The 72,089-nt window shown below is 40.7% G+C and overlaps 2 pseudogenes; both read right to left on the reverse strand.

Annotated features, from left to right (window-relative positions):
* Positions 1-24,149: 24,149 nt before the first annotated feature.
* Positions 24,150-25,953, reverse strand: LOC149227771 (long chain acyl-CoA synthetase 4 pseudogene; annotated as a pseudogene).
* A 3,323-nt stretch (positions 25,954-29,276) lies between these two features.
* On the reverse strand, positions 29,277-30,032 carry LOC149227772 (long chain acyl-CoA synthetase 4 pseudogene; annotated as a pseudogene).
* Between the last annotated feature and the right edge of the window lie 42,057 nt (positions 30,033-72,089).

Here is a 72,089-nt window from a genome sequence, read left to right on the forward strand (position 1 = left end):
ACACCACTTGGAAGACCACAACCGGCTTCACACCTTATGAGCTGGTCTATGGGAAGAGAGCTTTGCTGTCAATTGAGTTTGAGTACAACACATTGAGGATGGCAACTCAGCTGGACCTAGATCTCAGCCATGCCCAACAAGAAAGGTTATTGCAGCTGAATGGGCTAGATGAACACCGAATGCAGGCCCTTCTCCACTCAGAAGTGGTTCAACTTCAGAGGAAGATATGGCATGACCGGCACCTCAATGACAAACAATTCCAGTCAGGAGATTGGGCGCTGCTGTACGATTCCAGACATAAGGATTTCAAGGGGAAGCTGAGGACAAGATGGCTAGGACCATATGCAGTGGAGAAGTGTAATGACAATGGTTTTGTCCTTATTCGGACCATTGATGAGGAATCCATCCCCATGCTCGTCAATGGGCATCGACTAAAGATCTACAGGAAACCTCTTTCGAGGCAAGAGTTCATCAACACTGTGGAAAAATCAGTGCTGGTCATAGAGAAGGGTTCTGCCTCTGTTCTGGGCATACCCTGAGCATCATAAAAAATAAAAATAAAAAAATAAAGAAAAAAATTAAAAAAAAAAAGATCCTTGGGTGAAAACCTTTCTGAGGCACCCAAGGCAGATGGTAGGGGTGAAAACCTCATTGAGGCACCCCTGCTGTCTCTCTGAAAAAGAATTGGAATAAAAAGACCCTTGGGTGAAAACCTCTCTAAGGCGCCCAAGGCAGATAGTAGGGGTGAAAACCTCATTGAGGCGCCCCTGCTGTCTCTTAAAAAAAAAAAAAAAAAAAAAAGAGAGAAAAAAGAAGAAGAAAAAAGGAAAAGAAAAAGAGAAGGAGGCAGAAACAGAAAAATAGGCTTAATCTTTGGAAATTGTTGCAGGTTGCAGGTATTCCATGCAAAAAGGAGGCCTCTCAACTCAAGGACAAGGGTCCCTACCATGCTACCAGGCAACCTCACAAACGCTCCCTCCATAAACACTCATCTCTTTCAAGGTTTGGGCACAATCTGGTCATAGTTTAGCCTTCTACAAGAAGCTACAGGACTTTCTATAGGAAGTTTTGTATTTCTACAGGAAACATCCTGTAGAGCCTTTGGACAGGCCAGGACCGACTATGAAGGAGAATTTGAAGCTTGAAGTCCGATGAGGAGGCATGCAACCACTTTTTTTTTCTCCATCCTCCACTGTTGTCGCCTCCTTTCACCACCATTGTTGCCATATGATCGAAATACCTGCACAGTCATACCAGAACGTTGGTTTCCCAGAAAAAATATTTTTAAGAGGGAAATAAAGCATGCAGAGGCTCAACGCTTTACCTATCAAGGCAATCTAAGGACCCTGCACTTGTGAACGTGACTCAATTATTTCGGCATGCACCCCAGGAGGAGAAACGGTTACAAGATGTCCTACAGGAATCCTGTAGCAGTTGATCCGGCTAGAGCACATACCATGGGGGCACCCGCAGCTCATGAAGCCGGCGCATGCAACATTCACAGCCAGGAAACCGGATCTCAAGGTCTTGTAACCAGCAGCAGTCAATGAAGAGGAGCTCCCGTGCCTGTGCACGAAGCAGCAGCAAGCAGATCCATCATCCCTCGTCCTGAAGCCTGAGAAAAATCACGTCCACAGGCCGCACAGGTAAGTGCCTCACCCTATTTTGTCAAATTACATAAGCTATACTCTAAAATGTTCGTAATTGTGGAAATGAACGGATTGAACAAGTCAGGTAGCCATTCAACTGGCCACCACAACCAGTCCGACGACCTCGTCAGATCCGAAAGGCTTTGGTTATGTCGAAAAGACAGGAAATGGACACGTGGGAAGCGTCCAGTCGGAGAGAAGCGGCGATCTAACAGGAATGGCGACGGTAGATACAAAGGGAAGGATTCGGCGGTCAGGAATACATGCAGTGGAATGATAGCGGTGACGTTGGCCAATGAGGATAGCTCACCCCCGCGCCACAAATTCCGCAGCAATTCAAATCAGCCGTCTGAATCACTTATGGCGCACTGCAGTCATTTATTCACAACTGTTTTGCAGCCGAGTACGCATCCTAAATTCTTTGAAGGCTGTTAACCTGAGTTCTCGGCCTGTTCCAACGTCCTGTTGCTTCACAGAAGGTCCAGAACCACTGAAGCGTTCCCCAGAATCCGTGCACGACTCCTACAGGAAGCTGCGCTATAGGAAGCCCAGCATTATGGAGGAATTTGGACTGTTCACGTTGAAGGTGGCAATTCTGGAATAAGGTAAGCTTGAACATAGTTCTCCCATGCAATTGATTCAAAAGGTGGTGAAGTGGATGTGTTGAAAGGGTAGGAAACCATGAATAAAAGTCTGTCCATGAATTTACAAGCCGTTTTCTTATCGCTGCATGAGAATTGTCGTCGTAGTATGTATGCAGGATTTTCTCCGGGGTTTGATTTATAATTGAGCCACTGTCAAGGCTCGCTGGTAGGAAGTTGTGAATTTTATAAAACTGTGTGCATAACAGATACATAGCTTTGCGCTCTGTCTAAGAAAATCCCGAAGATCTACTTCTGTATACAAGAAGGCAAGCTTAGGACAACAAAACAAGTTTTTACCATGCTGGGAGGGTTCATTAGAAAAGAGCCTTCAGACTCCAAGAAGTTACGGGAAACCCCTAAGGTGGTGGACTTGTTTTCCCGTGCACAATGGATGTCATTCTGTGACAAGCTTCAAGGTCACGATGACGAGGTTGTGGAAGAATTCCTAGGGTCCTTGAAGCCAAATTCAAAGACATCAACGGTCTTGTCATGCGGAAAGAGTCAATTTTGCGGACAAAATTGACCTCCCTAGAAGCTAAGGCTTTCTAGTGACAAACAAGACAAGTAAACACTACCTTTCTCTAAACATGCATTTAGAATACAAGTAATCAGGTGTTTATAACATACCTTTAGTCCAACGCTTTGTAGTAGTCCAGCCTCGCCGATCCGGATGAGCTCCTCCTTCTCTTTGAAACCTGCATTCACTAACAAGCCAAAAAATTACATAGCACCTGAATAACTTATAAAATAACACATATTCATCATACAGACCAAGGAGTATATGAAACAAATCATGTATAACAATCTGTTGAGAAAAGTGAGCTTATTTGTATTAAGTGGAAACAAAAGAAACCATTACAACCTGAGCCTTGGTGTTGTGCAGGTCCCTCCTAGGGTCCAGCAAGAGTTTTCCTTTACTTTGATCAGCTCACCCACTTCCAAATAAGGCTAGGAAAGGATAGGAATCTCTCCTCTCAAGCTCTATAAGGAAGACCTAATTCCAGCAGCATCTACCCTTAGGAATGTTCAGCTTTCAACCTCCCCTCCTTCTGGCCCAATGCCTGTATTTATAGTGCTCTAGAGGAAGTTAATTAGGTCCACTATCAATGGGATAAGCCCCTCTTTGAATGGGATAGCTCCCCTCTTGATGGGATAAGTTCCTCTTTCATAGGGATACATGAACCATCTGGAGGCGCTCAATACACGTCAAACAAGCTTCTAGAATGCTCTAGAAATGACCACAAGTAACTTTTTTGAAGTGAAACTTGCGCCTTTTGACCTTTACAGGAGTACGCACCCACCCTTTTAAAGACAGAGTGTACAAGTACGCAGGTATTGTGAACTTGAGGTGCGTACACGTAGGTAAGGCTAAGAGAAACTGCGTACCCAGAGATATATAGATTTTTAAAGACTTTCTCTCTTTCTTGGAGTTTGACATGAAGAGCAGAGGTATAAGACTTGCCAAGGAGGATAGTATGACAGTTGATGGAGCCATACTAACTGCAAATAGTCATAGTGACAAATTTTAGTGTAACAGGTCTGTTTCTATAGGGAGGTTAAAAACGGCTTCTACAGGAAGCCAGAAATCAGCCACTACAGGGCTTTCTACAGGAAGTCTTGAAAAAGGAAAATAGAAGGAGAAAACGGCCGAAATTCTTGCTAGGGAGGCAGCAGCTGTGCTGGCCACCCTAAGTACCTCTCCCAAGCCAAAGGAAAAATGAAAGAGGGAGACTCCTCTGTATTTCAAAGCAAGAAGAAGTGTAAGAATTAAAACCGGCAGGCCCCAACCTCCATCCAAAGACCCAATTACCATTGAAGACACCCCTACCTCGCCAAAGGAGAAGTCCCCCTCCAAAGTATCAGTCACTTATGAGCGGGGGAGCCCGAAGACATCTACCTGGAGGGAGAGAATGGAAAGGTTAGCTTCAAAAACCCCTCTACAGGATGTTGAAGCTGTTCTACAGGAAACATTGGCCAGGCTCAAGGAGACCGAAAGAATGGAGGGGGAGGCCGCCAAATCACCACAAAAGGAAGAAGAGGTAGAGAACACTATGGAACCTAGCCCCCAGCCCAGCTTGGGCTCTTATTATAACTTTTTGGACGCCGGGAAAATCATTCCACAGAAATTCACAGTGCTGCTTTTCCTTGCACTAGAGGAAGAAAGAGTGAGGACCCACACATGGATGAGAATAGCCATGTCTAAAGGAGTAGCAGATATAGGCCCTTTGGAGGAACAACTCAAGGAGGCAAGAAGAGAATTGGCTATGGCAAAACATGTGGGAAACTGCCAGCGAGTATTTCTATAGGAAGAGAATGAGAAGCTCAAACTACAGCTACAAGGACAGAGGAAAGAAAGGGGCACAGCATCAGAGGACACCACAGCAAAACCTCAAGGTAAAGAAGGAATGCAAGCTGATCTTGAGGAACTAAACCATCAACTACAGGAAAGAGAATTGCAGGCAAACATAGAGATACAAGCTCTAAAACAGTAGGTGCAAGAAAAGGAGGCACAACTGGCCTACATGGCCAGTTGGGCAATGGACACTCTACAATGTAGGCAACCAGCCAAATCTTATGGCCTATACCTACGGGACCAGTGGCTACAATTCCAAATTAATGTATTGGCATAGAGGGGTATCTACCAAATCCAAAACCCCCAGCAGTTCACAGATTTATGTAACAGCAGCTCAACAGAGGACACGGCCAAGCTATCAGAGTTCTACCTCCATAATTTGGCCCTTCCAAATGTAACTTCATGGGACCCCAACACAGTCGTGGGAGATATGTAGCTGATGGCACTAACCTCATGGTTAAACCACGAAGAAAAGAGAGCGTCAGAGGTCAAAGATGTTATGAACCGAGAGTTACATGAACCACTGCTGATTAGAGCAAAGCCAGGGAACCCCACCGCATTGATATCAACCCACCAGCACCTAGCAACCAACTCTCAGGCTTTATTAAAATACATGGATCAGCAGGCTCAGGCTATAGCACACTTCGAGGATATGGAGCGATTATTAGGGGACAATTGTGTTCATGATTGCACCCGTAGGTGGAACACATTGTCCCACAGCCTCAAAATCAGGGAATATCACACTCCAACTAGAATGAGGGAGGCCTTGGCACGGGTGCCTCTCTACAAGAAGTCCATGCAGAACCTCTAGGCCAGCTGGATAGGCCTCAAGCTAAGCCCACCTTTGCTTTTGGGATTGGTAGAAGGGAGCACAGAAAAAGAAGAGCATAAGCAGTGGGAAGAGGTAGAAAGGAAGGCTGGGTTCCATGACAGTGAGGAGGATACTACTTCAGAAGCCTGGGATGTGAGAGTGGCGATTAAAGCAATGAAAGACGAGGAGCTGGACTAGTTTCTCAGGGATGAGCAATCATTTTAGCAGGGGGGTGATGATGAGCCCCAAATGTGGTAACATTTTGGGCTCATTTGGCCTAATTATCCTTGTTCAATCCTTCATTTTTCATAACTTATGCATTATTTTTTAGTATGTTTATGTCATTTGTACGAATAAGGGTAGTCACTCTTCCTAGGTGGCTAACACATGCTCATTTCAGGTTTTTTTGACATATGTTGGAGCAAAACCGAGCAGTCATGGGCTAGGAGACAGCCAAGCTTGGGTTGAGGATTCATAGGGGGTTGTCTGTGGCATTAAATAGCCTCCCTCGGATCTTCACCCCCAACTCCGAGCTCCAAAGGCCACCAAAACCGGATCTAGAAGGCAGCCAAATAGATTTTGGAAGGAGCTGTTCACTCACAGTTTGGGCAGCCAAGTCCCATAGATTTAGGAGACCAGCTAGGGCCTTGTGGTGTATAAATGTTAAGGCCTCAACCTTCGTGAGGGACTTTTGGGAAACTCTTGCATACTTTGCATTACAATGCTGCTAGCTTCATTTTGTTCTCTTGTAGCCATTGTTGGCATAACTCTTGACTTATGATTATTTTTTGATAATGAGAAGCAGTCCGATTTGATATCAGCTTTGAGTTTTCTATAGGAGCCATAGCTCTCGGGGTTGGGCCCAACCTAAGAGCCTAGGGCCTCCTTCTTTGTATTGTTATCTTTTCTTTATGCATCGTGATTTTCCTTTTATGCATTTGAAACGTGTTTCTGTTGAGCAAGATTTAGTTGTGTTGGTTAAATAGGTCACTGTTGATAAATAGAATTACTTCAGATGTGTAGAATAGATTGGTAGGATAATAATAGATAAAGCTCCAAGAAAAAGGGTTGGCAACACTCTCAAGTTCACCTCTTCCTTATTGGATCAGGGGCTGGAATTGCAGAAATAGTGCTGCCCAACAAAAACACTAGTTTGCTTGACCATGCAATCCTTGGTGTAATGTTTTCATTTGTAGAAGTTAGTTATGCGTTCAGACCTTTGAAATGTTTCTTTGCTTAAGTGCTGTACATGGTTCTCTTTATAAATAAAGCTGCTGTTCATTTGTTTCATTGACAGTTAGAATAGATTAGCTAAGATTTCGATTGTGTGCAGGACTTGGTTGATTCGGTTAAGTGTACACCGTGCAGGGCATCTCCACCACTCTCTCATCCACCTAAGCTTCGTCCAGGCCAGCTGCTCCATCTCCTAGTTAGGTTCCTTGTCTCACAATTGTTCTTCTGCCCACGTAACCCTACCTTCTTGCTCCTCCATTGTCTTAGCCTTCTTTAAGCCAAGTCAGCTTTCCACACCCTCTCATCACTCCATCCATCAGTCCCTGGGTCATTTCAGGCCCCTACCCTACCTCCCTATCCATTCATGCATCTTCCCTCACTCACCCATCCTCCAAAATCCAATTTTAAAACATCCTGTAGAAATCCCTGAAACATCCTATAGAACCCCTGCAAACTTCCTGTAGAAGCTCACAAATGAGGTTGCTGGATAGCCAAACTTTGTGAAACTCTCCGGAAGAGTGTTAGGGACTCCTTAGACCCTCTCTGAACATTCCCAACCTTTTCCAAGCATTTCTCTTCCTTGATCCACCCCTGCACAGTAAAAAGCCAGTTAAAAACACATGTATGATAATTCTGATAACTTATTCAAAAATACAAAAAGATGTTTTCTTCATATAGAGGTAGCCTAGACACATGCATTTTACCTTCATAGAAGTAATGGTATCTCTTTAATAGTTTGCATTCTCTCATTTGCATCAGTAGGACTAGCTGGTAGAATTAGGGTTTGCTAGGGTTTGCGTTACTTTTTGGCTTTCAGTTTCTTTCCACAAGTAGATCAGCTTCCTTTGAGTTAGCTTCCATCCATCAGTTAAAAAGCTTCTTCTAAGAGCTCATAGAAGTTGGCTTAACCCCCTAGCGGACTTGTGCGAGCTGACCTAGTGACAGCTGCAGCAAGAGCTAGTACTTGTGCATACAACACCGTCGCTTCGGAGTTTGTTACGAACTACCGGGTTGATAAAAGTAAAGAAGGGAGTCCTAGGAGTTGCAGCATTATTGCTGCAATACTTGAGCCCACCACATGGTCAGAACAGTGAACTTTGTCATCATAAGAATCATAAATAAGAGTGGATTCTTGAATAATGAAATCATCACAATGGTTGGAGGTATGAAAATGGGAAAATACTATAACAATTTATGGATTGGTTCTTGTCTCATCTTCCATTATATATGTACTTGAAGGATTGAGATTATGACAATTTGACATAAATATTACCAAAGGGTGAAGAGAGTGAACATTCTTATCCTTCAAATCATTATTATAAATGACTTCACTAATGTTCTCTTCCTTTCCATAAGATAAATCAAAACTAGGAAAATGGTTAAATGAATAATTGAGAAAATTTTCAAGACTATCAAAATTATGGGTAATTATATCCTCTCTATCCCAATCAACATTTACCAATAATTAATTAGTAATTGAATTTGTGAAAACTCCTCGTTTTCCTGAAATTAAATTGGTGTCCAAAGGAACTACTGACTGATTAACAATTGAATTATTGTTACTAAAAGGATCAGGATAGAGGAAGAAGTAAGAAGTTGAAGACATGTACCTGAAATTTTTTCTATCGGAAAATTCTTGCTCATTTTTCAAAATGTGCATTTTCCTATTCCTCCACATTTTTTTGAGAATTTATGTTCGGTTGTCCTTGTAATGGAGTATTGATTTTAGTATAGGATTCATCATTTAAAATTTTAATGTGTATTTCTTCTTGCTGATTTGCTTGATGTTGATTTCTAGTTGTACTTATTGCTTGCTGGTTGTTGATTTGGCAGCTTCTTCTTCAACAAAAATATAAGTTGATTGATTGATAAGAGTAATTTTTTGAGTGGCATTTACTTCTTGTTGATTTTCTTCTTCAATAGAACTATCATAATTTATATCAGCAACATTATTTGATTCAAAGCAACTAACTTATTGATTGTAGGACTTTCTGGAATAGCATTACTTATTTCAACGACATTTCTTTGATGCTAACATTGTTGATTGGTAGTGTTTTCATCTTCATTTTGTAGTGAATATGCATTGATAATTTGAGCCATTGAGTCTTCAACTATCATATCTTTTGATTCCTTACAATTATCAAAATTACAAGGAAGAGACACTAAATGTTTAAACCACCCTACTAATTGAAAATATGGGGGTAACTCTTTGGATCGAAATTGTAAACAAACTAATTTAAATCTAATTAGAAAATCGTCCAAAGTCTCACCTTCCAATTTACACAATGCTTCTAATTTATTACAAAACTTTTCAAAATTATATTCTTGAAAAGCATGAAGGAATTTTTTTCAAAAATCATCTTAACCATGTACAAATAAAACTAGTAATAATCAACACTAGTCTTCATCTTTATCTATCAAAGTAAGTATGAATATGTTGCAAATGACACCTTCATCAATATCAAAATTATTGCAATCTAAAATAAAACAAAGGAGATTATCAAAAACATAAGTCTTACCATTGAATTTTACTTTTGACAAAATCTTGACTACCTTTATTGGAGTGGTGTTGATGGAAGTCCAGTAAAACAACTCCAAGGAGGTTGTTTGGAAGCAGCCATTATAAAAATTTCAAAGACTTTAAATTCGAATCTTAAAATGTTAGTTTATTATAGGCCCTCCTTCTAGCACCAAAAATGTTAATAACCAAAAATGACCTCATCAACATTTGGGAAGACCATCCAGTTAGAGTCCCAAATTAGACCCTTATTCATTTAAATGATGGCTTTGATTGGTTCTATTGGGTCGAGTTACCCCCTCTCTCTCCTCATGAGTGATTTTTCTAGTTAACCATCAACAATAAGAGAAAAATCGAATTTACCTTCTTATTGCATGCTTGCAAGAAAGCAATCCTTAAGCTGATTTAATGACTCAACCAAGCCACAACAAATTTTTCCTCTATATAAGAGGACTTTTAAAATGCAATAGTTAAATCTAAATGAAAATATACTCTAAAATGCAAGCGACAAAAAATAAATCTATCTCGATTAGAAATATGTAGATCTAATCCCAATCAAAAGCAATATAATTAAATGAATGGGGATTTAACATGTCTCTTTTATGATGAGTATCAATCTGCAAAATGAATACTACAACTAACATTATTATTACACAACATGCTCCATTGAAGGCCTTAAAACATTGAATGATTAGCCACTAAAACTAGGAAAAAAGTTCACTTAATGTTAATGACAATTAAATTGATTTTAGATGCAAGGTTTTTGAGTAAATAGTTTCTCAGAAATATGATTTACACACTTGAGAAAATAGGAAATAAATAACATATCTATAATTTTATTAGACAAGATAGATCATCTAACAAACAATCATTAGCATATTCAACAAAAGTGCAAAATATAAAACAAATAGCATAAATATGTCATTACATGAATGAAATTTCATTAACAAATAAAAGTAATTGTAAATACAAGTAATAAAACCTGATCCATTTACTCTCTCTCTTCATGAGCCTCCAACAATCTCCTCAAAACTATGAACTCTGCCACAGGAGGAAAGAGTTGCAATAGTGCAAGCTATGCCTCAAATATAAAGACTAGATCTTGGAAATAAAACTCCCAAATAACCCAGATCTGAGTATCTCTATTTATCTATAGCTCAAATTCTCATTACAAAAATTGCTAGAGCCTATAAGTGTTGGGAATCACAATTGTCATTAGACCAAAACCCACAAGTGTTATTCAACGATCACATCACCAGAGATAAGGATCCACGAGAGGCGGTTAGTCCATGTCATGAAACACACAAGGAGCGTTGAGATATCCAATGTCCAGCAATCTCCCCCTCAACGTGAGTTGGGTGTGTATCGAACTGGTGCCCTACGCTTTGATACCACTTGTTGGGAATCACGATTTTCATTAGACCGAAACCTGCAGGTGTTAGTTAATGATCGCATCACTAGAGATAAGGATCCATGAGAGGCGGTTATTCCATGTCACGAAACACAAGGGGAGCATTGGTTTATCTAATTTCCCGCACTAAGTTGTAGAGAACAAGAACCATATCCTAATTCTCTAAAACATTATTTATAATTCACAAAAAGAATCCCAAAATTGGAGAGTTGTGGAAGGTAGTTTAGATCCATCTATTTTGGATCTGCAAATCCTGTTCCTTTCTTTTTTTGGTGGAAAATAATTTCTCCAAGATCTCTTAACTTTATCCTCTCCAATAGATATCCTACAAAAACCAATCAAAATTGACAATAAAATAAATTGCTTTGCTCATTAAAATCAAAATACCAAAATTTGGGAAAACAAACTCTCCAACCAAATTCTAATAAAATAGATGAAATTGATGTCTCCCATTGTTCTTTGTTATGTTATCTTTGGCCCAAAAGGACATAATCGAATGCAACAATAGAAGTTTCAGGCCACCAAATTTTCCAAAACAAATTTAGAAATTGGTTTTTTTGGTGCAAATTCAAGGCTCCATTTTATGCTATTTTTAGGCATAGTTAATGACCAAATATGTTCTTGCAACCAATTCCAAAATATTCTCCATGGTTTTATCTTTCGAATGATCCATCTTGAACTTCATTTGAACGCGTAGAACTTAAAATAAAGCCCTCCAAAGTTGAGGTATCAAAATTGCCAATGTTCAAGAAATTAACATGCCTTAGGAAAATCTGATATTTTTTATTAAAAATTTTAATTTCAAACTCTTAATAAATTTAATAACAAAATAATTTAAATTAAATTAAATTATTAATATTTACAAATTGAAATAAAGCGAAAATTATAAATTAATTACATAAAATAAAAATTTAAAAATTACATTATTTAATTAATAATTAAAAATCATTCTAATAAAATATTAACAAAAACCAGAGTTATTTTGGGTTGCATTAAAGAGCCCGTTGCTTATTAAGAGGTGGATGATGGGAGTTACGGGGGAGGAGGGAGATGAGAGTAGGAGAAGAGGGGCGGGCCGGATGCCGTGAAGAATAAGGAGTCGGGGTGGAGAGGTGATGGAGTTATAAGGGGAAGGGAAGCCCGAAGAAAATAGAGGTCCAGAGTGTTTTTTGAAATAAGACCCGTGCATACGTGAAGGAAAGGGAGATGAGGAGAGGCCCACGTGTACTGTCCCTCCATTATTATATTATTTAATTAAAACAAAAATTAGTCACTTTGTTTGTCAATTAGGAAGCCCTGGGTGCCACTTATTTTTTGAAATGAAATTTTAATTAGCTTCTGGGTGCAGGGCTCGGGTTATTATTATTTTTTATATTTTTTAGTTTTTTGGAATTTTAATATATTTATATTTTATAAAATTTTGTTATAAAATTCCAATATGTATACATGTTCTCAGCTGTGGTGGTTACGTAGAGTAGTTAATTAATAAGTTAATAACTAATTAATAATTAATAAAAAATAAAAAAATAAATAAAATTTAATTATTTACTGTAAAATAAAATAAAATTATTTTAATTAATCTAAATTAAAGAGATTAATTAAAATTAATTAAACTAATGAAATTAATTAAATAATTTTATTTACATACAAATTAATTAAATAATCTATAAAATAAAATAAGATATAATTTTTGCAATTTAAAGTTTTGCTGGTGAAAATCACTGAAATTTTGAATAAGCATCATTTTCAAATCGAAAGTCCAAACTCAACAAAATTAGAGCCGTTGGGAAGCTGGCAAGAAATCACACTCAATGAACGGATAAAAATTCTATTGGAATAAAGAATTACGGGGGGTGAATCAGTGATAGTGACGTTCTCAAACCTTTAAGTATAAATCTTTAATTCTTTTCACTACTGTCAATTACTTTTGAGGGCATTCATACACAATACAAATAAACAACAAGATACGGCATTCACATGTACACACAATCCATCACATGAGCAGCATGCACATATTGACAGAGGTATTTTTATGTGGAAATCCAAAGGGAGAAAACCACCAATTTGTTTGATGTTATGATGTAAATTAAGCACCTACTTAATTACATCAATTTGTTTGTGAGAAAAAACTCACAAGAGGCACCAACCCCCTTAACATATCAAGCCATTATTTTCCAAGAGGCACCAACCTCTTATGAATGCAGGCAACTACCTGCTCTAGCAATTGTTCTACTTTTCATACAATTTTCAACCTAAGAATATAGGTGAATGCGTATACATAGAAATACAAATTTGGTCTGCTCCAGTATCATTTCCTTTCCTTCAGCTCCCTAGTTCTCCTTCAAATTGTGCTCTTTGCTGCTCAACTATCATAACCTAGGCCTTGTGATACACCTTCTCTCAGTGACACTTAACTCCGTCACACACCCACAACAGTGCGCTCTACAACACAACAATTATGCATTCCCCCACTTTTCATAACTTCTCTCCATTGTTTTGTTCCTTTGCTGCATTACATTTAATACAAAGAATGTCCACATGAGTGTCTTCCATACTGAGAAATAAATTCTCAGTCAAACTATGCATGCTAGGAGTACCTCCATTGAATTTTTCTTGTACAATCAACATGGTACTCCATCTCGTTGTTGTGCTTGATACATGGCATCTGCATCTGCAACACACCACCAGAGCCCATAACTGTTGGTATGGCATCTCTGAGATATTCTCTTCTTTTAATTATATGAGGCATGTAAGAAAGCTCAAGCATGGTTATTTTGAAGTCAATTGCAACCTTTGCAAATCATGGCCCTTTCTTATCTCAGTTCCCTGCCTACAACAATCATTATTGACTCCATTAAATCATCTGTGCAATCGTGGTCCTAGCTACCTTGTGCCTCTGTTTTCTACAATTGACATGAATATAGGAAATATCTCTAGTGCACTGCCATTCAATTTTGGTTGGGAGGTTAGAAGGTCGTGGGTAAGCCTGATTCACCTATTATGCATTCATGTTTTCCTTTGACTTCACGACTAGACCTGGAGGCCTGACAATTCTTTAACATTGAAAAACACCACAAAATTGACTCATGGGCACACCTTTCAATGTTGGTCGGGAGGTTGTGAGTCAGCCTGCTTTGTCTTCTTATGTGATTGTATTTTCCTCAATCCCCTAACTTACCCTTAGGCCCAAATAGCTAGGAGGTTTGATTTGCTTGTAGGCTCGACTTGGATCCTTTTTCATTGTTTTGGCCTATTCTATTCATTCAATGCCGAAAACCAAAAACATGGGAAAATTTTGATAAAACAACCCCTTGGCGTAACCTTCAAGGTTCTACTACATCATCAGCTTATGTCATGCTGACATCATTTGGTCTGTGTGGCACTTTTTGTATGGTGACACGAGTCACCTAGATTTGTCCCATTAGGCCACCCAAGAATGTTGAATATGCCTACCACATGTCCTTCGTATTGCCACATCATGATGATGTCATCTACCACATTTCTGCCAACACATGACTGTTAGCCAATCACATTATGCCACTTGTTTACTTGTATCAGGTTCCGCATAGGTCTAGGGTCAGGGAGTCGGGGGATTTTCTCTTCTTGCTAAGCTTCACTACATGACAAAACTTTCGACTAGTCCCGACTAGACCCATCTCTTGACCTAGAGCTGGTCCCACACAGGTTGGAGATCAGGTGGTTGGGGCTTTTGTTCTCTTGCTAACTCTACTATGCGGCCCGACCTCCGACTAGGCCTAACTCACCTAAGTCCAACCTTAGTTCAAAATCTGCCCAATTCCTGGGTGAATGAGATTTTCTGTTTACAAAGTTCAACTAACTGTAACTCCTAATCCATAAAGCCTTTTCCATACTTCAACCTTCCATTGGAAATATTTTCTAGAACACAATCTAACTATGCCACTTTCATGATAAACTAAGTTGATCTCTTGAGACATAATCTACTCCAAATTATTGAACTACCAACCATCATAGTCATGTTTTTATGGATTCTTCACTAAGCCTGCTACTATGATGTCTCTAAAGAACACTGCAGCAACCATGAGACTCCCCCTGAACAATATTCTCATTAATGTTAACATATGTTTCCTCTAACCTCAATTCTAGTCTGGTTGACATCAACGACAACATACCAAGTGCCGCAAACCATTTAAACAATGCCAATTATCCATAAATCTCCCCCTTTGGCATTGATGGCAACATCCTAAGCTCCCCCTGAAACCAAGCATCATAGTTCTTCTCCTTGGCATTATAAATCTTCACCCCCGTTGTCATCAATGGCAAAGAATTCTTCTAGAGTCTCCCCCTAAAACACTGCAACCTACTTTGATCCTTCAAGTTGAGTATCTGCCAATACTCATTGTAATTGAGTCATTTGGGATGAGGAGTTACAACTCCTATTTGTTTTCAAAGATACATAAAGGGCTCTCTTGAAACTAGCTTAGTAATGATGTTTGCTAGTTGTTCTCTAGTGGCCACATATTCAAGTCGGATAATATTAGCATCAACATGTTCTCTCAAGAAACGAAACTTGATAGGAATATGCTTGGTCTTTGAGTGCATGAAAAGATTCTTAGAGATGATGATCACACTTGTGTTGTCACACATGATTGGAATTGCATCAGTCAATTCTACTTTAATGTCCTTCAAGATCTGCTTCATCCAAATAATTTGTGAGCAACAAGTGGTAGCTACAATATACTCTTCTTCAGTAAAGAAATGGAGCCTTGTTTCTTGTTGACCGAGGACACTATGAAGTTTCCCAAAAATAATGATGCAATAGGGTGCTCTTCCTGTCATCAATAACGCCTACCTAATTACCATTAGTATAGGCCTTCAATTTAAACTCTCTACTTCTAGCATACCAGAACCCATAGTTTGTTGTCCCTTATAGGTATTTGAAAATCCATTTTACAACAATGACATGACTTTCACAGGAGCAAGCTTGAAATTTGGCCACCAGACCTACTTCGTGCATTGTGTATGGTCTACATGCTATAAGATACAACATGCTCCCTATCATTGATCTGTAGATATTTTGATTCGCCATCGATGTCTCATCTTCTTTTCATAACGTACAACCTATAACCATGGGGGTGCTAACCGTCTTGTGATATTCTAGCTTGAATTTCTTCAGCGTTTCTCACAAGTATTTGGATTGGGAGATAAATACCCCATCTTTTGATTATGAAACTTGTAATCCTAATAAAAAGGACAGTTATCCTATCATGGACATCTCAAACTTTGTTTGCATACAATTTTTAAATTGATGCCCCAACTGCTCTAGATCACTCCCAAAGATTTTTTCATCTGCATACACTACCACAATCAATAGGTGGTCATCTCCAAATTTTATGTACATATTTCTATCTGTAGTGCCCCTCTTAAATCCTTGTTCCTGAATATATCTATCCAATCTGGCATACCAAGCTCTAGGGACCTGTTTGAGTCCATATAAGGCCTTTTTCAGTTTACACACAAACCCTTCATTTCCGGTGAGCGTGAATCCCTCTGGCTACTAAATATAAACTTCTTCTTCCATATCTCCATTCAAAAACATTGAATTTACATCCATCTGATATACCTTGATGTTTTTATGGCTAGAAAAGACAAGAAACATTCTGATAAATTCTATTCTAGCTATTGGTGCAAAGGTTTCCTCAAAATATATCCCCTCTATCTGGGCATACCCTTTGTAGACTAATCGATCCTTGTTCCTGATTACTTGACCTTGCTCATTTAGCTTATTTTTTAAGACCCATTTTTTTCCTATGATATGTTTCTCTTTGGTCTTGGAACAAGATCTAGAGTGTCATTCTTCTCAAATTGATCAAGTTCTTCATTCATAGCTCTCACCCAGGACTCGTCCTCACTAGCCTGACTGAGTTTCTTAGGCTCAGCCTAAGATAGAAAAGCAAGATTTGCACAACTTGGACTGCCAACAAATTCCCTCCTAGTTTGAACCCCAGGTCTTTGATATCTAAGAATTTGAATCTTAGGATGTTCTTTTTGTATATACCTAGATGGTTTTTTGGGCCTTGGAGTTGTGCTTGTTTCTATGCCCTCTTTATCTGACTCTGTTTCTTCATGGTCTGATGGTTGAACTCCCTTCTCCATTTGAGTTCATGTTTCCTCTGGAGGAGTCTGATTGTGGTGCTATTTCATCTATTACTACATTAATGTAGTCTTCAATCCTCTTTGTCATTTTGTTGTGGCACTTGTATCCTTTACTTCGAGCAAAGCACCCTCGAAATATACCCTCATCAATGCATGAATCAAACTTTCCAAGATCTTTATAATTCCTTTTGATAAATCATTTGCTCCCAAATACCTTATAGTGTTTTAGTGATGCAGGTCTTCCCTTCCACAACTCATAGGGAGTTTTATCACTTTTAGGCCTAAGTTGTGATCTGTTTGGTAGATACATTTTGGCATGTGTTGCTTCTCCCAAGAAGGTGGGAAGTACCTCTACTTCATCCATCATAGCTCTGACTATCTCCTAGATTGTTCTTTTCTTTCTCTCAACTACTCCATTTTGTTGTAGAGTTCTAGCCACAGAATACTACCTCCTTATGCAATTCTCTTCACAGAATTCTTCAAACTCTCTTGAAGTGTATTCTCTTCCTTTGTCTAGCTGAAGTATTTTATCTTTAGATCTTTCTCATTTTCCACCTGATCTTTAAATTTTTTAAAATGTTTAAACACTTCTAATTTTTCTTTTAAGAGCATGGTCCAAGTGGCCCTAGTAAAATCATCAATAAGCAACATAAAATACCTCTCTCCTCTTGGTATTTTTTCTCTGGTTGGGCCGCAGATATCTATGTGAATTGGCTCCTGTTGGAAATAATACTGAGAGGGGGGGGGGTGAATCAGTATTATCAAATTCTTATCAATCTATCTTCCTTATTTATACTTTGAATAATTCTTCAAATATTGATCATTACTTTGTATGTCAGTATCATAAAATAATGAGCAGGAACAAGAAAAGAAAATAGTCACACAAAAGAACACTAGATATAAGGTGGAAACCCAATGTGGGTGAAAACCACCTGCTGCAATATGTCTCTATCTTCTTTCAATTAGAAACTCCTTTTACAATGATTTTGTACTGGTGCAGTCCTTTACCAGTACGCAGGCTACAACCTGCAGAGAGCTACAACCCTCTCTCGTTCTCCAACTTCTCCTGGAAGGGAGCTACAACCCCCTTAGCTCTTGTACTAGCCAAGATACTAGTACGTAGGTGCTGGCCTACTGAAGGCTACAACCTTCTCTTTCTTCCAGGGACCACGTTTCATAAATTTTCAAACTGGATCCATGAACATCAATCAATCATCAAGTATATCTGCATCAAACAATCTCCTTTTCCCAATTAGCACTGAATCAAGTAAACACTTCTCTGACAGCTGTACCCAGAACACAGTAACAGTAACCACACACCAAATTCTAAACCCAGAATACTGCAGCAATAGATAGAGGCAGCTAGATAAAAGATATACGCTACTTCAACAACCTAATACCTGCGTGCAAATCTATAAAGGATAATTCCTTCTTTCAAATATTCAGACACTAATTAACCCAGATTGTCAGATTTATAGATCAAGCATGCGCCTCATATTATAGATCAAAATCATGCAAAGATACTATTATTCAAGCATAAAGATTATGACCCATCAAAAGAACTTATCCTTCTTTATGCGCTAAGGTTCCTCCTTCATTCAGATCCAGATCTGCACCATAACCCAATCACAAATATTTCAGATCTAGCACTTTTTAGATATTCAATTCATTCGATGATACTTTGCCAAATGATCTCCTTCCTCTTTTATAGTCTTAGGCCTTCCACAATACCACGGTCCAAAACCATAGGATCAAAAAACTGTTGGACTAATACCATGAACCAACCATGAAAGTGCGTGAGATCAACACTTTTGGATGCAATACCACGAGCCAAAACCATAGGATCAAAAACTATAGGACTAATACCATGAACCAACCATGAAAGTGCGTGAGATCAACACTTTTGGATGCAATATCACGGACCAAAACCATAGGATCAAAAACTGTCGGACTAATACCATGAGCCAACCATGAAAGTGCGTGAAATTTTCTCTTCATGAAAGGAACTTTTCTCTGCATGAAAGTGCGTGAACTTTTTCTCTACATGAAATAATCTTTTCTCTGCATAAAAGTGCGTGAAATTTTCTCTACATGAAATAAACTTTTCTCTGCATAAAAGTGCGTGAACTTTTCTCTACATAAACTTTTCTCTGCATAAAAGTGCGTGCTACATGAAATAAACTTTTCTCTGCATAAAAGTGCGTGAACTTTTCTCTACATGAAATAAACTTTTCTCTGCATAAAAGTGCATGAACTTTTCTCTACATGAAATAAACTTTTATCTTCATGAAAGTGCGTGAACTTTGCTGCACTATAATTTATCATCTGAGATGAGTGGGTTGCCATCAAGTACAACATGTGTATCATAATGCCAACAGCTCCAGTGGTTTAGAGGAATAGAATTCTTTTATCTTGAAATGTGTCCTAGTTTTCTTACCAAATTGACATGATTTGCAAATTGAATTATCAGGCCTTGATAGTCTTGGAAATCCTCTCACAACTCCCATCTTGTTGATTCTTATTAGACTGTCAAAATTCATATGACCAAGTCTCCTATGCCATAACCGAGGATCATTTTTTTTGCTCAGATAATAACTTACTTTGGACTCCTCAAACACATATACATTATTGTGAGTTTTGAGTGCCTTTCCCACCACATTTCCATTCTCTTCATGTCGGATCTCACAATATTTGGATCGAAAGGTTACATTATAGCCATTATCACACATCAGGGTTACACTAAACAAGTTGTGCCTAAGACCTTCTACATACAACATGTTTTGGGCTTTAGTATTTTCATCAAGACTAACTATGACCTTACCCTTAATTCTTGTTGGGGCATTGTTGCCGAAATGGACATTGTTCCCTCTGTCCTTTTCTTTTAGCGAAAAACAATTTTCTCTTATCCTCGGTTGTATGCTTGGAACAACCACTATCTACATGCCATATATTCTCTTGATTATGTGCCAACAGAGCAAGCCCACATTTCATGTTCTTTCTAGACTTTCGTTTCCAGTTCACCTATCCTATAGAAAGGTTGCCATGCCAAGTTTTCTAGGATTTATATGGATACACTAACATGCTTCTTCATTCACTTTCCTTGTGCCCAAATTTATTGCACTTGAAGCATTCAACATCATCCATCAGGGGAGAGAAGGGATTTCTATCTCTGGGAGGAGAGTTTTGAGGTTTGTAATTCTTATACTTATTTTATCTAGAATTTTCATCTCTTTCAACTTTGACCCTTCCACAGTCAACATCTTTGTGTCTAAAGACATGGCATTTATGATACCATAACAAAAATGGGAGTACCTGAAGTTAGACAGTTCATGAGTTTGTGCATGAAGTTACCTTTGTTGTCTTGTTGATTGATTTATCCTCAAGTGGTGTGACTCCTTTGGGAAATTAGAATTATTATTACTCCAGTGAAGGGCTCCTCTCCGGATTGCTACCTTTATATCTTCAATGATTATTTCTTGATGCATCTTTGCATGGCTCTAGGTTTCCTTAAATCCTGCATACCTGAAATTCATTTCCCCCGTAGAATATTGCAATGGTGTAGAGTATCCCAGGCCTAATTTGTCTTCTGGATACCTTTGAATTTGCAGAACCTGATCTAAATTTCTTGTTCCCTTTACCATCTTTTTATTTATACCCTTCTCGGTCTCCAATATTTCAAGATCTGTTCTTAGAGAGACAACTTCTTCCTCAAGACTTTGACAATTTTCTTCCCATTCACAGATCAAGTCATTAAGAACTTATTCTTTTCATTTAGATTCTTCTAATTTGGTTTTCAGAGACAAAATGTCATCTTTGCATGTTTTGGAAATCATTTACCTCTTTAATTTGAAAAACTCTTGCTTTATATACTTGTTCTCATCTTCTAATTTCTCATAGGTTGTTTTTCTTCTTACGGAAGAGCTAAACAATCTATTCTTTTAATGTATTCTTCAAGCTTTTCTTTTTTATAAACAAACTCCTCATTGTATGAGTTGTACATACCTTTTTCAGCACGTTGTAGTTGTTATTTTAGCTACTTTTTCTTTCTCTTGGCCTTCTTTAACTCATCAAGAGCACTAATGATCTTCCCTTCAAAGTCCATTACTCCTACCTCTTCTTCTCCCTCTTTAGAGTCTGTAATATTTTGTTTCTTGGAGTCTTCTCCAAATGCCATGAGTAAATACTCATTTGAATCATCTTGTGAGGAGTTTTCGCTATCTAATTCTGGTGCTGAGCTATCCTCTTTTGAGTAGAGTCCCTTTTTCTTAGAAAGATTCTTCTTCTAATGTTTTTGAGATTTTCCTCTAAATTTCTGATCATCTTCCTTTTTCTGTCATTTCTTTGTAAGGGAACTTGGACAAGAAATGTCCAACTCTTCCAAAATCAAAGCATTTAAAGGGTAGCTTCCATTTATACTTTCCTAAGCCACTCTTTAGTTTCTTGGAAAACTGTGCCAGCTCATGATTAGATTCACAACTAGAGAAATATTGATGACATGTGTGCTCCTTAGCCTTCTTGGACACCTTGAATGCTTGCTTCCTTCAGTTCGGAATTCTCTTTTCATACTCTCATCTCATATGCTATGAGAGTACCAAGAATATGGTCCACCGTGAGATTATATAGATCAGACATCTCATCAATGGAATATATTTTGGCATTAAATCTCATGGGTAAAGATCTTAAAACATTTTTAACAATTATATCTTCTTTGATAGCTTCACCACCCTCTATTCATATTAGTTACTTCATCAACTCTAAGGAAGTATTATTCTATGCTTTCTTCTTCACTCATTTTTAAGCTTTCACAACTCATTTTCAAGGTTTGAAGATTGGCTTGCTTGAACCTATTGTCTCCTTCATGACTCTGATTGAACTTCACCCACACTTCCTTGGCAGACTTATAGTGCATCTCCTTTACAAGATTAGATTGACTAAGGCCAAAGAGAATGGAATTCTTGGCTTTAGAATTATTTACATACACCTTTTTACTATCTGCATCTATGGGGGGAATATCAGGAACATCGTAATCTAATATTTTTGAACTCCAAACATCTACTCCTAGGGACATAAGATAAGATTGCATTTTAACTTTCCAAAAGGCATAATTTTCCCCATCAAATACTAGTATATTTCTTGAGTCAGCGTATTGACTCTCTTTATTATAAATAATTCCTTAAGGATCTACCTTCCAGTGGTTATTATTTTCCTTAAGGAACTTGGCTCTGATACCAATTGTTGGAATAAGGAATTACTGGGGGGGGGGGGGAGTGAATTAGTAATAGTGAGGTTCTTAAACCTTTAAGTATAAATCTTTAACTATTTTCACTATTGTCAATACTTGTGAGGGAATTCATACACAATAAAAATAAACAACAAGATACAATATTCACATGTACACACAATCCATCACATTAGCAACACACACATATTGACACGGTATTTTTACATGGAAACCCAAAGGGAAAAAACCACCAATCTGTTTCTTGTTATGATGTAAATTAAGCACCTACTTAATTACATAAATTTTTTTATGAGAACCCACTCACAAGAAGCACCAACCCCCTTAGGATAGAAAGCCACTACTTTCCAAGAGGCATCAACCTCATATGAATGCAGGCTACTACCTGTTCTAGCCACTCTTCTACTTTTCATATAATTTTCAAACTGAAAATAGAGGTGAATGCATATACATAGAAATGCAATTTTGGCTTGCTACAATATCATTTCATTTCCTTAAGTTCCCTAGTCCTCCTTCAAACTGTGCTCTTTGCTGCTCAACCAGCTCAGGTCTAGACCCTATGATACACCTTCTCTCATTGATTCTGTTATCACAAAATCAAGCACTGAAGGCTGCCAATCAGCAAGACTCTGTGTAACTGTTTCAAACCAGGCTTTTAACTAAGGCTTAGCCTCCTTAGTCTGAGAGGGCTCTCTCACAGGTTATTAATATTGAACAAGATGGCTAACTCTTACAAGACACATGAAGAAAATTTGCTGGCTGGACAAATATCAAATTGATTCCCATTGGGCTTATGGAGTCACTAAAATCTCAGTAAACAATGGCACTATCCTTTCATAGAAATCAGGGCACTTTACATCTAATGTTCAAACACAACATACATAAAACACAGTTTGCCAAGGCATACAGGAAGTCAGAGCATGATACATGAGTTCTGAGTGATTATGCAATAACAAAACTGTAAAAGAGCACTAAGAGAATAAACCATCATACATTTGAACAATAAGATCTATTGTGAATCCTGAGAAGAAACAACAGTCATTTGCATTACTGAAATCTGCTATACATAAACCAAAATAGACTTGTCTTTTGTCAAAACATCCAACCCTTGTTACATAGACGATTCAGCTATATATAGAAACATGACTCTAACTACTTGGAGCTTCCTCCTCCAGCATGAGGGGAGTGCGATGACTGCCACTTAATGACACCTATTTGCTTTTAACAAACTCATAAATACAATAAGGAACTAACTGTAGTGTTTAAGAGTCCTTAACCAACTATAACTCTAACTCTATCTTCTTCATAAATTGATTCCTCCTTGCAGCTTTGGCACCTGGCTTTCTCTTCGTTCAGCTGAGATGGCATGAGATGGCATAAGATGGGCAATTAATGTCCCATGCTGGCTTTGAATACCGAAGGCTTTGATCTGTTCTGTATTGGCTGAAAATATCCCTAAATTTTCGGTTCTGGTCCCCCATCACCGAGTATGCAGCAGTGGATACTTTAATTCTTTAATAACCCAAGAGAATAGGGTAACACCATGCTCCTGATATGCTGGAGGCTTCCTTGGTAGACAGGTGTGCCAACCAAAACTTTTCGTATGCAGCTCTTCTCCAAACCCTAATCACCGAGAATAAAGTGGCTTTATAACCAAAAATCTTAAACTTAGGTTAAAAGATTTCACCTTTTGTTAAAGGTACACCTGGCAAATGTTGAATGGCTGTAGCAGCTTCCTTTGATCCCTTTCATGTCACTGAGGTGTTCCCTTTGCAAATTTCTGATTCTTCCATCAAACTGTTTGCCTGCTTTTAAAAACAACACCTACAGCAGTTTCGCAGTTTCGTAGCGCGCTGCGAAACTGCGAAACTGTTTTAAACAATTTCAATTTCCCCTGAGATTTTGACTGCTCTGCCACCTTGCTCACAAATAACTTATCAATGCTCATAACATTCATGCTTGAAATTCTTGCAAATCCTGGAGCGGATAACATTACAGTTAAATGAAATTCATCAGCAGAAAAAATCTCTAAACTAATGCATTTCATTCATTGTGCAGACGAGAGAGCTTTCCTAGGAGAAACCTTTTGTCAAATACTACCAGCTATTCAACATTCAATTCTGTGTATTGCCTGCAGATTGGAGGGCAGTAGTCGGTCAACTAAAGTTACACTCGAAACCCTTTAACTTGCTACTTTTAGCAACTGCATTAAGTTCATTCAAAATGTATTCTTTTGCCTTGGGATTTTGGCACAATGCAGTAAAATCTCCAGTTTGTCCATTATCTGTGGCCCAAGTTTCAAGTGCTCTTTGATTAGGTATAACAACAGCAACCAGACAAGACTCGAAGCTATTTCCGTAAACCCAAATCGAATCAATAGCATTACACTGGCCATACACATTCTCGAGATTTTCCACTGCAACATATTCTCCTTGTGAAAGCTTAAATACATATTTTTTTTTTCTGCCACTCCCCAATGTCACCTGTGTGAAACCAACCATCAACCAAAACCTCATTTGTAAGGTCTTCATGCTTGTAATAACCAGCAAATAAGGTTTTGCCCCTTATACAAACCTCTCCACGCGGTACTTCTGAAAGTGCATCATATCCCATTTCAGGGACAGACTCAAGGCAGACATCAATATTCGGAACAGGTGGACCAACAGTCCCGATCATTGACATTACATTTTGCAGGGAAACAAAACTTCCTGCACAAGTTTCTGTCAAACCATAGCCCTGTACAACATGGCAACAAGTGACTACTCGTAGAAACTCTGCCACATGTTTTGCAAGTGGAGCTGCTCCTGATATCATTACACGGACACGTCCTCCCAGACCTTGTTTAATCTTGCTAAAGACAACTTTATCAAAAAGTGGAGATGCTTTTTCATGTTTCAACCCTTTGCGCATATTATTAAGCTTGTATTTGTATGCAAATTCAAACACTTTTCTATTCAAAAATCCTCCAGCAGCGATCTTCTGGTTTAAACCTGAATATATGCGATCAAAGACGCGTGGGACACCACAGAAGACCGTTGGCTTTAGTTCTGCAATATCCTCCACCAAAAGCTACTCACTTCTTCTGCATCATTCATGGAAACCTTTATCACACAAATTTCGATTGATCTAATTCGGGAGAATTATCATCCAAAATCCATTAAAGAGGGATGAAGCAGTGAGTTTAATCCTAAATTAATAGGCCTTGTTGATCTTTTGCCCAGAATCTGGATGTCCATGTTCAGAAAGGGCGGTATTGACCTTGTCTTCAAACGGCTTCTCCTGTGTGTGCTCGCTTTGACACCATATATAGAAATTGGAACTGTCACTCTGAATTGGACAGTCAAGGCTACTTGTGTTATCGGTATTTGGAGAATGGGAAGTTGAAGCCAAGGACCAATCCTCCTGAGAAGTAATACAAGTGGTTGAAGATACTGGATCTCGCACATATTGAGATAAATAACAATAAGGACTGAGATCACTAGTAACAGACGGGTAATATGAGCTTGACGGAGCTTCAATCCCCAGGTACCACGGTTGATTATGAGATGGCAGAGGATTACGATACCAATCACCACTGTAATCAGAAGTATTTACATGAGAAGATGAAACAGAATGCTTAGGTAAGTAAGGGACATAGTAACAAGAAGGATCATAGTAATATTCATTTGGACCCATTGAATCGTATTGTTCAGAGCCACTTTCTGGATATGTATATGATAGGGCAGAGGCTCGGAGCTCTGAATTAGTTGAGGATGGCATGGGGTATATATTTGCTGCTTTTCCAACATAATTAACCTGAGTTGGGATCAGAAGGGCTTCATTGACTTGAGAAAGGCGATTGTCCCAGGAAAGGATCTTCAAGGTATTCGTCTCAGGGAGAGCACTGAGCAAATCTGTGTTGCTACAAACGAGCTTAATGCACTGCTTCCTTGAAAACACTGTCGCTGCTCTCATCTGCATTTCTGGAGGGAAGCAGAACTCTGTACAATAGGCATGCCAGGATTTTGGCCTCCACTGAAAACTCGAACAAATCCCCAATTTCGTAGCACAGCCAGTGCAAAATTATGAATTATGCGCTACGAAATCGCCTAAACATGTTGCGCTGCGAAACTGCTAAAAGGATCTATGCGCTGCGGAAACACTTTGTCCTTAAGCTAGTCTGAGAAATTTTGGCAACAAAATTTTCAGTGATAACAGTGGCTCCACTTGGGATAGTGTGCCCTTGTGGTACACTAAGAACCTGCAGTTCCAGTGCCTTATAAAATTTATGACAAACAGAAATTTGCTTGACAAGCATCCCTTTCCAGCATCTTGGGCCTTCACCTCGGGCTTAAGTTTGATGATCACTGTAGGAGAAAGAAGTCTATATCTACCACTACTAAAAAAAATTTGCTCAGTCAACCTTGAGCTTATTTGCACTTTCCTACCTACCTACCCTATCAGCTGCAAGCTCCACTTGTAGCTCAAGCAACATGATATTTCCAATAAAGCCAATCAATTGTCTTCTCTGATATTGGAGGCTCTTGACTGCATTCAACCTCAAAATAACCATGGTAATAGGATGACCAAATCGACTCATAATATACTTGGTCTTCATAATGCAAATGAAAATGAAGGACCGGAGTGCAAAGCTTATCCATATATTCACCTATAGGGTCAAAGAATACATGGTTATGTTGATGATCATCATAACATTCTACATCTCTAGACAATTGATTCTCAACCACACAAGGTTCTTTTGATATGCTATCGAACTGCTTTTCTGAATGCTGCCTACAAACAATGTAATTTTCCTCACTACTATGATCATTATTTGAAGTAAGCTGCTGCAAGGAATTACAAAATTGAACAAGCTTTTCCTCTGCCTGAGGGTTGTAAAAACTATCTTCCAGTACTTCTTCTTGCTGGGTGCAATCAATTTCATCTTCATCATGATCTGAAGCCTGACAAATCTGCTGCATCTCTACATCAATATCTAAGGATAAAACATGGTTTTCACAAGTAAACTCCTGCTAATATTCATGCTGCGTTTCAATAGATGTTATACTTTCTTCTTGGTGCTGAAATACATTGTTATGAAGAGCCTCTAAAATTTCTTCATCCGTAAATTCATCATCATCATAACAATCCTCCAAGTATTGAATAAGAGCTAAAGAATGTCTACAGCAATTTTTGAGCAGCAATAAGGAAGGATAACATTCTTTATACATTTCACAGAATTCATCATGAAAACTAGCAGGTGAATATATTGAACCATTCTCCAGACTTTTATACCAAGACCATGCTTTTCCTTCTAAAGTGGTCATAAACATTTTCATGAGACAATCTTCAGGGAAATGAACCTTAAGACTGCGTACATGCATATGGAATTTAACCAGATGAAGAGCAGCATTGTACTTCTTTTCATCTTTGAATATTGGAAGATCATCTAACCAATCAACCTCTGGCATAGGATTTGGAAAACCAAGGATATGAGACCGATTCATAGGAGCATACCTGGCATTCATTCTTGCAGTGGAATTCATCTTGAAACTTCATCAAGCTACTGAACTTGTAGCAGTGGAGTCACCTTCCAATTCTTTATTTGATGTGTGGAGTCGCCAAGGTAGTTTTGCAGCCTCAAAAACCTTCTGAGCTCCTGCTACCTTCAGAAGTTCAGCTTCATGATTTCGGGAATGAATAATCTTCAGGCTCCCGGTAGACGCACCAAAATGTTATCACAAAATCAAGCACTGAAGGCTGCCAATCAGCAAGACTCTGTGTAACTGTTTCAAACCAGGCTTTTAACTAAGGCTTAGCCTCCTTAGTCTGAGAGGGCTCTCTCACAGGTTATTAATATTGAACAAGATGGCTAACTCTTACAAGACACATGAAGAAAATTTGTTGGCTGGACAAATATCAAATTGATTCCCATTGGGCTTATGGAGTCACTAAAATCTCAGTAAACAATGGCACTATCCTTTCATAGAAATCAGGGCACTTTACATCTAATGTTCAAACACAACTTACATAAAACACAGTTTGCCAAGGCATACAGGAAGTCAGAGCATGATACATGAGTTCTGAGTGATTATGCAATAACAAAACTGTAAAAGAGCACTAAGAGAATAAACCATCATACATTTGAACAATAAGATCTATTGTGAATCCTGAGAAGAAACAACAGTCATTTGCATTACTGAAATCTGCTATACATAAACCAAAATAGACTTGTCTTTTGTCAAAACATCCAACCCTTGTTACATAGACGATTCAGCTATATATAGAAACATGACTCTAACTACTTGGAGCTTCCTCCTCCAGCATGAGGGGAGCTCGATGACTGCCACTAATGACACCTATTTGCTTTTAACAAACTCATAAATACAATAAGGAACTAACTGTAGTGTTTAAGAGTCCTAAACCAACTATAACTCTAACTCTATCTTCTTCATAAATTGATTCCTCCTTGCAGCTTTGGCACCTGGCTTTCTCTTCGTTCAGCTGAGATGGCATGAGATGGCATAATATGGGCAATTAATGTCCCATGCTGGCTTTGAATACCAAAGGCTTTGATCTGTTCTGTATTGGCGGAAAATATCCCTAAATTTTCGGTTCTGGTCCCCCATCACCGAGTATGCAGCAGTGGATACTTTAATTCTTTAATAACCCAAGAGAATAGGGTAACACCATGCTCCTGATATGCTGGAGGCTTCCTTGGTAGACAGGTGTGCCAACCAAAACTTTTCGTATGCAGCTCTTCTCCAAACCCTAATCACCGAGAATAAAGTGGCTTTATAACCAAAAATCTTAAACTTAGGTTAAAAGATTTCACCTTTTGTTAAAGGTACACCTGGCAAATGTTGAATGGCTGTAGCAGCTTCCTTTGATCCCTTTCATGTCACTGAGGTGTTCCCTTTGCAAATTTCTGATTCTTCCATTAAACTGTTTGCCTGCTTTTAAAAACAACACCTACAGCAGTTTCGCAGTTTCGTAGCGCGCTGCGAAACTGCGAAACCGTTTTAAACAATTTCAATTTCCCCTGAGATTTTAACTGCTCTGCCACCTTGCTCACAAATAACTTATCAATGCTCATAACATTCATGCTTGAAATTCTTGCAAATCCTGGAGTGGATAACATTACAGTTAAATGAAATTCATCAGTAGAAAAAATCTCTAAACTAATGCATTTCATTCATTGTGCAGACGAGAGAGCTTTCCTAGGAGAAACCTTTTGTCAAATACTACTAGCTATTCAACATTCAATTCTGTGTATTGCCTGCAGATTGGAGGGCAGTAGTCGGTCAACTAAAGTTACACTCGAAACCCTTTAACTTGCTACTTTTAGCAACTGCATTAAGTTCATTCAAAATGTATTCTTTTGCCTTGGGATTTTGGCACAATGCAGTAAAATCTCCAGTTTGTCCATTATCTGTGGCCCAAGTTTCAAGTGCTCTTTGATTAGGTATAACAACAGCAACCAGACAAGATTCGAAGCTATTTCCGTAAACCCAAATCGAATCAATAGCAGAACACTGGCCATACACATTCTCGAGATTTTCCACTGCAACATATTCTCCTTGTGAAAGCTTAAATATATATATATATTTTTTCTGCCACTCCCCAATGTCACCTGTGTGAAACCAACCATCAACCAAAACCTCATTTGTAAGGTCTTCATGCTTGTAATAACCAGCAAATAAGGTTTTGCCCCTTATACAAACCTCTCCACGCGGTACTTCTGAAAGTGCATCATATCCCATTTCAGGGACAGACTCAAGGTAGACATCAATATTCGGAACAGGTGGACCAACAGTCCCGATCATTGACATTACATTTTGCAGGGAAACAAAACTTCCTGCACAAGTTTCTGTCAAACCATAGCCCTGTACAACATGGCAACAAGTGACTACTCGTAGAAACTCTGCCACATGTTTTGCAAGTGGAGCTGCTCCTGATATCATTACACGGACACGTCCTCCCAGACCTTGTTTAATCTTGCTAAAGACAACTTTATCAAAAAGTGGAGATGCTTTTTCATGTTTCAACCCTTTGCGCATATTATTAAGCTTGTATTTGTATGCAAATTCAAACACTTTTCTATTCAAAAATCCTCCAGCAGCGATCTTCTGGTTTAAACCTGAATATATGCAATCAAAGACGCGTGGGACACCACAGAAGACCGTTGGCTTTAGTTCTGCAATATCCTCCACCAAAAGCTACTCACTTCTTCTGCATCATTCATGGAAACCTTTATCACACAAATTTCGATTGATCTAATTCGGGAGAATTATCATCCAAAATCCATTAAAGAGGGATGAAGCAGTGAGTTTAATCCTAAATTAATAGGCCTTGTTGATCTTTTGCCCAGAATCTGGATGTCCATGTTCAGAAAGGGCGGTATTGACCTTGTCTTCAAACGGCTTCTCCTGTGTGTGCTCGCTTTGACACCATATATAGAAATTGGAACTGTCACTCTGAATTGGACAGTCAAGGCTACTTGTGTTATCGGTATTTGGAGAATGGGAAGTTGAAGCCAAGGACCAATCCTCCTGAGAAGTAATACAAGTGGTTGAAGATACTGGATCTCGCACATATTGAGATAAATAACAATAAGGACTGAGATCACTAGTAACAGACGGGTAATATGAGCTTGACAGAGCTTCAATCCCCAGGTACCACGGTTGATTATGAGATGGCAGAGGATTACGATACCAATCACCACTGTAATCAGAAGTATTTACATGAGAAGATGAAACAGAATGCTTAGGTAAGTAAGGGACATAGTAACAAGAAGGATCATAGTAATATTCATTTGGACCCATTGAATCGTATTGTTCAGAGCCACTTTCTGGATATGTATATGACAGGGCAGAGGCTCGGAGCTCTGAATTAGTTGAGGATGGCATGGGGTATATATTTGCTGCTTTTCCAACATAATTAACCTGAGTTGGGATCAGAAGGGCTTCATTGACTTGAGAAAGGCGATTGTCCCAGGAAAGGATCTTCAAGGTATTCGTCTCAGGGAGAGCACTGAGCAAATCTGTGTTGCTACAAACGAGCTTAATGCACTGCTTCCTTGAAAACACTGTCGCTGCTCTCATCTGCATTTCTGGAGGGAAGCAGAACTCTATACAATAGGCATGCCAGGATTTTGGCCTCCACTGAAAACTCGAACAAATCCCCAATTTCGTAGCGCAGCCAGTGCAAAATTATGAATTATGCGCTACGAAATCGCCTAAACATGTTGCGCTGCGAAATTGCTAAAAGGATCTATGCGCTGCGGAAACACTTTGTCCTTAAGCTAGTCTGAGAAATTTTGGCAACAAAATTTTCAGTGATAACAGATTCTTAGCTCAGTCACACACCCATAACACTACTCTCTGTAACAATCAATAATTTTCCATTCGCCCACTTCTCATAACTGCTCTCCACTGTTGTGTTCCTTTGTTGCACTGTGATTGATATTGTCTCTGCAAAACAGTGCCCAGAAGTGTACTTCTGCATGGATCTCCATGTTGTTGTTACATCAGAATGCAAGGTTATTGCAACTGTATTAATCACTGAGAATGGGATCCAACTGTAACTGCATTACAATTAATGCAAATAATGTCCACTTGAGTGTCTTCCATACTAGGAAATAAATTCTCATTCAAATTGTGTATTCTAGGAGTACTTCCATTGAATTTTACTTATACAATCAACATGACACTCCATCATGTTGTTGTGTCTCATACATGACATCTGCATCTATAACACACCACTAGAGCCCATAACTGTTGGTATGTAATCCTTGAGCTATTCTCTTCATTTAATTCTATGAGGCATGAAAGAAATCTCAAGCATGGATATTTTGAATTCAATTGCAACCTTTGAAAATCATGGTCCTTTCTTATCTCAATCTCCTACCTACGACATTCACTATTGACTCTACGAAAGTATTTGTGTAAGTGTGTTCCTCGTTGCCTTGTGCCTTTGTTCTCTGCTTTCGTCATTAATATTGGAAACATCTATGGTGCACTGCCATTCAATGTTGGATGGGAGGTCAAAATATCGTGGGTTGGCCCGCTTCACCTATTATGCATCCGTGTTTTCCTCTGACTTCATGACTAGACTTGGAGGCCTAACAATTATTTAACATTGAAAAGCACTGCAAAACTGACTCCTAGGCACACCTTTGAATGTTGGTCATGAGGTCATGAGTTGTCCCACTCTGCGTGCTTATGCATCTACATTTGCCTCGACCCCGAATTTCCCATAGGCCTGACTAGATTGAAGGTTCAATTTTCCTATAGGCTCAAATTGGGTCCTTTTTCACTATTTTGGCTTATTTTATTCATTCAACACCGAAAACTAAATACACAGTAAAAAATTCACAATAAACCCCTTAGAAAAAACTTTGAGATTCTGCCACATCATTAGCTTACGTCATGCTAACATCAGTTGGGCCACGTGGAACCTTTTGTATGGTGACACTTGTCACCTAGATTTGGACCATTACTCCACCCACAGACGTAAAATATGCCTACCACGTGTCCTCTGTACTTCCATTTCATGTTGATGTCTCTGCCACATTGTTGCCAACACATCACTGTGACCCAATCACATTCTTCCACTTGTTTGCCTATATCGGGTCCCACATAGGTCGGGGGTTTGGTAATTGGGGGATTTTTTCTTCCTACTAAGCTTCGTTGCATGATCTGACTTCTGACTGGTCCCGACTAGACCCATATCATAACTTGGCGCTGGTCCCACACAGGTTGGAGGTTGGGTGGTCGGGGATTTTATTCTCCTGCTAACTCTGCTACGCGGCCTGACCTTCGATTAGGCCTGACTCACCTTAGTCCAACATTTGTTAGCAAATGATATTTTTTGTCCTGAGTGAATGAGATTTTATGTCCTGAAAGTGGCATAGTCCTAAGCGAATGAGATTTTCTATCTAAAAACTTCAACTAAATGTAACTCTTGATCCATAAGGCCTTTTTTAGACTTCAACATACCATTAGAAACATTTTCTAGAACACTATCTAACTATGCCACTTTCAGGAGAAACTGAGTTGATCTCTTGAGACATAATCTCCTCCAAACTCTAGAACTCCCAAACATCATAGTCATCTTTTTATGGCTTCTTCACTAAGCCTACTACTATGATGATTCTCTACAGAAAACTACAACAACCATGGGACTCCCCGTGAACAACATGCTCACTAATGCTAACATTTTTCGTCCCTTACCTTAATGCTAGTCTGATTGACATCAATTTCAATATACCTAGTGCCACCAACCATTCAAACAATGCCAACTTTCCAACAAATGCAAATATGAAGAAAGTGAAAATCCTGCAAATTTATCCAAACCAAAGCATTAAAGGAGTGATATGGAGTGATATGGCCAAAATTTAAATAGAGAATCCCCATTATTATTATGAAGATAATAATTAAAAATGGGGGGTTGTTATGTTTCCACAACACGTCTATACATTTTTTGTAGAATCTTTCATTCCATAGGAGATTTGATCAATAACTTATCCATAAGACTTGAAAAGGGGTGAATTATTAGAGAAGTTTCTTAACTTCTCTTCCCCGTAAGCATCTAGATCCATTCCATTAGGGAGGCCAAAAAGATTATTTATTCTCATCACACCTAAGGGGTCAGATTAGTTCTGAAATTCTAGAGCTTGAGTTGGAGATTATTGTCATTGTTATAGACATAGAAGGAATTTGAAGGAGACGAGGCCGCTAAGCTAGAGGAGAGGCCATCTCATGTGTGTGAGATATATATTTACATGTACTACATTTTCATTAATGAAGGTTGATTCCCTTTCCATCATGTTATTGGTGTTCTTTTGAAATTGATATGTTATTCATGTCATGTATGTTGGTTATATATCATCAATATTTGTTGTGCTAACATTATTGCAGGAAGGTTTGTGAGATAGTCCTGGTTTTTATTGGTTTTTGTATGCAGGTATCTAGGATATTGGAGATTTGGAGTGAGGTTCAATGTTCCCCCGCACTAGTTAAACCAATAGAGACTAGGACTTGCATTTAATCTAGTAACTCACATAACCCTGTTTTATTAATTATGTATGCATAGCTTACTTATGAATCGTTTGAATCATTTGCTTGTTTTACACTTGCACACTTATATGGTCTAGTGATCTTTAGGGAAAAGATCACAGAGCAATAGATCCTTACGGCTGTGAATTCCTAGCCATAATAATTGCAACATCACTTACATGACTATGAATGATTATTTCAGGTTCACTTAGTAATATATTATTTTATGAGTTCTCAACTATATTATATGTTTATGAATTTAGACAACTCATTGTCATAGTCATGATTGTAGGTCATAATAAATGATATAATTTTAACCTATATGTTGTTTGTTAAATGGGTAGTTGGTGAGATATAACGATTTCTTAGTTTAAGAATGATGTGATGATTTGTAAGTTATGTTGGGTATGTATTATATTATTTGCATGAATATAATCCGCCCATGGTTTTGTGCATGGTTTTAGACATTTTGGTTTTTCCCATGGTTTTCTAGATGTGGTCAAAGGAACTATGATTATGTTCTAATCCACAGTTAACGGATTGGGGGCTTTATGAATGCTTTGGCATGTATATAATGTATTGTAACATTGAAAAGAATATAATAAAAAATCAATATGGTTTTCTCAGTTTTGGGTTCCAAGAGAAATTTATTTGTGTGTATTTTATGTTCATGCCATTTTATATTTTCTATTTTTTAAGAATTTGTTTGTAGGTATCATCTGTACAAGGCTAAAACCTACAAGTTATGCATACTTATATGTTTCTATAACATGGAGTTGTAATTAGCCATGAAATCATAAGATTTATTGTTTTGATATGGTTTTTAGCTCTCTTTTGTAGTTGGATAAACTTGTATGTCTCCTCACTAATGAATGACATAATCCTACCCAAATGATGAAATTAACTAACTTGGAACATATTTAGAGATGCAACACTTGGGCTTTGGAATTCCTACCTTTCCTTAATTTGGATTTTGAGTTTCTGCAAAAATGTAGTGATCCTGGGTATTAGGCTAATAATATGTAGTTTCCTTATGCATGGCCCAAATTACATTAGGACTGAACCTATTATTATACTACAAATAGTTTTAGGGGATTTGTAGGATGGTAAGGTTAATACCATTTTGAAAGGCCTAAATGGGTGCTTGAATGAATCAATCTCAAACCACTAGTGGATCCATTGATTTGGGATTCCAAGGAATGGTAAGGTTTGATAATACAATGAAGTATTGGATTGGGCACAAGCTAGACATATTAGAAAAGTGTTGCAAAATGACGAAGGGGTGGGCCCCACACCAATTTGACATGGAAGTGGCCATGTGGAACCTCACTACCAACCAATGGTCACTTCCCATCAATAAGCACTTGAGAATGTATCCTTGATGATGAGCACATAGACAATTTGGCTGACATGACCATGGTTTTGTTGCAGAACCTTTCCACTTCTCACCGCTTGTTGCCCCTTTCTCCTTTATTTATCATTGAATTATTGGGGTGGTAAAGTACTTAGGCAACATTGATATAAACTTGGTTCCGACATGACACTCAAACATTGCTCACCACCCATCACCTGATTATGAAGAATTAACAGCGATGGAGCATCGCACCGACCCGATATGATGTGGGTTTGTAGACCTGACCAAAATTAGGTTGACATAAGTCTGTATAACAATGAATACCTCACAAAACACAAGGAGGAGGACCCTGTGGGCTCCACATTATAGATGGCATGGAAGTGGCCATGTTGATGCCATGTAGGAACCCAAGGTGACATGGATTGATAAAATGATGATGTGGTAATTCCACATGGAAGTACCATAATAACATGGAGCCTATCAAGTTGATGTGGTAGTATAATAAGGGCCATGCAAGGGTGCCACGTTGATGCCAAGTGGCTACCCAATGTTGATGGGGCCTTATATGATTGGTAAAACTCTAGAAGGGCATAACTCTCAATCCGAGAGTTATATAGAGATAAAATATATATCCCCAGAAAACTTCCAATGAGGTTATCATAATGGTGGCATCAATTTTGTGGTTTGAAGACATTAAGGTAAGAGGATATTCCTAACCCCATATTCATAACAAACCTTAGAGGATATGTTAATTAAATAAGTAAAACCTCACGCATCCCAAGATAGTACAAGGGGGTGGGAGGGAGTGTTACAAAGTGGTATTAGAGTGTTGGTTCAAATGTTGGGCTTGGAGGGCCACAAATACATCATATGAAAGAAAGGTTCAACACTAGTGTTATCACCCAAAAAATGATCAACTAGCCATTTCCTACTAGGCTGATCAAAATACACCATGTAGGATGGGTTTTTACACATTAAAACCCACTTTCATCGTAGGAAATAATTTAGTGAACCACTTTCCTAAATTATTCCTCATTAAAATCCAAAAACCCTGTGAGAATAATTAAATAAATCATTATTTATTTATTATTCTCTTGAAATAATTATTAAATCATTATTTAATGATTATTTCTAATCATTTATTTAACCACTAAGATTAATTAAATAAATCACTATTTGTTTATTATTCCATAATTATCCCTTATTTCCCTCATGAGATAATTATTAAATCATCATTTAATAATTATTTCTAATTCATTTTTTATTTTCTAATTACTTTAACCATTTCCTAAATATATATTTTTGATCATTTCAAATAATCTTTCCCTCTCTAGAATATAATAAAATATTACTAACGACTAGATCTTGATTTGGTCTAACAATTTTTTATTATTTTTATAGATCTATAGATATCCTAATATTTTGTTATAAATAGAGAGGTTTTCTCCTCATTCTACACATGACCATTCTCATCATCCTCATTATCATCTTATGAGATTTGAGCTCTCATTTTTGAGTTCAAGTCACTATTAACACCATTTTCCCACAACAACCATTAGGAGAGAGAGAGAGAGAGTTGAAGCTCAAGCACAGGGTATAAAAGGACTCATCCCATGGAGGGGGATTTGTAGACTGGACTCTTCATATTCTCCTCACCAGGTGTAAACAATTTCAATTTAATAAAATAAAATTTCTTCTATTTCCATTGGGGTTTTGGTATATTATTTGTTGTTATATGTTCCTATGTGTTTTCATGCCATTGTTTTGCAGGTTTTCTAACTAATGTTTTTTAGATTTGAAGCATATTAATAGCCATTTTTATTTGTTGTTAGGGCTATTTGTCACTAGTAGCTTAAGTGAAGATTCTTGGTACACTTCTCCAAAAATTTCATACTAACAAATGGAAACTCCATTCGGTCTTTAGTTGTCAACAAATGGAAACTCCATTGGTTTGAAAATTTAGAACCTTGGTGAGTGTTGTTTCAACATTTTTCAACATTTTTATTTCTGTCACTTTCTATTTCTATTTTTATATTTTTTCACTTTACTAGAAAAATATTTGTTCTTCTAGGTTTCCTCTTCTTTTTGGCAGGTCATAGGTACTAGCCACACAGGAGATGACACTGTCTCCAACATATCTGTGAAGTGAGAGTCTTGGAGGGCCAACACACTTTTTGGAGCATAACATGCACTGGATAGTGTAAATTTTGGGCCAATACCTACACAATAATGCAGAAAACAGGGCAAAATATGCACTGCCTCATTTTTTCCAATTTTTTAGCGTTATCATAATTTTGTCGAGAATTCTATATGTGTGTCGGGAAGAGCTTATTCACTATTACTATTCATCCCAAGGCCTAGATTCACTTAGTATTTTTTCTCATTTGTAGGAAGGAAAGAACCCCTTAGGGTTTAGAGTAAAACTTTGTCATTTAGTAAAACAATTACTGAGTTGAGGAGTCTAGTTTGCAAATCTTTTAGCCATTATTTTCTACCATTGTTTCCATCATTTTTTAGTATTTTTTAGGTCATATCTACAAGACTTTGTTTCCCTTTGATACTTTTGTTGCATTTCTTTTGTAGCATCCCCTTGAGTATCCTTCTTTTTTATAGTTTGTTTTCTACTATTTTCCAGCACTTTGCCTCTTGTCTTTGCTGATTTGTTTTGCAGCATTTCAGTAGATTTGACCTTAGATCCCAGTCCCTTTATGTTATGAAACCAACTCACAAAAATATAGAAAAGATAGATCAACGACTTAAAAATTAGCCTCTTCGAGGGGGAAACCTCCTTTACATTACACAAATGAACAATTCTTAGATGATACAAATGACAAGACCTCCTTTCTATATATAGGAGTCTAAGGGGTCCCAATACAATCAGAGCCTACATAACAATAATATTGTAGGGGCACAACAATAACAATAGTGGGCTTCTTAGGGGCATAATAATAACAACATGGGGTCTATATGGACACAATAATACAATAATGGGGTTGCACTAATAACAATAAGGGGTTACACTAGTAGTATAGGGACCTAACATGCCCCTCTCTTTAAAAAAGTGTTGCCCTCAACGCTTGAGTAGTTCTGGATGATTCTATATAAAATTCTCATCCTCCCATGTGGAATCTTCAGCGAGTAGGTTCTTCCACTTGATGAGATACTCTAAAATTGATCAATTCCATAGCTGTCGATTTCTTGTTTTTGTGACTGCTTCTGGCTCCAATATGATTTTTCCTTCCTCTTCAAGTTCTAGAAATATTCAAAAACTGGGATCTTCTCACCTATAACCTTCTTTAAGCATGAAACATAGAAAACTGGGTGCACTCGGGAAGATGTAGGAAGCTCCAATTTGTATGCCATAGTACCAATCTTTAGTAACACCTTGTACGAACCATAATACTTTGGTGATAATTTATTATCCTTCTTAGCTTGCTTGAGGGACATTTGTTTGTATGGTTGTAGTCATAGAAATACCCAGTCACCTACATCAAAACTTCTTTCACTACGCTGTTGATCTTCCTGTTGTTTCAATCTATTCTCCACCAAAGTGAGGTTATCCTTTAAGGGTTTGAGAACTTGTTGTTGATGCTCGCTGTGATATTCCACTGCTTGAACCTTAGAATTTTCTTTTAAAGATGATGTGATGGACAGTGGATGTTATCCATAAAGTGCCATAAATGGTGTCATTTTTGCTACATTATGGAAGGAAGTGTTATACCACCATTTAGCCAGAGGCAACCACTTGACCCATTGTGCATGTTTATCAGATACAAAGTAACAAAGATATCGTTCCAAACATTTGTTCACTATCTCAGTTTTCCCATCAGATTGAGGATGATAAGATGAGCTATGAGCTAACTGAGTACCCAAATATTCCACCTCTTGTACTCCAAAGAAAGATTTGGATCTTTTTGCATATAATTTTTTCTCCTTCAATAGTTTGAGCAACCTGCCAACATGTTGAACATGATCCTTCCAAGACTTGTTGTAGATTAGTGTATCATCAAAAAATACTAACACAAATTTTCTAAGGAAGGGTTTGAAAATGGAATTCATTAAACCTTGAAATGTAGAAGGTGCATTGGTAAGGCCAAAATGCATGACCAAAAATTCATATTGACCCTCATGAGTTCTAAATTTTGTTTTGGAATGTCTTTAGTCTTTATGATTTGATGATATCCTGAACAAAGATCCAACTTGGTGAAGCAAATTTCTCCATGTAATTTGTTCAATAATTCATCAATGACAAGAATGGAAAATTTATCTTTAATAGTAAGCTTGTTGAGCTCCCTATAATCCGAACACATGCGCCATGATCCATCCTTCTTGTGTACTAAATATACCACTAGAGCAGAGAAAGAACTTTGACTAGGTTGAATTATACCAACCTCTAGCATTTCTGCAAGCATATGTTCAATTTCACTCTTCTGGGCATATGGATATCTGTAAGGCCTGATGTTTGGGGGAACAATTCCTCGAATCAAATGAATATCATGATCATGACCACGAATAGGTGGGAGGCCTTTGGGAGCCTCAAATACTGTGGAATGATTATCCAAAACATTTTGGAGATCTGGAGAAATAGATGATTTCGATGTGGGAACCTCTAGTGAACATAATTGTGCAATTATGCCCCATTGTTCTTTCTTTAGAAGCTTTTTCATACTATTAGAGTTGATTATATTTCCCAGTTTCCCTTTGATACCCCTTAATTCATTTTCTTTTCCTTTCCAAAAATATTTCAACAAAATTTCTTGAAAATTAAAAGCTACCGTACCCAAAGATTGTAGCCATTGGACTCCTAGTACAACATCTGCACCACCCATTGGAATGGAAAGCATTGGACTATTCAAGACATATTCTCCCATGGATAGCTTGATATTATGGCACTTTCCAGAGCAATTTATGGTTCCTCCATTTGTAACCATTACTTGATACTCTGGTGTTGGATATAGGAAGCAATTCAATTCCTTGGCTATCTTACAATGAATAAAATTATGGGTACTACCTGAATCAATCAACACTATTACCTTTTTCTTCTTGATATGCCCTTCTATCTTGAGAGTTTGAGGAGTGGTAATTCTTGTCAATGCATTAAAAGATATGGTTAGATTCATTTCTTCTTTCTCTGGGATTGGGTCTTGGTGTATATCCTATTATTTTGACGTTTCTTGTTCCTTTTCTTGCTCCTCTTCTCCATCTATGTAAATTAATTTCTTCTCGGCACACTTATGATCTTTAGTGTATTTTCTACCACAATTGTAACAAAACCCTTTTTCTCTTTTTTCTTCCAATTGTTGTGGTGTCAACCTTGTAGGTGGTGAAAGGCTAAGAGAAACAACACTTCCATCTTTATAGTTATGAGTGGTAGGCTTCCTTGTTGCCATAATTTTTCTTTCCATTTTTCTTGCCAACCTGAGTGCATTCTCCAATGAATTAGGTTCCCAAAGGTGAACCTCATGTTGGATGTTATCCTTTAAAGTCCCTATGAACACATCAATCCTATGCTCATCTGGAATATCTTTTACCCTTATATTCAATTTTTGGAAGTCCTCAATGTGCTCCATCATTGAACCCTTTTGTTTGAGATTTATCAATCGGCTAAAAAGGTGTTTATTTTTGTATCCTCATAATGTGCTATCATTTCTTCCGTAAAAATTGCCCAAGTGACAAATTGTTTACGAGAGCAAAGCCATTGATACCATACAAATTGATTTGGTTCCAAATATAACATTGCAATGTGTAACTTTTTTGTGTTTTGCGCATTATGGAGATCAAAATATTGCTCCATCTGTAGTATCCATGTTACGTGATCCTTTCCATCAAAATTACTCATATCGATCTTTGGAACATGGTGGGTCTTCAATCCAACGTTAGAGTCTATGAAATCATGATTAACATTTCTTTGGTTCTCATCATGAGTTTCCTTTACTACCCTTTTGCCGTTAGTAAGAATTTTTTTTAGAAACTTTGTCAAATATGCCTTCAAATATTCCAATTTGCCTTTAAGTTTTTCTTCTATACCATCCGTCTTAGCTTCCATGCCCTTTTAATTCCTTCAAAATAATTTTTCAACCAAAATTACGCAAAACTTTAAAAACACTACACACCTTTTTTCACTTTGTAGGAGCTCGATATTGAATCTGTTGTATCTCTGTAATTTCGGATCTCGAAGGTCTCATATTGCGTTCCAACCCCACAAGTCTGATCAATATTGTATTCTCCAAGGAATAGTTATGTTAAATCTCCCACAATGAGTTGATTATAGATTAGTTCAATAGAGCAAACTTGTACAAAGTGCCACGTGTCACTGTTTCAACCTTAGGACCTAAAACCGATACACAAAAAACCCCCAGAAATCCACTTTCTATAATGTTTTACAAAATTTCAATTTGATGCTCAGAGAGAAAGTTACGACTATTTTCCCTAGGTCACCTGTTTGGGATGTAATTCAGTAGCCCTTAAAAACTCTAAATGTGTTGAACCATATCTCTAAAAATATAGCTAAACAAGATCTGAAATTAGGGCCCAAGCTTCACCACGATTTTGGCTCAAATGGGTTTTAATTTTAGAGTCTGAACCTTCGTAGAAAACAACTTATAACGAAACTTCCATGATGAACTATTTGAGATAGAATTTTGGAGCTTGAAAAAACCCTAACGTCCTCAGATCATATCTCTGAAAATATAGCGAGACAAGATCTGAAATTCGGGCCCGAGGTTCAGAAAGGTTTTAGCTCAAATGGGTTTATTTTTTAGCATCTTAAACTTCGTACAGAAAAAATTATAGTGACAATTCCACGATGACATGTTTGGAGCAGCAAAAATCTAGAATCCAAAGCTCTAATACCAAATGTTATGAAACTAGCTCACAAAAAGATAGAAAAGATAGATCAACAACTTAAAAATCAGCCTCTTCGAGGGGGCAACCTCCTTTACATTACACAAATGAACAATTCTTGGATGATACAAATGAAAATACCTACTTTCTATATATATGAGTCTAAGGGGTCCCAATATATATTAGAGCCTACATAACAATAATATTATAGGGGCACAACAATAAAAATAATGGGCTTTTATGGGGCATAATAATAACAACATAGGGACTATATGGGCACAATAATACAATAAGGGGGTTGCGCTAATAACAATAAGGGGTTACACTAGTAGTATAGGGACCTAACACTTTAGACATTATATATTTTGGTCTTTTAATTTCTTTGGGTTGCTTGTTTTGTCCTCATTTTTTATTGCTACTTCATAGCCTGTTTGGGTGGGAAATTGTGTGTTTAAGCTTGTTGCTATATCATTGTTCACTTTCAGCATCATTTTCACTTTTTACACTTTATTTCTTAGCAGCATTGGCATCATAAAACATGTTTTAAATTGACCCATCAAAAAACACATTTCTACATATACACTCACACCCTAAGTGAACAAGAGCTTGGTTAGCACCACTAAGGCAAGACTTTAAACACTCCACACTAATTACATAACTCACATAAATTTAAGCCCACTTGGGCTCTAGGGAATTTTTTTTTTGTAGTTAGGTTTAGGAATTTGTTGTAGCGGCTACAACCACCCTCCAAAATTTTTCCTATGCTTCATTTTGGAGCCTCCCTACTAAAATCCCAACAACTTAACTTACACTGACTAGGTACTTTTTCTTTCATTGAGTTTTATCTTTTGCTTTAAAACTTGTGTGTTTTCTTACTTTCTTTGTTGTCTAACCACAAGCTAACCTCTTCACTTGGTTGCAATCTAGTTCTAGGCCCACCTTGGTGATCTGCGCAATCATAGAGGGCAACCAATCTTGCTCTCTAGAAATGCACAGTTCAAGCCAGTAGTGAGCTTTGGCTTCGGAATTGCACAGACCCAACTGGCAGCCTGCCTTCAGCTGGGAAACTGAATAGAACATGAGAGGCAGCTAGAGCCACTCAACCCAGGAATTGCGTAGAAGCATTCCCTCAACAGTTGCCCGATGCATGTGCTAGTGAGTTGCCCAGTTCTCCCCAGAACTGCGCAATTTCTCTGTGCATGCATGGCAGCCGTTACCGAAAAAGAAAAAATCAAAAAGAGAAAAAACATCCCTAAAAGATAGGGATATATTTTTAGCAGTCGGAGTTACACTTTTGTTATTTTTTGAAATTTCTGCCATGTGTTGCTTTTTCCTAGATTTTGGGCCTTCGCGTCGTAAACCCTAAATCGATCAAATCTATTTAATGGATTCCACCAGAGCTAATTTTCACAATCGATATTGGACCTCTGGCATTCCTGAGGAGATCTAGGAACCTTTGGCACAGTCATTGCAACTTTTCTGGGTAAGTCTTGCTTTTCTAGTCTTTTGCTGCTTTTTTTGTCGCTTTTGTTTCCTTGGCTTGTGAGAGTGTTGTTTTACCCATTTTATTGAACGACTACTGCCGTTTTGATTTGTTTTAGCTTATAGAAGTATTGTTTTAAGTTTTTCATTTCTTTTCCTAAGTGTCGCATGCATAACCCAATTTTTGCACTAATAGTCATCGTTGCGGCGACTCTCTCCATAAGTTTCATTGTTCTTTTGTTTGACTAATTCCTTCACTTGTTTTGATTGCATGAATTTCCATTCACCTAGATCTAAACCAACCATCAATCACACTTTCAAATCTTCTCGTTTTCATGTTTCCCTTGGGTAGATCCGGGCTTCCTTGGCCCAAATCTAGCTCTTCTTGGCATGCACTACGCATTTATGGATCTCAAGGCTCTGCCTTGCCTCCAGGAATTGTGCAAAGGCTGCTAGTGAATGGATCCAACTCTACATTTCACAGTTCCAGAAGTCAGTGCTAGATCCTTGGCCACTGGTATTGCCCAATGTGCAGTCCCATCCAGTACAAGCTTGACTAGACTGCGCATTGCGCAGTTCCAGTCATCATCATCTCCCACTAGTAGCTAAGAGTGCACAATACTCAGATCCAGTTGATAATCCCTCACCTCTGAGAGATAGAAGTGCGTAATCTTGTCCAGCAGTTTCCTAGTTTGTTGCATGATATGTCTTGAAGTGCCTTCAATTTCAAGCTAAAATTCACATGCCATGAGTGTCCTCTTTGTCTCTAGGTACATCAGTTGTTGAGAAAATTTTCAATAGTACAGGTAACATGGCTTCCAAGAGAGTTGGATCAAAGGATACTGTCGAGAGAAGTACTAGAGATGTAGTTGAACATGTGTCAATGAATTTGCTAGTCTATTTAGAAACACAATTGTTCATAGAGAAGGACATGAAGATAACATGGCAAGAAATTAAGGATGTCTTCACAGGCAGCTTCAAGGAAGATCTAGAAGATCGATAGGTCTATGTCAACATCCACAAGTCAAGATTTTATAAGGTTGCATGAAGGTACCTCGCCTTCCCATGTGTGGACATCATTCACTATATTGTCTCACATACCAATCCTAAGACGATGACATTGAGTAGTTCCAGTGGAACACAACTTTATACCTTCAGAACGGAAAAATACCATCAGATGTATCACTTACCACAGTCGGTGAACCACATGAATGCACTTTTATATACCTCCAACAACAATTTTAACACTAAATACATCATGAAGTGTTGGGTGAAGGAGGCATCAAAGTTCAGGTCAACACCTAATAAGGTCTACAAGACTAAGTCACTTAGAAAGGCCTACCAACTCTTGATCATCTTTGCATGTCGGTTGTACAGTCAAGAGAGCACAAAGACCTTTCCACAGAATTGGGTGGTTGTGTTGGATCAATTGGAAAATGAAGGAAGGCCATTCAATTGGTTGGATATGTTGGCTCTTCAGCTAAAAGTGTGTGTGACTAATGCCTAGAATCTGCCTAAGGATGAGCAAGAGAGATTCTACATGTCCATGTATCTACTTGATGCAATTTGTGACCAACATCAGTTTCCTAGAATGGGTTGGACATGGACACCATCAGAGAATGTTGTGAACATTTATGGCAAGTTGCTTTATGAGTGCAGCTACCGAGGAGTCGTGGCGAGGATATCTGACCATTTCATAATCTAGGTTTACAATTATTTGAGCAGGATCGACCTTGCATGTCCCAAGAAGTGATGCAGGCATTGCTTAACATTGTAGATTGGTATGCCTCACCTGGTGGCACCTTCATTAGGATGTTTGGCGGAGAGAAGCCTTCGCATGTGATACCAAGGTTTTCCACGGATAAGTTGATCCTACAAGAGGTTACATATCACATCTCCACAGGGTTATGAGTAGGACTACACAGGAGCAAGAAGGCACCATAGCCTGCTCTTCCTTTTCAAATTGGATTGTACGAGATATGGAGCTTGAAGGATTCAGATGCTGAGGTGAAGGAGTTGGAAAATTTTATGTTCAACACCAAGGACTAGAATCCATATGATCCACACTGTATATGTAAGAACTACTGTGTGAAGGTATATTATCCATTGATCCATGGGACATTTCATTAGTTAGAGGAAGATACTTGGAGGTATTGTTATGGCTATAGAATGGAAAGTCGATCTGCAGGAAGCAACATCACAAGAAGAAGAAGTAAAAAAGAAATTGACAAAGGACAAAGGCAAGAGGATGATTTCTGAGAACCTAGAGGCTGAGAAAAGCTACAAGTTTAGAGAAGATCCTCTCATTAAGAGAGTAGATTTGGAAATAGAGGTAAAGAGGCAACAATGCATAAAGAGAGTAGAACAGAGGAAGAGAGAGAAGCAAAGTTTGGAGGATGCATAGAGGAAGTTGCAAGAAACAGAGAAGAAGCTAAAAGAAGAGCATGAGCTAAGAAGGAGAGAAAGGGAAGAGAAGCAGAAAAAGGAACAAAATAAAGGCAAGGTGCAATGACAGAGAAAATTGTGCCTATACGGGTTGAGGAGTCAGAGCAGCCATCAGATGAAGAAGAGGGTGAGTAGGTGCAGGTTCGAGAACTTACTCAAAGGATTGAGGAAATGGTTGAAGCAACATACATGGAGTTGGAACAGGAACCATAGGACCGAGATACCAACCTCATGCTGAGAAAATCTGAGGTTGCACCTTAGTCTCCGCCACCCCCAGAATCAGAACCACTCTTGAGCAAGCAAGGAGAGGTTGTTCTCCTTGATGATGATTCAGTGATGGATGTATACAATCTGTCATTTGATGAGCCGTATCAAAGTATTATACAGGTGAAAATAAATCAGCTCCCGGATGATCACGTGTCACTTGCACATATGGAGGAAAGGGTGATTGTGTCAGATGTTATAAGACATCCAACTGCCATGGTCGATGCCTCTAAGGATTATGCAGAAGCCACGAGTTCAATTGTCAAGTTCTTATTAGTAGAGAATGATTGGATGGTAAAGGACTTGTAAGAGGCTAGGCAAAGGACAAAAAAGTCTGTGGGATCCACTATGGTAGGGATGAGAAAAGCGATACTTGCTGAAGTATCGACTCTTGATACCACCATGTAGAAACTGTATGACAGGTTTGTCACCGTGCACAAGGAAGTTGTCCATCTATATGGCTTTCAAAAGCGGTGTATGAAGATTTTCCAAACTCTCAAAGACATACACGTTGTTATTACGCATGTACAGGAATGGAAAATGAGATACAAGGGAGCCCCTCTTTAATTGCAAAATATCATTAAGCCAAAGGCAGATCTAGACAAAGCATGGATTCAGATGTTGATCTGGAACTATGAGAATATCCCTTAGCTCATCACTAAAATTGAGGCTTCTTATGCACGATTGTTCTAGAGTATGGATGTCATAGTGAGGACACACAAGATCCCTTCAATTGGATCCCTCACTCAATTCATTAAGAAGAACCAAGTCATGTTGGAGGTCGACAAGTACATGGAGCAGTTGATGTGAGAGGCCACCAATAATGAATTGCAGCTGAGTGAAGAAAACATGTAGAAGTACATCAGTGGTCTAGACACACTCAGGACAATGTTGTGCATGCTTCAAGATGAGTTGGACAAAGGTTCCAGAACCATATACCCACAAGCCATGGAGGCAAGATTCCATTTCCAGAAAGACATCACCAAACAGTACAGGGACACAATAGCACAGTACCAAGCTTGGTATCAGCTCGTCAATGAAGACCATCAAGAGGATGTTGTCAAGTTGGTATTTCCCCAAGCTTTCGAGTAATGATGTTTGTCTTGTTAGGATGAATCAAGCCTAATTTTGTCCCACATGGTTATATCTAGAAATTGTATTATGATTTGTAAATATATTGTAAGTGAAATTCCAAGTCATTAGTGGAATGTGAACAGTCACTATGTAATGTAAAGAGTTATTTGTAAAGGAGTTGAAGAGTCATGAGGGTAGTCAAAGATTCAAAGGGGAATGTCAAGGGTCACCCCACCCTTTGTTATATATAAAACCTCATAACTCATAGAACATGATTTTGGAAGCCAAGCTTTTGGATAGGCATTGCTTTGAGAATGCTTGGAGAGTATTCTAACGAGCCTTGGCTTCTCGACAACGTAGAGTGAGTATACTTCTTTGGAGTAGCAGGCGGTGTTGACTATAATGTTCCACTATTGGGGCTAGAAGTTGTCAATGGTGTATGTATGGATGGAACTTTCACTTAATAATATCACTGGGAAAACATGTTTTCATGCATATGTTGTTATTGTAGTTGGACTATTCTGGTTGCCTTAGCAATGTATGTTGTTTAAATTACGCATTTGTGTATGAACTATTTTGTATGAAATTGTATGAATCTTGTTGAATATGTGTTGTTGGATAAACCTGTCACTTTTTTTTGTGGACTATTGATCCAGGTGGATGTTGGTGGCCACCCACCTATCCCACTTGGACCCCCACAACTGTCTCTTTCAGTTTTTCAGTTTCCGTAATTGTAGCACAATTTACTATTTTTAGCAGCTTTTCGGGTCCTGAACTTCCGAAGCCGTTTTGAGGCCCTAAACGACGTTTTTTGGGAAATTTGGGAGCAACATATGCTATTGAACTAATGTTTCTCTTACCAAAGTTGTAGTGGTCGGATAGATCTTTCTAACGAGCTATTGTATGCGTCAAATGAAGATCGGGTGCCAAAGTTACGACCTCGGGAAGTTGATGTACCAACTTACCCAAAAAGGGGCCCACAATTTGGCGTTTCATCTTCTAGGGTTAGGTGTTGGGATGTTAAGGGTTTTCATTGTTTCTCAACAATAAATAGGCCTTCTGGCTTCTTTGTAACATAGTTCAGAGGCATGTAACCGCCACATCTCTTCTCAGAGATAAGCTACCATCGCCCTAGCTGGTTTATTTCCATTTTTGTTTGTAAGAATATTTCAGTATTTTACAATAATGAAATGAAGTATTATTTCCACTGCATCTTTGTGTTTATGGTTATCTCTGTAATTTGTTGCGTTCCTGTTTAAATCTGGATTAGTGGTATCAGAGCGGTCTGCTTTTTCTATGTTTTTCTTTGCATGTCCCCAACGAGGTTGGGATATAAGGAGCTAGGGCTCAATCTGGTTGAACCTTTGCAAGATCACCCTTGCAAGTCCCGACGGCCTCCCATGGCGGATGAAAAGAAATACGAGGGGGCAAGAGATCCTATCAAAATCTTGCTCGAAGAATCCCTCGCAAAGGAACGCGATGATGGACAACTTTGCCCAGATCCTTCAGCAGCTACCCAGGGGCGATGCATCGGCTTCAAACAACTACTCTGGAAACACCATGCCATTTGAGGTAAAAGTTAATTTCAAAATCCCCATATTCGAGGGTTAGATAGACGCAGATGTCGTAGATAAATGGTTAAATCTGCTAAAGGGTTATTTTTCTGTTCATGATTTTTCCATTCAGGAAAAGATTATTTTCGCTCTTCTCAAAGCAGCCCCCATGTCAAGGACTGGTGGGAAACCTTCTGCGAGCAGAAGGATGAAAGTACGAGCTCACTATTTTTAGCCGCACCCACTTGGGATTAATTTTGGGATGCCATCAAGGAGTAGTACTACCCTTTCAAAAGCTATGAGGACAAATACATAAAGTGGACCACGCTGCGACAGGGAAGGGACCAAGATGTGCCGGAGTTCACCAACATTTTTCCTACCCTTCGCACATAGTTGGGTATCAAAGATTCTGAGCTGCATATGGTACTCAAATACCGCGGCTGCCTACACAGATACGTCCAGTAAGAGATGGAGTTCCTGAACATCTCCTCGCTCGGCATGGCATAATGATACGCTGTCAAAATCGAGCAAAAGTTCAAACAAAAGAAGCGAGAATTTGGATCTACAAATCCGAAGACCAAAGGACAAAGCCAAGGTGGGGTGACCCAAGACAACTCGTCGAAGCCATAAGAAAAGAACAACACCATGAAGTCGAAGAAGGACATAGGAAAGTGGTGTGAGTTCCATAAGAGCCCCACTCACAACACAAGTGAGTGTCGAACCAAGCAGTCACTGGTGGCCGAGTTGAAGGCTTCAGAATCAGATGCATGTTCTGACCCTGAGTCAGAACACGACAAGGGGAATGACAAAGGTAAGAAGATCATTGATGCAGAGCCCAGCGCCACTGTTGCCACATCCAAGATCCAGAAGAATGAGCCCGAAGATCCAGAGGAGGGGGAGCGTCTTTTTCACTCACAGATGTGGGTGAAGGGTTCGCCGTTGTAATTCATTGTCGATAGTGGCAGCCAAAAGAACCTCATTTCAGTAGAGGTCGTGAAGCGATTGGGCCTACCGACTACACCGCACCTACAGCCGTACAGTATCAGGTGGCTTCACCAAGGATGAGATCTACGAGTCTGCCAGCAGTGCCACCTTCCCTATAGCATCAAGCCCTTCACAAACGAGGTATTGTGTGATGTTACACCTCTAGATGTTTGTGATGTACTATTAGGCCAGCCATACTTGTGGAGGCGACATGATGTGTACGAGTCAAGGCCTTGTGCTGTTATTATTAATTTGGGTGATTCATTATACAAGATACCGGAGGTAGCCCCACCTACCGCCACCTCTTTGATCACTGCTAAGAAAGGCAGCAAGCTCATCTCCCAGACTAGGAAATTCATTTTCTGTCTGGTTCGCTCCTAAAGTAAGGGGAAGATCATCACCACATCCATGACCCCCGCGAAGGGTTCCTCCACGCAGCAGCAACAACAAAGGGATACAGTCATGAAAGAACACAGGAAAAACTTCTCCTCACCCATAGGGGTACCACACAAGCTTCAGGTGGGCAACAAAGTCTAGTTGCATCTGCAGAAAGAACGCCTTACAAGAGCCCATCAGAAGCTCTGACCATGCCGACATGGTCCTTACACCATTACCAAGGCTATGGGAAATAATGCTTTGGAGCACAACATTCCTTCATTCCTTCACCTGCACCAAGTGTTCAATGTGTACCGCCCTCGACCATGCTTCCCACCATTACTGGACACATCCGAGATTGCAGAACAACTCACCAGGGACCAAGTTCAGCAGATGGAGGAACTCAACGCAATGGGGACCATTGCTTCCTAAGGGGGGAGGAATGATCCAAGTGGATGTTGGTGGCCACCCACCTATCCCACTTGGACCCCCACAATTGTCTCTTTCATTTTTTCAGTTTCCGTAATTGTAGCACAATTTACTATTTTTAGCAATTTTTCGGGTCCTGAAACTTCCAGAGCCATTTTGAGGCCCTAAACTACGTTTTTTGGGAAATCTAGGAGCAACTTGGGTCTATTGACCATTTTTCCTTTCCCTAAGTTGTAGTGCTCAGATAGATCTTTCTAATGAGCTATTGCATGCATCAAACGAAGATCAGGTGCCAAAGTTACGACCCTGGGAAGTTGATGTACCAACTTACCCAAAACGGGGCCCACAATTTGGCGTTTCGTCTTCTAGGGTTAGGTTTTGGGATGTTAAGGGTTTTCCATTGTTTCTCAACAATAAATAGGCCTTCGAGCCTCATTGTAACACAGTTCAGAGGCATGTATCCGCCACATCTCTTCTCAGAGATAAGCTACCATCGCACTAGCTGGTTTATTTCCATTTCCGTTTGTAAGCATATTTCAGTATTTTACATTAATGAAATGAAGTATTATTTCTGCTGCATCTTTGTGTTTATGGTTATCTCTATAATTTGTTGCGTTCCTGTTTAAATTCAGATCAGTGGTATCAGATCATCTGCTTTTTCTCTGTTTTTCTTTGCATGTCCCCAACGAGGTCGGGATATAAGGAGCTAGGGCTCGATCTAGTTGAACCTTTGCAAGATTAGCCTTGCAAGTCCCGACGACTTACCATGGCGGATGAAAAGAAAGACAAGGGGGCAAGAGATCCTATCAAAATCTTGCTCAAAGAAGCCCTCGAGCGGCAAAGGAACGTGATGATGGATAACTTTGCCTAGATCCTTCAGCGGCTACCTAGGGGCGACGCATCGGCTTCCAACAACTACTCTAGAAATGCCATGCCGTTTAAGGAACAAGTTAATTTCGAAATCCCCATATTCGAGGGTCAGATAGACGCAGATGCTGTAGATAAATGGTTAAATCTGCTAGAGGGTTATTTTTCTGTTCATGATTTTTCTAGTCTGGAAAATATTATTTTTGTTCTTCTCAAAGTAGCCCCCCATGTCAAGGACTGGTGGGAAACCTACTGCGAGCAGAAGGATGAAAGTACGGTCTCACTATTTTCAGTCGCACCCACTTGGGATTCATTCCGGGATGCCATCAAGGAGCAATACTACCCTGTCAAAAGCTATAAGGACAAATACATAAAGTGGACCACGCTGTGACAAGGAAGGGACCAAGATGTGCCAGAGTTCACCAACATTTTTCATACCCTTCTTACACAGTTGGGTATCAAAGATTCTGAGCTGCATCTGGTGCTCAAAAACTGCGGCTTCCTACAAAGACACATCCATGAAGAGATGAATTTCCTGAACATCTCCTTGCTCGGCATGACATACCGATACGCTGTCAAAATCAAGAAAAAGTTCAAACAAAAGAAGCGAGACTTTGGATCTGCGAATTCGAAGACCAAAGGACAATGCCAAGGAGGGGTGACCCGAGACAACCCGTCGAAGCCACAACAAAAGAACAACACCACGAAGTCGAAGAAGGACACAGGAAAGTGGTGTGAGTTCCATAAGAGCCCTACTCACAACACAAGTGAGTGTCGGACCAAGTAGTCACTGGTGGCCGAGTTGAAGGCTTCAGAATCAGATGCATGTTCCAACCCTAAGTCAGAACCCGACAAGGGAATGGCAAAGGGAAGCAGATCATTGATGTGGAGCCCAGTGCCACTGTTGCCACCACCAAGATCCAGAAGAATGAGCCCGAAGATCTAGAGGAGGGGGAGCGTCTTTTCCACTCACAGATGTGGGTGAAGGGTTCACCGCTACAATTCATTGTCGACAGTGGCATCCAAAAGAACCTCATGTCAGTAGAGGTCGTGAAGCGGTTGGGCCTACCGACTACACCACACACACAGCCGTACAGTATCAGGTGACTTCACCAAGGACGAGATCTCCAAGTCCACTAGCAGTTCCATCTTCCCTACAGCATCAAGCCCTTCACAGACGAGGTATTGTGTGATGTTACACCTCTAGATGTTTGTGATGTACTATTAGGCCAACCATACTTGTGGAGGCGATGTGCTGTGTATGAGTCAAGGCCTCAAGCTGTTATTATTAATTTCGGTGATTCATTATATAGGATATCGGAGGTAGCCCCACCTACCGCCACCTCTTTGATCACTACTAAGAAAGGCAGCAAGCTCATCTCCCATACTAGGAAATTCATTTTCTGTCTAGTTCGCTCCCAAAGTAAGGGGAAGATCATCACCACATCCATGACCCTTGCGAAGGGTTCCTCCACACAGCAGTAGCAGCAGAGGGATACGGTCATGAAAGAACACAGGAACAACTTCTCCTCACCCACAGGGGTACCACACAAGCTTCAGGAGGGCAACAATGTCTGGTTGCATTTACAGAAAGAACGCCTTACAAGAGCCCATCAGAAACTCCGACCACACCGACATGGTCCTTACACCATTACCAAGGCTGTGGGAAATAATGCTTTGGAGCACAACATTCCTCCATTCCTTCACCTGCACCAAGTTTTTATTGTGTACCGTCCTCGACCATGCTTTCCACCATTACTAGACACATCCGAGATTGCGGAACATCTCACCAGGGACTAAGTTCAGTAGATGGAGGAACTCAACACAATGGGGACCATGGCTTCCCAATGGGGGAGGAATGATCCAGGTGGATGTTGGTGGCCACCCACCTATCCCACTTGGACCCTCACAACTGTCTCTTTCAGTTTTTCAGTTTCTGTAATTGTAGCACAATTTACTATTTTTAGCAATTTTTCGGGTCCTGAACTTCTGGAGCCGTTTTAAGGCCCTAAATGATGTTTTTTGGGAAATCTGGGAGCAACATGGTCCATGGACCATGTATGGACCATGTTGCTCGTCCCAAAGTTGTAGTTCTCGGATAGATATTTCTAATGAGCTATTGTACGTGTCAAACGAAGATTGGGTGCCAAAGTTACGACCCCAGGAAGTTGATGTACCAACTTACCTAAAACGGGGCCCACGATTTGGCGTTTCATCTTCTAGGGTTAGGTTTTGGGATGTTAAGGGTTTTCCATTATTTCTCAACAATAAATAGGCATTCGAGCCTCATTGTAACATAGTTCAGAGGCATGTAGCCTCCACATCTCTTCTCAAAGATAAGCTACCATCGCTCTAGTTGGTTTATTTCCATTTCTATTTGTAAGCATATTTCAGTATTTTACATTAATGAAATGAAGTATTATTTCTGCTGCATCTTTGTGTTTATGGTTATCTCTGTAATTTTTTTCATTCCTATTTAAATCCAGATCAGTGGTATCAGAGTGCTTTACTTTTTCTCTGTTTTTCTTTGCATGTCCCCAACGAGGTCGGGATATAAGGAGCTAGGGCTCGATTTGGTTGAACCTTTGTAAGATCAGCCTCGCAAGTCCGATGGCCTCCCATGGCGGATGAAAACAAAGATGAGGGGGCAAGAGATCCTATCAAAATCTTGGTCAAAGAAGCCCTCAAGCAGCAAAGGAAAGCGATGATGGACAACTTTGCCCAGATCCTTCAGCGGCTACCCAAGGGCGACGAATCGGCTTCCAACAGCTACTCTGAAAACGCCATGCCGTTTAAGGTACAAGTTAATTTCGAAATCCCCATATTTGAGGGTCAGATAGACGCAAATGCCGTAGATAAATGGTTAAATCTGCTAGAGGGATATTTTTCTGTTCATGATTTTTCCAATCTGGAAAATATTATTTTCTCTCTTCCCAAAGCAGCCCCCCACATCAAGGACTGGTGGGAAACCTATTGCGAGCAGAAGGATGAAAGTACGGGCTCACTATTTTCAGCCGCACCCACTTGGGATTCATTCCGGGATGCCATCAAGGAGCAGTACTACCCTGTCAAAAGCTATGAGGACAAATACATAAAGTGGACCACACTGCGACAGGGAAGGGACCAAGATGTGCCAGAGTTCACCAACAATTTTCACACCCTTCTCACACAGTTGGGTATCAAAGATTCTGAGCTGCATCTGGTACTCAAATACCGCGGCTACCTACAAAGATACATCCAGGAAGAGATGGAGTTCCTCAACATCTCCTTGCTCAGCCCGACATACCGATACGATGTCAAAATCAAGAAAAAGTTCAAACAGTAGAAGCGAGACTTTGGATCTGTGAATCTGAAGACCAAAGGACAAAGACAAGGAGGGGTGACCCAAGACAACCCGTCGAAGCCACAAGAAAAGAACAACACCACGAAGTCGAAGAAGGACATGGGAAAGTGGCGTGAGTTCCATAAGAGCCCCACTCACAACACAAGTGAGTGTCGAACCAAGCAGTCATTGGTGGCCGAGTTGAAGGCTTTAGAATCAGATGCATGTTTCGACCCTGAGTCAGAACCCGACAAGGGGAAAGGCAAAGGGAAGCAGATCATTGATGCGGAGCCCAGTGCCACTATTGCCACCACCAAGATCTAGATGAATGAGCCCAAAGATCTAGAGGAGGGGGAGCGTCTTTTCCACTCACAAATGTGGGTGAAGGGTTCGCCACTGCAATTCATTGTTGACAGTGGTAGCAAAAAGAACCTCATTTCAGCAGAGGTCGTGAAGCGGTTGGGCCTATCGACTACACCACACCCGCAGCCGTACAGTATCGGGTGGCTTCACTAAGGACGGGATCTCTGAGTCCGCCAGTAGTGCCACCTTCCCTACAACATCAAGCCCTTCACAGACGAGGTATTGTGTGATGTTACACCACTGGATGTTTGTGATGTACGATTAAGCCAACCATACTTGTGGAGGCGACATGCTGTGTATGAGTCAAGGCCTCACGCTATTATTATTACTTTGTGTGATTCATTATACAGGATACTGGAGGTAGCCCCACCTATTGCCACCTCTTTGATCATTGCTAAGAAAGGCAACAAGCTCATCTCCCAGACTAGGAAATTCATTTTATGTCTGGTTCGCTCCCAAAGTAAGGGGAAGATCATCACCATATCCATGACCACCGCGAAGGGTTCCTCCATGCAGTAGAAGCAGCAGAGGGATACGGTCATGAAAGAACACAGGAACAACTTCTCCTCACCCACAGGGGTACCACATAAGCTTCAGGTGGGCAACAAAGTCTGGTTGCATCTGCAGAAAGAACGCCTTACAAGAGCCCATTAGAAGCTCCGACCACGCCGACATGGTCCTTACACCATTACCAAGGCTGTGGGAAATAATGCTTTGGAGCATAGCATTCCTCCATTCCTTCGCCTACACCAAGTGTTCAATGTGTACCGCCCTCGACCATGCTTCCCACCATTACTAGACACATCCGAGATTGCAGAATAGCTCACTAGGGACCAAGTTCAGCAGATGGAGGAACTCAACACAATGGGGACCATTGCTTCCTAAGGGGGGAGGAATGATCCAGGTGGATGTTGGTGGCCACCCACCTATCTCACTTGGACGCCCACAACTATCTCTCTCAGTTTTTCAGTTTCCGTAATTGTAGCACAATTTACTATTTTTAGCAATTGTTCAGGTCCTAAACTTCTGGAGCCGTTTTGAGGCCCTAAACGACGTTTTTTGGGAAATCTGGAAGCGGCATGGATAGATATTTCTAACAAGCTATTGTACGCGTCAAACTAAGGTCGGGTGCCAAAGTTACGACACCGAAAGGTTGATGTACCAACTTACCCAAAACGGGGCCCACAATTTGGCGTTTCATCTTCTAGGGTTAGGTTTTGGGATGTTAAGGGTTTTCCATTGTTTCTCAACAATAAATAGGCCTTCGAGCCTCATTGTAAAACAGTTCATGGGAATGTAGCCACCACATCTCTTTTGAGAGATAAGCTACCATCGCCCTACCTCGTTTATTTCCATTTCCGTTTGTAAGCATATTTCAGTGTTTTACATTAATGAAATGAAGTATTATTTCCGCTGCATCTTTGTGTTTATGGTTATCTTTGTAATTTTTTGCATTCCTGTTTAAATCTAGATTAGTGGTATTAGAGCGGTCTGCTTTTTCTTGTTTTTCTTTGCATGTCCCTAACGAGGTCGGGATATAAGGAGCTAGGGCTCGATTGGTTGAACCTTTGCAAGATCAACCTTGCAAGTCTTGACGGCCTTCGATGGCGGATGAAAAGAAAGACGAGGGGGCAGGAGATCCTTTCAAAATCTTGCTCAAAGAAGCCCTCGAGCGGGAAAGGAACGCGATGATGGACAACTTTGCCCAGATCCTTCAGCGGCTACCCAGGGGCGACACATCGGCTTCCAACAGCTACTCTGGAAATGCCACGCCGTTTAAGGAACAATTTAATTTCAAAATCCCCATATTCGAGGGTCAAATAGATGCAGATGTCGTAGATAAATGGTTAAATCTGGTAGAGGGTTATTTTTCTGTTCATGATTTTTCCAGTTGGGAAAAGATTATTTTCGCTCTTCTCAAAGCAGCCCCCCACGTCAAGGACTGGTGGGAAACCTACTGCGAGTAGAAGAATGAAAGTACGGGATCACTAATTTCAGTCGCACCCACTTGGGATTCATTCTGGGATGCCATTAAGGAGCCGTACTACCCTGTCAAAAGCTATGAGGACAAATACATAAAGTGGACCACGTTGCGACATGGAAGGGACCAAGATCTGTCGGAGTTCAACAACATTTTTCATACCCTTCGCACACAGTTGGGTATCAAATATTCTGAGCTGCATCTGGTACTCAAATACCTTGGTTGCCTACACAGATACATCCAGGAAGAGATGGAGTTCCTGAACATATCCTTGCTCGGCATGGTGTACCGATACGCTGTCAAAATCGAGCAAAAGTTCAAACAGAAGAAGCGAGAATTTGGATTTGCAAATCCAAAGACCAAAGGACAAAGCCAAGGTGGGGTGACACAAGACAACCCGTTGAAGCCACAAGAAAAGAAAAACACCACGAAGTCGAAGAAGGACACAGGAAAGTGGTGTGAGTTCAATAAGAGCCCCACTCACAACACAAGTGAGTGTCGGACCAAGCAGTCGCTGGTGACCGAGTTGAAGGCTTCAGAATCAGATGCATGTTCCGACCATGAGTCAGAACCCGACAAGGGGAATGGCAAAGGGAAGCAGATCATTGATGCAGAGCCCAATGAAATTGTTGCCACCTCCAAGATTCAGAAGAATGAGCTCGAAGATCCAGAGGAGGGGGAGCGTCTTTTCCACTCACAGATGTGGGTGAAGGGTTCGCCGCTGCAATTCATTGTCGACAGTGGTAGCCAAAAGAACATCATTTCAGCAGAGGTCATGAAGCAGTTGGGCCTACTGACTACACCACACCCATAGCAGTATAGTATTGGGTGGCTTCACGAAGGACGAGAAATTCGAGTCCACCAATAGTGCCGCCTTCCCTACAGCATAAAGCCCTTCACAGATGAGGTATTGTGTGATGTTACACCTCTGGATGTTTGTGATGTACTATTAGGCCAGCCATACTTGTGGAGGCGACATGTTGTGTATGAGTAAAGGCCTCGCGATGTTATTATTACTTTGGGTGATTCATTATACAGGATACCAGAGGTAGCCCCATCTACTGCCACGTCTTTGATCACTGCTAAGAAAGGAAACAAGCTCATCTCGAGACTAGGAAATTCATTTTCTGTCTAGTTTGCTCCTAAAGTAAGGGGAAGATCGTCACCACATCCATGACTACTGCGAAGGGTTCCTCCACACAATAGCAGCAGAAGAGGGATACGGTCATGAAAGAACATAGGAACAAGTTCTCCTCACCCATAGGTGTACCACGCAAGCTTCAGGTGGGAAACAAAGTCTGGTTGCATCTACAGAAAGAACGCCTTACAAGAGCCCATCAGAAGCTCCAACCACGACGACATGGTCCTTACACCATTACCAAGGCTGTGGGAAATAATTCTTTGGAGCACAACATTCCTCCATTCCTTCGCCTGCACCAAGTGTTCAATGTGTATCATCCTCGACCATGCTTCCCACCATTACTGGAGACATCTGAGATTGCAGAACAGCTCACCAGGGACCAAGTTCAGCAAATGGGGGAACTCAATGCAATGGGGACCATTGCTTCCTAAGGGGGGAGGAATGATCTAAGTGGATGTTGGTGGTCACCCACCTATCCCACTTGGACCCCCACAACTGTCTCTTTCAGTTTTTTAGTTTCTGTAATTGTAGCACAATTTACTATTTTTAGCAATTTTTCTGTTCCTAAACTTCTGGAGCCATTTTGAGCCCCTAAACGACATTTTTTGGGAAATCTGGGAGTTGTTCCCAAAGTTGTAGTGCTAGAATAGATATTTCTAATGAGTTATTGTATGCATTAAACGAAGATCGGGTGCCAAAGTTATGACCCCGGGAAGTTGATGTACCAACTTACCCAAAATGGGGCCCACAATTTGGCATTTCATTTTCTAGGGTTAGGTTTTGGGATGTTAAGGGTTTTCCATTGTTTCTCAACAATAAATAGGCCTTCAAGCCTCATTGTAAAACAGTTCATGGGAATGTATCCACCACATCTCTTCTGAGAGATAAGCTACCATCGCCCTAGCTCATTTATTTCCATTTCTGTTTGTAAGCATATTTCAGTATTTTACATTAATGAAATGAAGTATTATTTCTGCTGCATCTTTGTGTTTATGGTTATCTCTGTAATTTTTTGCGTTCCTGTTTAAATCTAGATCAGTGGTATCAGAGTGGTCTGCTTTTTCTCTGTTTTTCTTTGCATGTCCCTAACGAGGTCGGGATATAAGGAGCTAGGGCTTAATCTGGTTGAACCTTTGCAAGATCAACCTTGCAAGTCCTGATGGCCTCCGATGGCGGATGAAAAGAAAGATGAGGGGGCAGGAGATCCTATCAAAATCTTGCTCGAAGAAGCCCTCGAGTGGCAAAGGAACGCGATGATGGACAACTTTGCCCAGATCCTTCAGCGGCTACCCAGGGGCGACGCATCGGCTTCCAACAACTACTCTGGAAACGCCACGCCGTTTAAGGAACAATTTAATTTTGAAATCCCCATATTCGAGGGTCAGATAGATGCAGATGTCGTAGATAACTGGTTAAATCTGGTAGAGGGTTATTTTTCTGTTCATGATTTTTCCAGTCGGGAAAAGATTATTTTCGCTCTTCTCAAAGCAGCCCCCCACGTTAAGGACTGGTGGGAAACCTACTATGAGCAGAAGGATGAAAGTATGGGCTCACTATTTTCAGCCGCACCCACTTGGGATTCATTCCGGGATGCCATCAAGGAGCAGTACTACCCTGTCAAAAGCTATGAGGACAAATACATAAAGTGGACCACGCTGCGACAGGGAAGGGACCAAGATGTGCTGGAGTTCACCAACATTTTTCATACCCTTCGCACATAGTTGGGTATCAAAGATTCTGAGCTGCATCTAGTACTCAAATACCGCGGCTGAATACAAAGATACATCCAGGAAGAGATGGAGTTCCTAAACATCTCCTCGCTCGGCACGGTGTACCGATATGCTATAAAAATCGAGCAAAATTTCAAACAGAAGAAGCGATACTTTGGATCTGCGAATCCGAAGACCAAAGGACAAAGCTAAGGCAGCGTGACCGAAGACAAACCGTCAAAGCCACAAGAAAAGAACAACACCACAAAGTCAAAGAAGGACACAGGAAAGTGGTGTGAGTTCCATAAGAGCCCCACTCACAACACAAGTGAGTGTCGGAGCAAGCAGTCACTGGTGGCCGAGTTGAAGGCTTCAGAATCAGATGCATGTTCCGACCCCGAGTTAGAACCCGACAAGGGGAATGGCAAAGGGAAGTAGATCATCGATGCAGAGCCCAGTGCCACTGTTGCCACCACCAAGATCCATAAGAATGAGCCTGAAGATGCAGAGGAGGGGGAGCGTCTTTCCCACTCACAGATGTGGGTGAAGGGTTCGCCGCTGCAATTCATTTTCGACAGTGGCAGCCAAAAGAACCTCATTTCAGCAGAGGTCATGAAGCGGCTGGGCCTACCAACTACACCACACCCGCAGCCGTACAGTATCGAGTGGCTTCACCAAGGACGAGATCTCCGAGTCCACCAGTAGTGCCACCTTCCCTACAGCATCAAGCTCTGCACATACGAGGTATTGTGTGATGTTACACCTATGGATGTTTGTGATGTACTATTAGGCCAGCCATACTTGTGGAGGCAACATGCAGTTTATGAGTAAAGGCCTCGCGATGTTATTATTACTTTGGGTGATTCATTATACAGGATACCGAAGGTAGCCCCACCTACCGCCACCTCTTTGATCACTGCTAAGAAAGGAAACAAGCTCATCTCCAGAATAGGAAATTCATTTTCTGTTTGGTTTGCTCCCAAAGTAAGGGGAAGATCGTCACAACATCCATGACTACCGTGAAGGGTTCCTATACACAACAGCAGCAGAAGAGGGATACGGTCATGAAACAACATAGGAACAACTTCTCCTCACCCATAGGGGTACCACGCAAGCTTCAGGTGGGAAACAAAGTCTGGTTGCATCTGCAGAAAGAACGCCTTACAAGAGCCCATTAGAAGCTCCGACCACGATGACATGGTCCTTACACCATTACCAAGGTTGTGGGAAATAATGCTTTGGAGCACAACATTCCTCCATTCCTTCGCCTGCACCAAGTGTTCAATGTGTATCACCCTTGAGCATGCTTCCCACCATTACTGGACACATCCGAGATTGCAGAACAGCTCACCAGGGACCAAGTTCAGAAGATGGGGGAACTCAACGCAATGGGGACCATTGCTTCCTAAGGGGGGAGGAATGATCTAGGTGGATGTTGGTGGTCACCCACCTATCCCACTTGGACCCCCACAACTGTCTCTTTCAGTTTTTCAGTTTCCGTAATTGTAGCACAATTTACTATTTTTAGCAATTTTTCGGTTCCTGAACTTCCGGAGCCGTTTTGAGCCCCTAAACGACATTTTTTGGGAAATCTAGGAGCTATTCCCAAAGTTGTAGTGCTCGAATAGATCTTTCTAATGAGCTATTTTACGCGTCAAACGAAGATCGGGTGCCAAAGTTACGACCCCGGGAAGTTGATGTACCAACTTACCCAAAATGGGGCCCACAATTTGGCATTTCATTTTCTAGGGTTAAGTTTTGGGATTTTAAGGGTTTTCCATTGTTTCTCAACAATAAATAGGCCTTCGAGCCTCATTGTAAAATAGTTCATGGGAATGTAGCCGCCACATCTCTTCTGAGAGATAAGCTATCATTGTCCTAGCTCGTTTATTTCCATTTCCGTTTGTAAGCATATTTCAGTATTTTACATTAATGAAATGAAGTATTATTTCCGCCGCATCTTTGTGTTTATGGTTATCTCTGTAATTTTTTGCGTTCCTGTTTAAATCTAGATTAATGTTATCAGAGCGGTCTGCTTTTTCTCTGTTTTTCTTTGCATGTCCCTAACGAGGTCGTGATATAAGGAGCTAGGGCTCAATCTGGTTGAACCTTTGCAAGATCAACCTTGCAAGTCCTGACGGCCTCCGATGGCGGATGAAAAGAAAGACGAGGGGGCAGGAGATCCTATCAAAATCTTGCTCGAAGAAGCCCTCGAGTGGCAAAGGAATGCGATGATGGACAACTTTGCCCAGATCCTTCAGCGGCTACCCAGGGGCGACACATTGGCTTCCAACAGCTACTCTGGAAACGCCACGCCGTTTAAGGAACAATTTAATTTCAAAATCCCCATATTCGAGGGTCAGAAAGATGCAGATGCCGTAAATAAATGGTTAAATCTGGTAGAGGGTTATTTTTCTGTTCATGATTTTTCCAGTCAGGAAAAGATTATTTTCACTCTTCTCAAAGCAGCCCCCCACGTCAAGGACTGGTGGGAAACCTACTGCAAGCAAAAGGATGAAAGTACGGGCTCACTATTTTCAGGCACACCCACTTGGGATTCATTCCAGGATGCCATCAAGGAGCAGTACTACCCTGTGAAAAGCTATGAGGACAAATACATAAAGTGGACCATGCTGCGACAGGGAAGGGACCAAGATGTGCTAGAGTTCACCAACATTTTTCATACCCTTCGCACATAGTTGGGTATCAAAGATTCTGAGCTGCATCTGGTACTCAAATACCGCAGCTGAATACAAAGACACATCCAGGAAGAGATGGAGTTCCTAAACATCTCCTCGCTCGGCACGGTGTACCGATACACTATAAAAATCGAGCAAAAGTTCAAACAAAAGAAGTGATACTTTGGATCTGCGAATCTGAAGACCAAAGGACAAAGCTAAGGCAGGGTGACTGAAGACAACCCGTCAAAGCCACAAGAAAAGAACAACACCACAAAGTTGAAGAAGGACACAGGAAAGTGGTGTGAGTTCCATAAGAGCCCCACTCACAACACAAGTGAGTGTCAGACCAAGCAGTCACTGGTGGCCGAGTTGAAGGCTTCAGAATCAGATGCATGTTCCGACCCTGAGTTAGAACCCGACAAGGGGAATGGCAAAGGGAAGTAGATCATTGATGCAGAGCCCAGTGCCACTATTGCCACCGCCAAGATCCAGAAGAATGAGCCTAAAGATGCAGAGGAGGGGGAGCATCTTTCCCACTCACAGATGTGGGTGAAGGGTTCGCCGCTGCAATTCATTTTCGACAGTGGTAGCCAAAAGAACCTCATTTCAGCAGAGGTCGTGAAGCGGTTGGGCCTACCAACTACACCACACCCGCAGCCGTATAGTATCGAGTGGCTTCACCAAGGACGAGATCTCCGAGTCCACCAGCAGTGCTGCCCTCCCTACAGCATCAAGCTCTTCACATACGAGGTATTGTGTGATGTTACACCTATGGATGTTTGTGATGTACTATTAGGCCAACCATACTTGTGGAGGCGACATGCTATGTATGAGTCAAGGCCTCGCGATGTTATTATTACTTTGGGTGATTAGTATACAGGATGCTGGAGGTAGCCCCACCTACCGCCACCTCTTTGATCACTGCTAAGAAAGGCAACAAGCTCATCTCCCAGAGTAGGAAATTCATTTTCTGTCTGGTTCGCTCCCAAAGTAAGGGGAAGATCATCACCACATCCATGACCCCCGCGAAGGGTTCCTCCACGCAGTAGCAGCAGCAGAGGGATATGGTCATGAAAGAACACAGGAACAACTTCTCCTCACCCACAGGGGTACCACACAAGCTTCTGGTGGGCAACAAAGTCTGGTTGCATCTGTAGAGAGAACACCTTACAAGAGCCCATCAGAAGCTCTGACCACGCCGACATGGTCCTTGCACCATTACCAAGGCTGTGGGAAATAATGCTTTGGATCACATCATTCCTCCATTCCTTCACCTGCACCAAGTGTTCAATGTGTACTACCCTCGACCATGCTTCCCACCATTACTGGACACATCCGAGATTGCAGAACAACTCACCAGGGACCAAGTTCAGCAGATGGAGGAACTCAACGCAATGGGGACCATTGCTTCCTAAGGGGGGAGGAATGATCCAGGTGGATGTTGGTGGCCACCCACCTATCCCACTTGGACCCCCACAACTGTCTCTTTCAGTTTTTCAGTTTCCGTAATTGTAGCACAATTTACTGTTTTGAGCAATTTTTCGCGTCCTGAACTTCTGGGGCTGTTTTGAGGCCCTAAGCGACATTTTTTGGGAAATCTGGAAGCAGCATGGGTCCATTGTACATGTTTCTCCTCCCAAAGTTGTAGTGCTCAGATAGAAATTTCTAACGAGCTACTGTACGCGTCAAACTAAGGTTGGGTGCCAAAGTTACGACCCCGGAAAGTTGATGTACCAACTTACCCAAAACGGGGCCCACAATTTGGCATTTCATCTTCTAGGGTTAGGTTTTGGGATGTTAATGGTTTTCCATTGTTTCTCAACAATAAATAGCCGCCTTCAAGCCTCATTGTAACACAATTCAGAGGCATGTAGCCACCACATCTCTTCTTAGAGATAAGCTACCATCGCCCTAGCTGGTTTATTTCCATTTCTATTTGTAAGCATATTTCAGTATTTTACATTAATGAAATAAAGTATTATTTCCGCTGCATCTTTGTGTTTATGGTTATATCTGTAATTTGTTGCGTTTCTGTTTATATCCGTATCAGTGGTATCAGAGCGGTCTGCTTTTTCTCTATTTTTCTTTACATGTCCCCAACGAGGTCGGGATATAAGGAGCTAGGGCTTGATCTAGTTGAACCTTTGCAAGATCAACCTCGCAAGTTCCAATGGCCTCCCACGACGGATGAAAATATAGATGAGGGGGCAAGATATCCTATCAAAATCTTGCTCGAAGAAGCCCTTGAGTGGCAAAGGAAAGCGATGATGGACAACTTTGCCCAGATCCTTCAGCGGCTACCTAGGGGTGACGCATCGGATTCCAAAAGCTACTCTGGAAATGCCACGTCATTTAAGGTACAAGTTAATTTCGAAATCCCCATATTCAAGGGTCAGATAGACATAGATGCCGTAGATAAATGGTTAAATCTGCTAGAGGGTTATTTTTATGTTCATGATTTTTCCAGTCGGGAAAAGATTATTTTCGCTCTTCTCAAAGTAGCCCCCCACGTCAAGGACTGGTGGGAAACCTACTGCGAGTAGAAGAATGAAAGTACGGGCTCACTAATTTCAGCCACACCCATTTTGGATTCATTCTAGGATGCCATCAAGGAGCAGTACTACCCTGTCAAAAGCTATGAGGAAAAATACATAAAGTGGACCACGTTGTGACATGGAAGGGACCAAGATGTGCAGGAGTTCACCAACATTTTTCATACCCTTCGCACATAGTTGGGTATCAAAGATTCTGAGCTGCATCTGGTACTCAAATACCTTGGCTGCCTACACAGATACATCCAGGAAGAGATGAAGTTCCTGAACATCTCCTTGCTCGGCACGGCGTACCGATACGCTGTCAAAATCGAGCAAAAGTTCAAACAGAAGAAGCGAGACTTTGGATCTGTGAATCTGAAGACCAAAGGACAAAGGCAAGGTGGGGTGACACAAGACAACCTGTTGAAGCCACAAGAAAAGAAAAACAGCACAAAGTCGAAGAAGGACATAGGAAAGTGGTGTGAGTTCCATAAGAGCCCCACTCACAACACAAGTGAGTGTCGGGCTAAGCAGTCGTTGGTGGCCGAGTTGAAGGCTTCAGAATCAGATGCATGTTCCGACCCTGAGTTAGAACCCGACAAGGGGAATGGAAAAGGGAAGCATATCATTGATACGGAGCCCAACGAAATTTTTGCCACTGCCAAGATTCAAAAGAATGAGCCCGAAGATCCAGAGGAGGGGGAGCATCTTTTCCACTCACAAATGTGGGTGAAGGGTTCGCCACTGCAATTCATTGTCGACAATGGCAACCAAAAGAACCTCATTTCAGCAGAGGTCGTGAAGCGGTTGGGCCTACCGACTACACCACACCTGCAGCCGTATAGTATCGGGTGGCTTCACCAAGGATAAGAACTCCGAGTCCACCAACAGTGTCGCATTCCCTACAGCATCAAGCCCTTCACAGATGAGGTATTGTGTGATGTTACACCTCTAGATGTTTGTGATGTACTCTTAGGCCAGCCATACTTGTGGAGGCGACTTGCTGTGTATGAGTCAAGGCCTCGCGCTGTTATTATTACTTTGGGTGATTAATTATACAGGATACCGGAGGTAGCACCACCTACTGCCACCTCTTTTATCACTGCTAAGAAAGGCAACAAGCTCATCTCGTAGATTAGGAAATTCATTTTCTTTCTGGTTCGCTCCCAAAGTAAGGGGAAGATCGTCACCACATCCATGACCCCTGCGAAGGGTTTCTCCACATAGCAGCAGCAATAGAGGCATACGGTCATGAAATAACACAGGAACAACTTCTCCTCACCCACAGGGTTACCACACAAGCTTCAGGTGGGCAACAAAGTCTGGTTGCATCTGCAGAAAGAACGCCTTACAAGAGCCCATCAGAAGCTCTGACCACACTGACATGCTCCTTACACCATTACCAAGGCTGTGGGAAATAATGCTTTGGAGCACAACATTCCTCCATTCCTTCTCCTACACCAAGTGTTCAATGTGTACCGCCCACGACCATGCTTCCCACCATTACTGGACACATCCGAGATTGCAGAACAGCTCAACAGGGACCAAGTTCAGTAGATGGAGAAACTCAATGCAATGGCGACCATTGCTTCCTAAGAGGGGAGGAATGATCCAGGTGGATGTTGGTGTCCACCCACCTATCCCACTTGGACCCCCACAACTATCTGTTTCATTTTTTCAGTTTCCGTAATTGTAGCACAATTTACTATTTTTAGCAATTTTTTGGGTCCTGAACTTCCGAAGCCATTTTAAGGCCCTAAATGACGTTTTTTGGGAATTCTGGGAGAAACTTGGGGCCATGTACAATATTTCTCATTCCAAAGTTGTAGTGCTCGGATAGATATTTCTAACGAGCTATTGTACGCCTCAAACAAAGATAGGGTGCCAAAGTTACGACCCTGGGAAGTTGATGTACCAACTTACCCAAAAAGGGGCCCACAATTTGGCGTTTCATCTTTTAGGGTTAGGTTTTGGGATGTTAAGGGTTTTCCATTGTTTCTCAACAATAAATAGGCCTTTGAGCCTCATTGTAACACAGTTCAAAGGCATGTAGTTGCCACATCTCTTCTCAGAGATAAGCTACCATCGCCCTAGCTAGTTTATTTCCATTTCTGTTTGTAAGCATATTTCAGTATTTTACATTAATGAAATGAAGTATTATTTCCACTGCATCTTTGTGTTCATGGTTATCTCTATAATTTGTTGCATTCCTATTTAAATATGGATCAGTGGTATCAGAGCGGTCTGCTTTTTCTCTGTTTTTCTTTGCATGTCCCCAATGAGGTCGGGATATAAGGAGCTAGGGCTCGATCTGGTTGAACCTTTGCAACATCACCCTCGCAAGTCCCGATGGCCTCCCATGGTGGATGAGAAGAAAGGCGAGGGGGTAGGATATCCTATCAAAATCTTGCTCGAAGAAGCCCTCGAGCGGCAAAGCAACGTGATGATGCACAACTTTGCCCAGATCCTTCAGCGGCTACCCAAGGGCGACCCATCGGCTTCCAACAGCTACTCTGGAAACGCCACACCGTTTAAGGTACAAGTTAATTTCGAAATCTGCATATTAGAGGGTCAAATAGATGAAGATGCCATAGATAAATGGTTAAATCTGCTAGAGGGTTATTTTTTGTTCATGATTTTTCCATTCGGGAAAGGGTTATTTTCGCTCTTCTCAAAGTAGCCCCCCACGTCAAGGATTGGTGGGAAACCTACTGCGAGCAGAAGGATGAAAGTACGAGCTCACTATTTTCAGCCGCACCCACTTGGGATTCATTCCAAGATGCAATCAAGGAGTAGTACTATCCTGTCAAAAGCTATGAGGACAAATAAATAAAGTGGACCATGTTGCGACAGGGAAGGGACCAAGATGTGCCGGAGTTCACCAACATTTTTCATACCCTTCACACATAGTTGGGTATCAAAGATTCTGAGCTGCATCTGGTACTCAAATACTGCGACTGCCTACACAGATACACCCATTAAGAGATGGAGTTCCTGAACATATCCTCGCTCGGCACGACGTACCAATATGCTATCAAAATTGAGCAAAAGTTCAAATAGAAGAAGTGAGACTTTGGATCTGCAAATCCGAAGACAAAAGGACAAAGCCAAGGCGTGGTGACCCAAGACAACCCGTTGAAGCCACAAGAAAAGAACAACACCACGAAGTCGAAGAAGGATACAGGAAAGTGGTGTGAGTTCCATAAGAGCCCCACTCACAACACAAGTGAGTGTCGGACCAAGCAGTCGCTGGTGGCCAAGTTGAAGGCTTCAGAATCAGATGCATGTGCCAAACATGAGTTGGAACCCGACAAGGGAATGGCAAAGGGAAGCTGATCATTGATGTAGAGCTAAGCGCCACTGTTGCCACTGACAAGATCCAGAAGAAAGAGCCCGAAGATCCAGAGGAGGGGGAGCGTCTTTTCCACTCATAGATGTGGGTGAAGGGTTTGCGCTGCAATTCATTGTCGACAATGGTAGCCAAAAGAACCTCATTTCAGCAGAGGTCATGAAGCGGTTGGGCCTACCGACTACACCACACCCACAGCTGTAGAGTATCGGGTGGCTTCATCAAGGACGAGATCTCCAAGTCCACCAGCAGTGCCGCCTTCCCTACAACATCAAGTCCTTCACAGACGAGATACTGTGTGATGTTACACCTCTAGATGTTTGTGATGTACTATTGGGCCAGCCATACATGTGGAAGCGACATGCTGTGTATGAGTCAAGGCCTCACACTATTATTATTACTTTGGGTGATTCATTATACAAGATACTGGAGGTAGCCCCACCTACCGCCACCTCTTTGATCATTGCTAAGAAAGGCAACAATCTCATCTCTCAGACTAGGAAATTCATTTTCTGTCTGGTTCGCTCCCAAATTAAGGGGAAGATCGTCACCACATCCATGACCCCCGCGAAGGGTTCCCCCATGCAGCAGTAGTAGCAGAGGGATATGGTCATGAAAGAACGTAGGAACAACTTCTCCTCACCCATAGGGGTACCACACAAGCTTTAGGTGGGCAACAAAGTCTGGTTGCATCTGCAGAAAGAACGCCTTACAAGAGCCCATCAGAAGCTCCGACCACGCCGACATGGTCCTTACACCATTACCAAGGCTGCGGGAAATAATTATTTGGAGCACAAAATTCCTCCATTCCTTCGCCTGCACCAAGTGTTCAATGTGTACCGCCCTCAACCATGCTTCCCACCATTACTGGACACATCTGAGATTGCAGAACAGCTCACCAAGGACCAAGTTCAGCAGATGGAGGAACTCAACGCAATGGGGACCATTGCTTCCTAAGGGGGGAGGAATGATCCAGGTGGATGTTGGTGGCCACCCACCTATCCCACTTGGAGCCCCACAATTGTCTCTTTCAGTTTTTCAGTTTTCGTAATTGTAGCACAATTTACTATTTTTAGCAATTTTTCGGGTCCTAAACTTCCAGAGCCGTTTTGAGGCCCTAAATGACGTTTTTGGGTTAATTTGGTAGCTCTTACCATAGTTGTAGTGCTCAGATAGATCTTTCTAACGAGCTATTGTACGCGTCAAACGAAGATTGGGTGCCAAAGTTACGACCCTGGGAAGTTGATGTACCAACTTACTCAAAACGGGGCCCACAATTTGGCGTTTCATCTTCTAGGGTTAGGTTTTGGGATGTTAAGGGTTTTCCATTATTTCTCAACAATAAATAGGCCTTTGAGCCTCATTGTAACACAGTCAGAGGCAGGTAGCCTCCACATCTCTTCTCAGAGATAAGCTACCATCACCCTAGCTAGTTTTTTTCCATTTCTGTTTGTAAGCATATTTAAGTATTTTACATTAATGAAATGAAGTATTATTTCCGCTACATCTTTGTGTGTATGGTTATCTCTGTAATTTGTTGCATTCTTGTTTAAAGCCGGATCAGTGGTATCAGAGTGGTTTGCTTTTTCTCTAGTTTTCTTTGCATGTCCCCAATGAGGTTGGGATATAAGGAGCTAGGGAACGATCTGGTTGAACCTTTGCAGGATCAGCCTCTCAAGTCCCGACTGCCTCCCATGGCGGATGAAAAGAAAGACGAGGGGGCAGGAGATCCTATCAAAATCTTGCTCGAAGAAGTCCTCGAGTGGCAAAGGAACGCGATGATGGATAGCTTTGCCCAGATCCTTCAACAGCTACCCAGGGGCGACGCATCGGCTTCCATCAACTACTCTAGAAGTGCCACACCGTTTAAGGTACAAGTTAATTTCAAAATCCCCATATTCGAGGGTCAAATAGACGCAGATGCCGTAGATAAATGGTTAAATTTGCTAGAGGATTATTTTTCTCTTCATGATTTTTCCAGTCGAGAAAAGATTATTTTCGCTCTTCTCAAAGCAACCCCCCACGTCAAGGACAGGTGGGAAACCTACTGCGAGCAGAAGGATGAAAGTACGGGCTCACTATTTTCAGCTGCACCCACTTGGGATTCATTCTGGGATGCCATCAAGGAGCAGTACTACCCTTTCAAAAGCTATGATGACAAATACATAAAGTGGACCACGCTGTGACATGGAAGGGACCAAGATGAGCCGGAGTTCACCAACATTTTTCATACCCTTCGCACACAGTTGGGTATCAAAGATTCTGAACTGCATCTCATACTCAAATACCGCGGCTGCCTACACAGATACTTCTAGGAAGAGATGGAGTTCCTGAACATCTCCTCGCTCAGCACGGCGTACCAATATGCTGTCAAAATCGAGCAAAAGTTCAAACAGAAGAAACGAGACTTTGGATTTGTGAATCCGAAGACCAAAGGACAAAGCCAAGGTGGGGTGACCTAAGACAACCTGTCTGTTACACAATAATTTGTCACTGCCTTCACTCCAGTCCTCCTACTGTGTCATGTGTCCTATTCAAACATGCTCATATTGAACATTTGCTCTCTGATGTTGCCAAATGACCCACTTTCCTAAAGTTATCTTCTTTATCACGTTTGTGGATCAAATAAATGCGCTAAACGACGCTCCTAAACAGTCCAGATGCACTGCCAGCGCGGAAGTACACCTGATTCCCACGCTGGTCCGATTTTATGTCCCAGCGCGAGGTTACTTGCAATATCTCGCGATGACCTGACTGGCTGTATTACTCAATAGCGATATCAGCGCTGACTCCCAGTTATGTACCCGCGATGATCCAGATTGGGTGATTTGTTCCAACAGTCGACTTTCCAGATGACTCCAGACTTGGTTGTTGACATAATTTGTATCGCCCTCCCTTCTTTGGCATGGTTGTTTCTTCATTTGAGCTACCTTCCTTAATGATAAGCTCACCCTTCCACCTTTCATGGAGACTCCTTCTCCTATTTAAACACTCACCTATGATATGATCAGCTAGTTGGAAAAATCTTGGATTGAGCAAGTGCTGTTACTTTTTGTAGATAGCTGGTGTGAGTGTGATAAATATGGGATTGTTGATAGCTTGTGGAAGGTTGTGAAGTGCGCTTGAAATTGTGTAAAACTTATGAGTGAGAGAGACTTTTATGTTTGGAGATCCATCTTCATAGAGTGAATGCTTGAGGAACATGCTGGCTGGACCCCTCTGAGAAGGCTTGTGACGTCAAGACTCCGGTTGTAAGCTTACTCTTATTTCATTATTAATACAATCAATGATATTTTCCTATGTCTTGT

Source organism: Pinus tabuliformis, chromosome J, assembly GCF_031772625.1.
Source record: "Pinus tabuliformis cultivar Carrire ecotype Pingquan chromosome J, CPIR1, whole genome shotgun sequence".
In the NCBI taxonomy this organism is placed as follows: domain Eukaryota; kingdom Viridiplantae; phylum Streptophyta; class Pinopsida; order Pinales; family Pinaceae; genus Pinus; species Pinus tabuliformis.